Source organism: Marmota flaviventris, chromosome 13 (genome assembly GCF_047511675.1).
Source record: "Marmota flaviventris isolate mMarFla1 chromosome 13, mMarFla1.hap1, whole genome shotgun sequence".
NCBI classification, from domain to species: Eukaryota; Metazoa; Chordata; class Mammalia; order Rodentia; family Sciuridae; genus Marmota; species Marmota flaviventris.
The window spans coordinates 54,040,977-54,113,065 of NC_092510.1; the positions used below are offsets into that span (position 1 = coordinate 54,040,977).

The following is a 72,089-nucleotide window of genomic DNA, read 5'->3' on the forward strand; positions in this document are numbered from 1 at the left end:
ACAACTAGAAATATCCATCTATGCATCCATTGTACTTTTGGTTACAGCATAGCACAAAAATATTGTTTATATATCTGGCTTGAGACTATTTCTCAAAGTCAGTGTACTAGCCAGGGCCTCAGCAGAAAAATAACGGCATACAAGGGGTGTTTCAAGGGAATGAAAGAAGGAACTTTTACAAAGTGAGTGCCAAGCAGAAGAAGCTGTGGCTCTGGATAGAGATTTGGCCTTAGCCAATCTGCAGCCTGTTACACAGGCTTATGGAGAATAAATACTCTGACCTCTTCTCTCATTTCTGGCAGTGCCTTCCATTGGGCAAGTCCAACATGAAACTAGAGGGAAAACAAAGCCCTGTTGACTTGGCCTTTAGAGATCAGTCTCTTAAATCTCAAGGCAGGGTTGAGAGGGGCAAAGATTAATTTTGATGTACAGAAAACAATGAGGGCAGGTGTCATTTCTGCTGCCCACAACATTCAGGGAGTACACTGCACATTACTATACAATATAAATTGTCCCATTTATAGGACATCTATTTTCCACCATTGATAATTTGAAATTACAGTGCTTCCTCAAAATAAAATGACAACCTAGTCCTAGATTATACTTTCATGGATGCACTTCTTAAATATTACACATAAGTTATGTAATATTTTGTTCAGTTGAACATTTAGAAGTAACTTTTGCAGCCAAGTTTATGCCATTTTTACAATGAATTTAAAAATATTTTCAATTGCTTTAATCATTCATCTATTACTTTTCTCAAAATAGGCCTCTAAAAATAAAATTGTCATTTTAAAGTTACTATTAAGTGGTATATTTGTTGCTCAATTTAAGTTTTTATAGGTGTCAGACATCTGCGAGGATGGGAAAAAATGGATCAAAGTCTAACGCTGGAGCCTTAGAGATCAAGGATAGGAACAAAATGGAAATTGCAGACGTTCTCCACTGGGGAGTGGGCGGCCCAGGCTGCGTTGGACGGTCGTTAAGCCTTCCTGAAGCTTGGAAGATCTTCCTGTCCCAGCGACTGTAGCAAGTCGCTAGGGTTTCAGGGAGACCAAGGGCAATTCTTAGGCGGTAGCACTGCAGTCTCACGCAGGACCAAGCCAAATCGCTGCAAACTCCCTTAGAGTTCAAAGGGGTCTGGGTCATCCTGTGTTTCTCATTTTAATTTTTGCCAGGGAGGGCTTTGGTTTTCTTTTGCAAAACACATGGGCGCCTGTGAGTCTGAGCCAGGGTGCGCAAGGGACGGACAACTAAGTCCTTTACCACCAGAGGTGAGCACTGGTGCCGGCAGGTGTCTGCAGGAAGTAGGTCGCTGCCTTTGCTCACCCCTCCTAGGCCCCTCCTTCCACGTGGACCCCGCCCCTAGTGGGCGTGACCGCCGAGCACCCGAGGGCTCCTCCCCAGAGGGCGGAGCCGGGGGAGGGGTCTGTGAGAGGGTCTCGTCCAGCGGGCGGAGCCGGGCGCCTGGAGGCCGGCGGGGGAGGCGCCACATCCGGAGGTGCTGGGTACTGCATAAAGCCGCGGCCGCGGCAGTTTGCCTCCGACAGCAGATCTGGGCTATTCTCGGCTACAGGAGCGGCTGCTCCAATGCCCCAGAGCGGCCATGGGCGCCCCGCACTGGTGGGACCAGCTGCAGGCTGGTAGCTCGGAGGTGGACTGGTGCGAGGACAACTACACCATCGTGCCTGCCATCGCCGAGTTCTACAATACGGTGCGGGTCGCGGGAGAGGGGATGGCAGGAGGGCCGGCGGGAGGGGGCTGTCCCCATGCGCCGCCGCGCCTGGAAGCTGGACGTTCGCTGTGTGTATAGGAGCCATTCTCGTTCCAGGGCCAGAGTTGATCCACGCCCCCTCCTTTGAGCGCTCCTTCCAGTTCTTGGTCTGTACTCCTCTTCTGTCCCTAATCTGGACATCTGGGATCCTCCTCCTCCTCCTCCTTCTGTCATTTCCTTCTGATGGCTCTATTGTCTTGTTTGGTCTCCATACGTCCCGGAGCCTGGAGTCCTTGTTCGTCCATTCTCCCAGTTTGGGTCAGTTGGGGGCGGTGAATCCCCTGGGACAACTCCCTTCCTCCCCTAGGGATCTCTGTGGCGTGACGCACTTGGGTCGCATTGTGCGTTTTTGCCCTGAATACCTGCTTTCGGAGCACTGGGAAAGGGGGAAGTCCCCCGCAGGTCTTAGGGGCTGGACTCTCCCACCACGCTGATTTGTCCCGCCCCCAAGAATATGGCAATCATGGTCGATTTTATTTTTGTCCAGAATCAGGTTAATTACTACAAGTTCTTTTTTCTTCCCTTTAATATTCCTACTCTTGTGCCAGCTCCAAATTCATCTCCCTCAGGCCTGTGCTTTTTCCAGTTCTTAAGTCTAGGTGTCAAAGAGAAGTTTGGAAATGATAGCATGCGGATTTTCTGGACTTGCCTGGGTCCCTAGATATGGGCAAACAGAAACTTCTCCAATGCAGAATCCAGGGATTTCAGTCGTTGTGGGAGTGAAAAGTTGTCTCTGGAAGAGGAAATGCCTCTGTTTTTCTCTGTCCCTGTGGCTCATGATTCTGGTACCAAATGTAGGACTTTGCTCGGTCATTTGTGTGGCTTATCTTTTCACTGCCCGAACACAAAAAACAGGAACTGTGGATTTGAGTCATTGTGAATTTGAGGTTGTTATTTAGGATTTTTCCCCTTGGATTTGCCATAGAAAATGTCCTTGGCAGGAGTCAGGTGCTTATTGCCTGGACAATTCTCTAGTTCGTGTCTTTTTATTCCTAAGACCAGAAAAACAGGCTCTTGAGAGAGCTGTCATCCCCACATTGTGGTATGTCTAGGGTCACAATCCAGAAGTCTTGACTCTCCCTTCAGTACTGAAATTCATGGCAGCCTTCCACACCAGCTCTTCTTCCTCCTTCTCCTCCTCCTCCTCCTCTTCTTCCTCTTCCTCCTCCTCCTCCATCTCCTCCATCTTCTCCATTTCTTCCATCTCCTCCATCTTCTCCTCCTCCTCCTCCATCTCCTTCATCTCCTCCTCCTCCACCACCAACTCTTCCTCCTTCCAGTTCTTTGGATTGAACTGAGCAAAAAGTTCTTTTGAGACAAGGTCTGCCTAAGTTGTCCAGACTGGCCTGAAACTTGCAGTTGTCCTGCCTTAGCCTCCCAAGTAGCTGAGGTTACAGGCATGCATGGTACCCAGCCCCCTTCTATTTATATGACCAGGTGAGTTGCTCAAGAAAACTAGGCCCTCTGTTGTTCAGAGATACCATGAAAAAATGCAGTTAGTGGAAGAAGCCACACTATCCCTATTGTAAAACCGGGTGGAACATGCTATCAGGTATATACAGGTGCTCACAGAGGATGGGCTGGAGTAGGTCTGGACATTTTCAACAAGGAAAAACACCAGTAGTAACTGATGTCTCCAATTTTAAGTGAAAAATACTGGGAAATACTAAGGATTTCACCAGGATTAAGGAAGAAATGACAGATGGATAATAGGTTTTTACACATCCTGCATGGTAATTATCTGTGGAGTCTGAGGTCTTCAGAGAGTGTCAAGCCTGGTTATTTAGGCCAAAAAAAGTTAATGCATAAGTGTGCTGAGCCCACCTTGAACAACCCAGCCCAAGACTACTGGATGAGAGGACATCTTGTCTTTACTTTTAACCTATTCCTGTTAGAGCTGTTACTACGTAGTGAGTGTCAAAAGCTTTTCTTTTTCTTTTTTTAAAATTTTTTTTTTAGTTGTCAATGGACCTTTATTTTATTTATTGAAACATAGTGCTGAGAATCAAACCCAGTGCCTCACACATGCTAGGCAAGCACTCTGCCACTGAGCCACAACCCCAGCCCTTGAAGGCTTTTTTTAAAGAAATGAACCGTTGATGTTCAAATACAGTGTATGTGGCTGATTAGGCCAGCAGATACATACGATAGACCTATTCTTTATTTTTGGTACTGGGGAACTTAACCACTGAGACAAATCTTCAGCCCTTTTTATTTTTTGTTTTGAGACAGGGTCTCACGAAGTTGCTTAGGGTTTTGCTAAGTTGCTGAGGCTGGCTTTGAACTTGCAATCCTCCTGCCTCAGCTTCCTGAGTCATTGAGATTGCAGGCAAGTGCCACTACACCTGGCAACCTTATTTTTTAGAATATTTATAAACCACAAAATTTGCTCTGGCAATGTGGAGAATATTCTATTCTCAGAAAAGAAATTGATCACCTGACTATTGAATGTAGATTTGAAGAATTTAGCAAAAACTCTCTTCCTCTGTGCTCCCAGGGCTCTACTTATCTTCTGATGCTATCACAGGACACACCTGAGCTTATCTTACTCTTATATTGTGATAAACACTTTGTTTGATAAATAACTTGTTGATAAACATCTCCTTCAATTCTAATAATAAGAAAACAGGTCTAATTATTTATTTTATAAGAAACTAATCATTACCAATTTTGAGAAAAAGTTAAAGGAATTGATGTCAAATCAGGAGAAGACTGGGAAAGGGATTTAGAACCTTCTTAATGGGTCTTAAGGGTATCATGACACTTGTACAAGTTCAGTTACTACTGGCTACTGTGAGTTATTTGCCATGTGTTGAAGCTCTGCTATGTACTCTATACTCACTCTAGGCAGTGGGTGCTACTTTTTATATTCACTTGATAGAGGAGGACATTAGGGCATACACAACTTATGTAGGTTGATGAAGCCAAGAAAATGGAAGAGGTGGAGTTAGAACTTGGTCATATGGACTATCTACCTAGAGAGTTCTCTTAAAGTATAAATGCCACTGTAAGTACCTTTTGTCATACTATAGATATTTATTATTCAGTTATTCTTTAACTTAAAACTCCTGTACTGGGACCATCTTGTCCATAGATAAAACTCATGATGTGAAAAAAAAATCGTTTAAAATAGTTTTTGGTATTGTTGTTTATTATAAAAGTAATAACACAATACATGGTAAAAAACAAACAAACAAACAAACTGGAGTACTGAGCTCTAAAGTAAAAAATTCCTTCTCTCCTGTATCTTTCCAGACATTTCTTAGGCATGTAGAACTACAGGTATTTGTGTGTTTATGTAAAGTATGTATGTATAGTGCATTCTCAAACACTCAAAACTTTTTTTTTTCAACCCAATCAAGATTACACTATCCAAAACCTTCTACATCTTGCTTATTGCACTAAATATGTCTTGGGGATGGTTCCATATCAACTCAGATAGAGATGCCTTCCTCTTACAACGTCTGCATATTTTCCCATTTAATGGATTGGCCATAAGTCATTTAACCAGTCAACCCCATATCAATGAACAGTTTGTTTGTTTTATTGTTTTCATTTTGGTTTTTGAAGAGTCATGCAGTGAATATCCTCATATCTGCATCTGGATGCACTTTTTAAAGTCCTAATTTTAGTTGAGTTGTTGTGTGAAGGAGATCGTTCACTTTAAATACTGATTATTGTTGCTAAATGGCCCACTAAAGAGACTCCATTGATGTAACTTCCACAAACAGTGTTTGACTATTGCCTCAGATCTTTTCATTATCCTTTGCTTCAGCCAAGAAAGAATATCTCTTCCAAGAACACATCATTTCCTTTCATAGCATTTTACTTATTCACCTTTGAACTGTTTTTTTTCCACATACAGATATTTTTTAATATTTATTTTTTAGTTGTAGGTGGACACAATATCTTTATTTCATTTTTATGTGCTGAGGATCGAACCCAGTGCCTCACATGTGCTAGGCGAGTGCTCTATCACTGAGCCATAGCCCAGCCCTCCACATACACATTTAATTGAATTGAGTTTCTTTTTATGTTTTGAGCTTTAAGGCCCCACTCACATAGATGAACCACTTTGGAGAAAGGTGGAGTCTGTCTTTTAACCACTGGACTTGCCCTTTGGAGACTCTTTTGGGGAGAAACTCAGGCAACTCAGGAACTTAACTAGTGCTGAAAAAGTCTCACAGCATATAGGCTCATGCATAAAATCAGCCCATGATCTCTTACCTATCCCTTCAGTCCCCCAAAATCTTCAACAAAGTATATGCTTTCTTTACATGCCCAAGTCCATGACCCACCATCTGTAGGGTAGAACCTGTCTGCCTGTCTGTTTATCTAAGCATTTAGATACTATTTAGCATTTAGATGGGCACACTAATATGGGCCTGTCACAGAGACCAGATCTGGAAAATGTCATCTGGGTAGTGAGGGCCATAACATAACAGTGATGTGTGCAGTTTTTTGAGGGTGTTGTTAGCACTCTGCATGGAGTTAGCACTAGTGGGCTGGGGTAGAAGGTTTTTGCAAGAAGCCTTCTGAGTTGGGTGACCAAACTCATCTGAGTTTTGTTTGAAATTTTCCTGATTTTAAAACTGAAAGTCCTATGCCCTGGGAACCCCTTTCAATGTCAGGCAAACTAGGACAGTTGGTCACACCAGAAGCAGGAGTGGGATAGTAGAATGGAGAGTTAGTGATCGACATACAATCACGATGCACAATTTACTCAAGCAGGGAAAAAGTCCTTAGCTGTTTATGAAACTACTGTTTAGAAAGTTTCCACCCTGTGGTTTTGCTAGTATGTACCCTTTTTCCGGGAAAGTGCACATTTTGATGTCTCGGGATGAGATTGCAGTGTGTTCTTGAGATTATTTTGGAGCACATGTTATGTTGGAATTCATAGAATGAGGAATTTTTAAAGGAAATAATTAATACATTTTGAAGTTGTGCTTTTCCTTTAATTAAAAAAAAAAAATCTGGAAGCATTAAACAAACCAGTTCCCCAAAGGATAATCCAGTAATAAGCTTTAAAAATGTGCCCTGACCGAAATATTCTACAGCTTCAGTGACCTGCAGAGTTTTGAAAGAAAGTTCATTTCTCAGTAGAGATGGAGCCACTGAGTCTCTTTTAACTATGACTCATTTACTTTTCTATATTTCATTTAGCGTTCCTTCCTCTTTTTGTTTTGAGGAGAATCTCTCTTGAATTTGGGCTTTTCCTTTACAAACATTGCTGTCTTCAAGAGGGACAGTGGCAGCAGCAGGCCTTGGTAGATGGGCTTTGCAGAAGCAATGGTGTGATTTCAATATATTAGACTAGTGCTCTGAATGGAGCTATAATATGTGCATTTAAAAATGATGTTAAAGCTAGGTAAGGTAGTGCATGCCTGTAATCCCAGCGGCTCCGGCGGCTGAGGCAGGAGAATCAAGAGTTCAAAGCCAGCCTCAGCAAAAATGAGGCACTAAGCAACTCAGTGAGACCCTGTCTCTAAACAAAATACAAAAGAGGGTTAGGGATGTGGCTCAGTGGTCAAGTGCCTCTGAATTCAATCCCCGGTACCTACCTCCCCAAAATGATGTTGAAGTGCTGAGGACGATGGCGCATGCCTTTAATTCCAGTTTACTCAGGAGGCTAAGGCAGGAGGATTGCAAGTTCTAGGCCAGCCTCAGCAACTTTGTGAGATCCTGTCTCAAAATAAAAAATAAAAAGGACCTGAGATGTAACTCAGTGATAGAGTGACACTGGGTTCAATACTTAGTACCGGGGGAAAAAAATTGTTGAAGTGTTATACTTCAACAATTATACTGCAGATTATACTTATTATACTGCAGATATAGTAAATGACTTCATGCCTTCTTGAATACTATATACATATATTTAAAAGTGATTAATGTATGAATTGCTGGTGGTAATATAAATTGGTAGAGTCATTTGGGCGACAAGTTGGCAGTAGATATCTATCCTTACTTGAAACAAAGGAGATTGAAGCAATGAAGATATACTGGGGTTAAAGTCAAAATATATTTTCCAACATTGTAGGTGGGACTGCAAGTTGGTGCTCCTTCCTCTGGAAAATGGCTAAATAAACTGTAGCCATCTGCAGGACTTGGAATAAGTGAGCTAAATCTGCATTTACTAAGATGAAAAGGTTTGCAAGGCATATTGTCGAATGAGAAAATAATGCCGCAGAATGATAATGTTAGAATAAGTATATATATATATATATATATATATATATATATATATTCATGTAAATGCAAAAAAAAATGACTTGAAGACTATGAATCTAGAACATTGGTTACCTCTGGGGAGCAGAGTAGAAACGAGACTTCTGGTCTGTAACATATTTTTTTATTTTTATATTTTTTCTCAAAAGGAGAACTCATTCATGCATAGGAAGGGAGAAATATTGTTACCTATGGTATAATAATTCCAGTTTTCTTTTCCCTTTTTGTCTCTGCTCCCATCTTTTTCTCTTTGCCCCCATCCTTTTCTCTCTGTCCCCATCTTTTTCTCCCCTTGTCTCCTTTTCTTCCTTCTATTTCTATGTTTAGCAAAAGAAAGCCTTGCTTTAAATCATGTAATGGGTCATATGTGCAGATTGTATGATGCAATTTGCAATGTTAAGATATCCGTTGAGGGCTGGGGTTGTGGTTCAGTGGTAGAGCACTTGCCTACCATGCATGAGGCACTGAGTTTGATCCCTAGCACCATATAAAAATAAATAAAAAATAAACAAAATAAAGGTGTTTAAAAAATGACACCATGTTAAAAAAAAAGGTATCAATTGAAAAGAGAAGGCTAGGAGTTCAGAATGTGGATGGGTGGGTTGAAGGTGGAAGTCAGGGTGATGCAATGGGAGGAGCCAGATGGCTGCCCCAGCTTTGGGTGATTGTCTCTCTGACCTTGATCACTCTTGGAGCCTTTCTGGGCCTCAGTTGTATCCCCTTTTAAAGCAAGGGGTGGCTTTGAAGTCCCTTCATTTTACCCACAAATATCTCTGCTCTTTTAAATGGTTCCATTGAAAATTAAAGATTATGATCGCAACAATGAAAGCAAATGTACTGTGTATACAGTATGTCAACCTTTGCCCTGATTCTTCCTTCCTTCCTTATTGGCAAATTAAAAACTGGCTTATTTCCAAGACTGAAAGTCTCCGTGTTGGGAATCAAACCTAGGGCCTTGTCTGTGCCAGGCAACTGCTGGACCACTGAGCGTACCACCCCTCAGTCCTAGATTTTAACTACAGGCAGTAGCCCTGACCCTATCCTGCCCTGACAAAGGATTTTGTATTTCTCTTCGCTTGTTTTATTTCTCTTCTACTCTGTCTTTCTTTCCTTTCTAAATACTGTGTCACTCACAGAAGGTGTTGGCTTCTGAGTTCTGGGGTTTGCTGAAACATTTAACTTAGTTGTGCACCATTGTGATTCCCCACCCCCAGGAACACCCTCTGCCTGCCCTGCCCCTACAGCTCAGGCTAGGAGCCCACCCTCATGGTTCCTTTGAGGTGTCCTCTAATGGCTTTCCTGTATCATCCAACATGGATGACTACTCCTTTCTTCTGAAAGCCTTTGTGCCTGTGCTTCCCAGACTTCATCTGCCCATCTCTGAAACCTTCTTTTTTCTTAAAATATTGTTCCATGAACCCTCCTACTCCATCCCCATCAATAATGCTCATTTTGACTCAGCTGTTGTCTTCACCCCCGTATGCACTTCTGTGGGCAGAGTCCCAGGCAAGGCCCTCCTCATTCTGCAGTTAGATGAGCTTCAATCACTGAAAATTCCTACCTCTGCTCACCTTCCAGGATGGCCTTAGTTTAAAAACAAAAACCAGAGTATAACAAGTGTTAGGCAAGGCTAGGTAGGCCCTTGTGCATTGCTGGTGGGAAGGTAAAAAACAAAGCAAAACACAACAGAACCACGCACACAAAAACAAAACCCACCTGCTGGAGGAAATAGTTTTGCAATTCCGTAATCAATTGAACATAGAATTACTCAGTGCCTGGGTCTGTTCTTGCTGTTATCACAAAATATCTTAAACTGGATAATTTATAGCAACAGAAATTTATTTCTCACAGTCCTGGAGGCTGGGAAGTCCAAGATCAGGATACTAACAGATTTGTTGTCTGGAAAGGGTTCTCTGCTTCATGGATGTGACTTCCTGCAGTCCTCATGTGGTGGAAGGGGTGGGCAACTCCTGGGCACCTCTTTTCTAAGAGTGCTAATCCTATTCCAGAGGCTCTGCTCTCATGACTTTGGCCTTAAAAACATCATGCTAAGTGAAAGAATCCAGACACAAAAGGTCATATAGTGTGTAATTCCATAAATCTGAAATATCTAGAATAAGTAAATCCACAGAACAAAAGCAGATTAGTGGTTGCTAGGGGTGCTGGGAGAGGGGAATGGAGAGTGGCAACCCAGGATTTCTTTCTGGGTAATAAATACATTTTAGAATTAGGTAGAGGTAATGGCTGACAATATGAATGTGCTAAGTTCCACTGAACTGTATACTTTAAAATGGTTATTTTTATGGTATGTGAATTTTGCTTCAATTTTAAAAATTCTTGAAATAAAAGCTGTCTGTGAGTTCCTGGAAAACAACAACAACAACAACAACAACAACAACAACAAAAAAAAAAAAAAAAAAAAAAAAAAAAAAACCACCAAAACACCCAAAACCAAAAAACAAAACAAAACAAAAAAACCAATAAATTTAAAATGAGAGGTGAAGTTCTAGAGTTATGCTTTTCAATATGGCAGACTGTGACCACATGTGGCCATTATCACAGGAAGCGAGGCTAGCCCAAACTGAGGGTTGCTGTATGTGCAAAGTGTACACTAGAGTTTGAATCCTTAGTGAGAACAAAAGAATGTAAAGATTCTCATCAATAATATTTATATTTATTTATAATATTTATATTTATTTATTTTTAATTTAAAAATAATTTTTTTGAGACAGTGTCTCCCTAAATTGCCAATGGTCTCAAACTTGAAATCCTCTCTCCTACCTCAACCACCAGAGTAGCTGGGATTGTTGACATGTGCTGCTAAGCCTGGCTGATGATATTTTAATACTGATTGCATATTCAAACTATAATATTTGGAATATATTGCGTCCAATAAGACACACTATTAAATTAAATTAAAGAACGGAATGCTCAGTTTATCTTTTTTTTTTTTCCCCTTCAGTGCCAGGATTGAACCCAGGGCCTCATGCATACTAGGCAGGTCCTCTGCCACTGAGCTACATCACCAGCCCCTACAATGATCTCATTTGAAAGTTGGGAAGAAAATTACAAATTTGATCTTTACTAAAGATATGTTTAAGAAGAGAAAGCTGAAAAAGGGTGACTAAGGAGAAACTTAGAGATCTGATGTATTTTGAGCCTGGGAAAAAGGGCTGGTCTCCTTGGCAGAAGATTGTTGGGAGCAGCTGGATGTGGTAGCACATGCCTGTCTGTAATCCCAGCTACTTGGAAGGCTAAGGCCGGAGGATTACAAGTTCAAAGCCAGCCTCAGCAATTTAGTGAAGCCTTAAGCAACTTAGTGAGAGCCTGTCTCAAAATAAAAAATGGGCTGGGGATGTGGCTCAGAGGTTAAGTGACCCTAGGTTCAATCTCTGGTACGAAAAAAAAAAAATCATTATTTAGTATAGACCTTATCTTTAAAAAGATAATTACAAGTAAGAATGCTTCGTAATTAATCTGTGCACAAAAACATCTTTTTGTTTTGCAATTTATTTTTCCTCCAGATCAGCAACGTCTTGTTTTTCATTTTACCGCCCATCTGCATGTGCTTGTTTCGTCAGTATGCCACATGCTTCAACAGTGGCATCTATTTAATATGGACTCTCCTAGTAGTAGTTGGTAAGTGGATCATGTGGGAACGTGAACTGAAAGGGAGGAAATGGGATTCTGCACTTTTCCTGTCCCCTTTGAACACAGTGTTTTATAAACCAAAGCCACTGTGACGTCTTAGTAAACTCTTTCACTTGCTTGGCAGCAAAAGTAAGAGTCAGGAGTCTCGAATGCAGGCTTGATAACAAGGCTGGCTGTCCTTATCTCCTGGCTGTGTTTGAGACTTCTTTGTGAATTAGCCATTCATGTTGTGCCAGTGCAATTCTCTGAAGAAAGTTGTGTGAAACAATTGAATTCTGGTGAGACTGTGGTTTCCAATGCACTTAAATTGAAAAACAAAAAACAAAAACAAAAAAACTAGACATTGTGTCCCTCATTGTTTTGTGAAATTCTTGTGCAATTTCCATTTCCTCTCCTAGGCAGGTTGGGAATTCTTAACAGTGAAACAATGTTGACTTTTATTTACTGCCTGTTCCCACAAAGGCTCTGTGGATGAAAACATTGTACTTAACTGTGCAATTATTACTGTTCTGATGTGCTGGTATTTGGGCTGTATTTGAAATCCTCTTGCTAGGCTTGAGTGAAGTCTGCATGTGTTGGTGGTGTGAGTTTCTTAAGAGATCTGGCGATTCTGATAACAGTTAGGGAAGGGCTTTCTTAGGCAGTGAATTGAATTTGTAGTCTGTTCTTCTGTGGTGACCTTTTTTTTTTTTTTTGTTATAATTTGCTATAGGAATTGGATCTGTCTATTTCCATGCAACCCTAAGTTTCCTGGGTCAGATGCTCGATGAGCTTGCAATCCTTTGGGTTCTGATGTGTGCTCTGGCCATGTGGTTCCCCCGAAGGTATCTGCCAAAGATCTTTAGGAATGACAGGTAAGCTTATGTTGAACACTTTTGCTCTTTGCACAGTGTGTATGCACATCAAGAAAAATAGCTGATGATTGAGCTTAACCTAGTGATAAAAATCATATATTTGTTTAATGTCCATTGATTTTTATGATCTGACAGTACAGTTAAACTGACAGATAAAAGAAGACGAGTTCATAACACTTGGGAAAGAATTTATAAAATGGTAGAGACAAAAAGTCAAATATCTAATACTTGTCTGATACAAGCAACAGTGGAAAGACATTCAATGGGAGAGAAATTTTGGGATAGTAGCTCAAACACCTTTGATTTCCTGCTAGAACTTTTCTTTGAATGCAATCCAACTCCAGCAGTGCTATACATATAAAGTAGAATCCACGCTGATGATCTGATTCTTGGAGCTATAGAGCTGGTTTTCAAATTGCATTGTTTTTTTTTTGGCTTCTGATCACACACACACACACAAACACAGGCATGCATGCACACACACACACACACACACACACATATTTCCAAGCAGGAAACCCAAGAATATCAGGAAGAGATGCATTTTAATATCCATTGTATTAAGTCTTTATAATAATAAATAGTAAATATTTATTATTTAATAATAAATAGTAAATATATTTAAACACTTATTTTATACCATGCACTTTTCTAAGTACTGGGAGGTAGCAGTAAACAAAATGACAGGGTTTCTGTTCTAAAGAGCTTGTACTGAAGTTGAGAGTCTATAAATCAACAAACAAATAATGTCATGTTAGAGCGTGAGAAGGTCTATGTTGAAAAAGCGAGGGTGGGAAGGATGTAGCAGTGGCTTGGGGTGCTGACTTCGAGTCTGGTCAGAGAGAGCTCTGCTGAGGAGTTGTGTGAGGTTTGTTACCATTTGCAGGCAGAGGAGAGGCAGGCTAATAAAGATGAGAAATGTCCCCCAAACACATCACCCACATATTACTCTGCAGAACGTGGTGGTTTATTGAAATACATGCAGTCTATGGATGAATAAAATATGGATTAATGAAGCAAGCAGGGAAGAGTTATGCCAGGAGAACAAAATAATTCATTATAGTTTTTCAGGAACTCTGAAAAGGAGCAGGAGCTATGCAGCGGTTGAAGACTGAGGCTGCTCCAGTGGGCTGAGGTGGAGGAGTGTCTATGGAAATACTGGCTGCAAAGAGCACATTCTAGAATTGTGTGTCAGATATCCTAATTTTAGAATGAATGAGTTAAATTCTTCTTGAGTATGTTTTTCTATGTGCACAAACATGTCTGGGAGGATGGGGATACCGTGCTCCTGCCATTGGCTATTCTTGAGCATTGTGGTAGAGAAGAGCTTCAACTTGCACTTTTATCTTTAGTTTGAACTGGCTTGGATTTTCTTTTTTAAACAAGGAGTACATGTTAATTTTAACACTAAAATTTTCTTTTTAAATGAAGTAGGGAGAAAATACACTTTAAGTGGATTAGCTGTAAAGCCTTTATCCTGGGAAGTAGGACTTGAATTACATAGTGTTATCTTTGAGTATCATCTAACAGATAGAAATACCCTCAAGAAGTTTACTTAACAAAAAAAAAAAAAAATGAGAAGGAGAGAAATTCCTGATCTTGAATTAAATGTGGTCTCTATCTTGCTGAGGCTTTCTAGTTAGCAGAGAAAGGATGCTTAAGTTTTTTGGGGTGTGTGTGTGTGTGTGTGTGTGTGTGTATGTGTGTGCTAAGAATAGAACGCATGCACATGCCTTGCACATGCTGAGCATCTATTTAACCACTGAGCTACAGCTCCAGCCCCAGAAAGTTGCTTTAAAATGTTGGTTTCAGCTATCTCCTGTTCCTTGTTCTTTGGTTTCTTTGTTCAGCTTTAGGAGAAACCTAGTAAGGGCAGGGGAGTGGGTGTGAGCAGCAGGCAGGGTCAGAAGGTGTTTTCGTAGGCAGGAACTTTGTGACTGCCTAAAAAGCAAACCATTTGCCTTTTGGCCCTTCTTACTCTCTCCCAAGGTGCCTTGCCAGTCCCAGTGTCCTTTCCTGGAGCCTGGTGCATTCTGCAGTAGATTTAAGAGGTAGGCCAGAAAAAGAATTCATATCAAAAAACTACTTTTCCTTCAGAACTCACCTCAAGTCTGGGGACCCAAGTGAGGAACTGAAGAAATGGAAATAAGGGTTTTATTTATGTTGCATTCTGGAGACTTGGGTTGAGATTCCTAGTGACAGGGGTTGGGGATGTAGCTCAGTGGTAGAGTGCTTTCCTCATGCCCAGTGTGAAGCCTTGGGTTCAATCCTCAGCAACACACAACATACACCCCCACACACCCACCCCCCCACCCCCCACAAAACCCAAGTGACAGCTTTAATTGCGTTAATTATATAAAAAAAGTTTCTTTTTGTTTCTTAGAGGTAGGATTAGTGGCATGTTGTTATGAACAGGAAAAGAAAATGGGGTAATGCATTGGTAATTAAAGCTTCCTAACTTTAATAATGAAAACATACTACGAGGCAGAGATGTCTGTGGCCATGTGGGATTTTTCTATCACTAGTATGATGTGGCATTTCTCTGGGGAAGAGGTAAAGATATGACTGCTCTGTCCTCATATGGGGAGGGTCCTTTTAAGATGCTGAATACCACATATGTATGAGTCCATGGCTCTGGGTACCATTCAGATTTGAATGTCAGCCTTACTGCTTACAAACTATATATCTAGTCTTGACTCTGCTCTTTCATCTGTAATTGTAGGTAATACATAGTACTTACCTCAGGGTTCTTTGAGATGATCCTGAAGAGCACTCTGTACAGTACTAAGTGACATGGCCAGTACTCAAATTAGCTCATAATGCTGCCAGTGGTGAACAGAGAAGAGAGTTCAGTCTAGGATTTTTGAGATATGTGCACAAATGCAGGAAGAGAATTGCCATGGAGAATTTTTATGAACAAAGAAAAAATGGTGTATGTTAAGGGAAAAAATAAGGATTTCAGATCAATTTGTCTGTCTTCACTTTGCCAGTGATGGTCAGACCTTTTTGCATGGGCTTCCCTGCCCATGGCAGGGACAGGTGGATGTTCTGCAGTAGAATTAAGTGTCAGGCCAGAAAAAGAATTCATATCAAAAGCAGGATTTCTGTAGACCAGGATTGCCTGCCTTAACTTACTAGATAGTTAATATTTATTTACCTGCCTCATTTTTTTTCTAGACTTTGCTGGAATATTCCTAACACATGTAAAGAGTAGTTCCAGCTGGATGTAATGGTGTAAGCATGTAAATCCAGCTACATGTGAGGCTGAGGCAGAAGGATCCCAAGTTTGAGGCAAGCCTGGGCAACTTAACAAGATTCTGTCGTAGAAGAAAAAGCATAAAAGGGTTGGGGATGTAGCTTAGTGGTAAAGTGCCCCTAGATTCAATTCCAGTATTGAGAGGGGAAAAAAAAAAGTAGTTCCAGTGTGAGATTTTTAGAGAAGAGGAAGTAGAGTACGGTGGCTAAATGAGTTTGGATCACATAGACAGATATGGCTTTGAATCATAATCCATTTTTCCCTGTAAAACTCTGGTACCTTATTTTGCTCACTGTAAAGTAGAGGTAGTAAAATTAGCTACTTCATGGGATCAGAAATAAATGAGAAAATGAAATGATGCGTATAGTATAGTGGTGCCTCATACGAATAAGAACTCAATAAGTACGAACACTTATTAGCCATTACAAATGGCTGAATAAGTGGGAAATAAGCATGTTTAGATTAAATAGGTAAATTATTAACATTCATTTTGTCAATAAGATTGGTGGATTAAAAGAAAGGCTTTCTTTTATCTTGCTTAGCATCTTTAGTATATACACTCAGCTGTTAATGGTTATTAATAATTTTATATATTTTTGTTTTGAGAAAAAACAAAAATAATTTATCTTGATATGTGCTTTTTATTATTTGCCTCCACAGAATCCAGGAAAAACTCTCACTTTATAACCCACTTCATTTCTGAATCGTATAGCAAGGGAATAGGCTGAGATCTACCTGTCCTTCTAGTTCAGTTGCCAGACATCCTGGGGCCGGAATCTTAAACTCTCTGGGCCTTTCCTCATTGATTTTGAAATGACAGGGTTGCACTTTTTTCTGAGATCTCTTCTAGGGTCAAATGCTGTACTACTGTAAATATCAAGGCTTTCTATTATAAATAGGTTATGCTCTATTCCTAATAGTTAGTGGATCCTAACCAGGAATATTTCCTTCTCTTAAGGGACATTTGGGAAGTTTGTGGACATGTATTTGGTGGTCACAATGATGGCAGGTTTTATCATCCATAAATTCCATATTATTTCAGAAGAGTTAAAGGGACACTACCAAATATTTAATATAAAAAAGGAGTATGACAGGGTTTGATAGGGTTGAAAACCACTGGATTAAGGGTAGCTAATGATTTTAGTCACATATTTGTTATTATAATATTATGATAATGGCACTGGGTAGCCAGATTTTGGTTTGGAGAAAAAAGGAAGAAGAGTACCATGGGTTCCCTGAACTTGTGTTCCAGTATGAGATCCTATGGGCTGGAAAACTGAAAACAGGACGAAATACTGTTTTACAGTTTAGAAAACACCCTGTCAGGCCCCTCTTCTCTGGAAATTTCTAGAGTTGTTGAAATCTGTTGTCCCAGGGACCTCTGATAACTTGGGTCTGCTGGGCTATCTGGCTTTCTGTTGGCCACATGACCTCTGTTTACTTTTGCTGGTTGCAGAATTGTGTGTTCACGGGATGTCCTCATTGGCCAGAACATTCCTCCATACTCTCTGGACCTGATGTGGGGAGATGTCTGTGGATAGTCTCCTTAAAAACATGTTTCATCAAGCCCAAGCCTTTGAACAATTTGGCAATGTTATACAGAGACCCTGGGGATTGCAGCACAGGCTCTGCCAGATTCTTCCTGAGAGTGTGATATTATCAACAAGAATAATATTTTTTAAACAGTATTTGTCCTCAAAATGATGATAAAGAGAATGGTAATAGTTGTTTTCTTAATACATAACATGTACCAGGCACTGTTATGTGCTTTCATGCTTAGAAGAATATCATGGGTACTGGTGCTTTCATGTTTTTACATGGGAAAGATTTGAAGAGTTGTGGGCTGTAGTTGTAGCTCAGTGGTAGAGCACTTGCTTAGCATGTGTGAGGCACTGGGTTTGATCCTCAGCACCACATAAACATGAATAAATAAAAATAAAGATATTATGTCCATCTGCAACGAAAAAAAAAAAAAAAAGACTTGAAAAATTGTTACTTTCTAAAGGCTCCACAGCTACTAAGTGATTAGGGCAGGATTTGAACACCCAAATGTCTAGCTGAAACACCTTGCCTTTAAAAAAAAAAAAAAAAAAAAAAAAAAAAAAATATATATATATATATATATATATATGTTATATATAGATCTTTATTTTATTTATTTATATGTGGTGCTGAGAATCAAACTCAGTGCCTCACACATGTTAGACAATGTGCTCTACCACTAAGCCACGACCCCAGTCTAACACCTATGTTTTTAATCACCCTGTTCCCCAGTCTTACCTGTAACTGAGTCCTAATCATTAGGTACATTGACTTGATACATTTTGAAAATTTCTGATTATGTGTTTATCCAATCAAAAAAATATTAAAAAAAAGTAAAGAAAAAATTTCAGAAAAACCCAAAGAGACGAAAAGGTGGAAAATGTGTAGGAAAATGTAAGGGATTCAGGCAATGTAGTGAGAAGGTAAATAAATACATGTAAGGAGCATCCCAGAAGGAGAGGAGAAAGAATGGAGCAGAACAAAAAAAAAAAAAAAAAAAAACCCACAAGGCCAAATAGGATGACATGTCAGAACCTCAAACCCAGTGAATGAGTCTGTTTTGTGTCCCCAGGGTCAGGCACATGATGGCTGACCCTGGTGCTACAGAAGGCAGCTTTTCATCCAGTTGCAGAAGAACCCAGCTAAGGCCAGGAGAAAAACATAATTCTTCTGAGGATTTGCTGCCTGGATCTTTTCCAATATGTATTTTTTCCTCTGGTAAAAGTTCAGGGCTATAAGGCGTGTTCATTCCAGTCAGAAAGTTGGCAGCTTGATCAATGATTTCCCGTGCCTTGATGATAAATGGTTTTCCTATTTAAGAGATAAATTTGTATTTTGAATGTTCAATGCCCTTTGATTTCTTTATAATAGAATTTCATTCCAATTAATTTCCTAACCGTGACCTCTTCTAAGGCTTTTGGCCAAAGCAAATTCTGCTAATGGGGAATAACAGAAATTTCAGGAAAATCATGTGCTCCTCAATTTAAGTCACAGATGAGGCCTTGGAGATCGTCTGGTCCGGCATTTCCATTTTATAGATCAGGAAATGGGGTCCCCAGGAGGGAGGAAGCAGCATGTGCAGGATCACGTCGCCACTTCTGACTCTTTTCCACTGGAGTGACCTCTACTGAGGGGTGTGAGGAGAGTATTAATGACTTTTCCAAGATTTGTCATGTTAAGAGCCTGTCAAGACAAATTCTAGTGCCTACCAGATGTGCAGGTTGTCAGTAGATACATATATTTTTAGAATTTTCAGTTTTGTGTGCTAGATATGTAGACTTTTTTTTTTCATCTTAAACTAAGAAGCTTTATGGTTTATTAACAGTCTCTGCTTTTTCTCATAAAAGTCCTACATGTTCACTTGGTGGGACAGAGGTTGGTGAGCTATGTCCTGTAGACCAGATGGGTCTTCTTTTTGCAAGTCAAATTTTATTGGCACACAGAAATGGCCATTAATTTACTTATGGTTTGGATATGAAAAAAAACCTCCTGTGTTAATATAGGAGGTGAAAGGATTAGACTATGAGAGCCATAACTTAATCAGTGGATTATTGCATTTCATGGCTTAATGTTTTGAATAGATTACTGGGTGGTAACTGTAGGGAGGTGGGGGTAGCTGGAGGAAGTGGATCACTTGGAGTGTGCCTTTGGGGTTTATATTTTGTTCCTGGTACTTCAACCACCCTGTTTCCTGGCTGTCATGGGCTGAGTAGTTTTCCTCTGCCACAATGTTCTGCCTCACCAGGTCTAGAGCGATGGAGTCAGCCAAACATGGACTGAACCTCTGAAACTGTAAGCCCTAAATAAACTTTTCCTCCTTTAACTTGTACTTGACAGATATTTTGGTCATAGTGGCACAAAACTAACACACTTACCTTCTATTGTAGCAGAGTTGAATAGTTGTGGCTGAGAACTCATGGCATGTAAAATCAAAAATACTTACTATCTGAACCTTTACAGAGAACATTTGTCAAACCCTGATGCAGAACATCTGAAAACTTATAGGAAATTCACACCAGGAGAATGATTATCCATATCTCACCCCCAGAGACTGAGGTTGATTCTAGCTTTATCATTGTCATGGCTAACAATTTTGAGAAGCTCTGATTATTTCCCAAGAATAAATTCCTAGAAATGGGTTTGCTGATCCAGTGAGTGTGAATGGCTTGCACACGTGGGTACTTTGAACACAAGTTCATTTTAGCTCACATGAATAGCAGTGGCTGTACCTGGCCAACATTAATCAAACAAAATGATCAAGAACTCTTTTGCTAACAGATTTGGTTTTGCTTCCATGGATTTAGGGGCAGATTCAAGGCGGTGGTCTGTGTCCTGTCTGTGGTTACAACATGCCTGGCGTTTGTCAAGCCCGCCATCAACAACATCTCTCTGATGACTCTGGGGGTTCCTTGTACTGCGCTGCTCATCGCAGAGCTGAAGAGGTGAGTGCCACTATTCCTGCTCACCCCTTGGGCTGTCCCTGTAATGGGAACATTTAGCTCTGTGTTCCTTTGTTTACTCCAGCTTGGAAGAGAAATATTCTGTATGAAGAATTAGTTCCTGACTGATTGGAACAGGTTTGATGCTTTGGTACAAAATGTGAATGATCTCATTTTCAGAAAGAGGGGAGTGGCTGTTTAGTGGTGTCATACATCCTAATGATCAAAAGCTAGCTTATCAGGGCTGGGATGTAGCTCAGTGGCAAAGCGTCTGCCTTGCATTGGCAAAGCCCTGGCTTTGACCCCCAGTTCCAAAAAAGACAAAAAAAAAAAAAAAATAAGATTAAGTGCCAAGACCAAGCTGTTGACTTAATTCTGTAGAAAGAAGAGTACATTAGTCCATATGACAGGTTTAAGGAGAAAAGAGAAGTAGGGGTCATTGTGTTCACATACACAGGAAGAATAGGAAGGGGGAGGGAAAGTGACTCTGTGTATACAAGGAAACATAAACTTCGTGAATGGGCTGAGATACTTTCTCAGGCTTAGTGTCTCCAAGGCTCAGGCTCATTATTTGCATAAGCATTTTCCTTTGGGAAGTTGTAAAATCCAGGGCGCAGGTGGATATCTAAAAACATTTAGTTTAGCACTTGTGTGTACATGACTTTTCTTCTCGCCTCATCTAAAGTACAAGTAATCACTGCCCTTACTTTAATATTTGTTGGAACATTTCTTTTTCTTTGCAGCCACTTTAAAAAAATACACCTTAATTCACACTTTGCTCATTGTTGTAGACATTGAGTTTGTTAACTGAAGTCTCAATCTATCTCCCTCTGCGCACTAGTTGCTCTGTGCAATGTGTTTAGTCAGCTTTCTGTCCTTGCTTAGAGAGGAGTTATATACATTGCTTTCCAATTTCCTGCCTCCAGGGTTTGCTTTGATGGGCAGCAATAACTCAGGGCCTTAGTTGGCTGATGAGGGATTTGAACTTGCTGCCTGGCAGGTAAAGAATGCTGTCAGATCTCTAGTTGGCTTCTTTGAGTTGCCTTCAAGGACTGGCGATGTAAGAGACTCATTTCAGAAGCAGGCTGCAAGTTGATTCTAGAAGAATAACTATGGTAGTGAGTGCTATGAGTGAAAAAACAGATAATTGAGTAAATTACAAAGGATTTAGTCCCTACATCCTAATAACCTTAATTTTAAAAGTCCCCTTTCTGACTTGGGGGTATAGCTCAGTGGTAAGTGTGTGCTTAGTGTATGCAAGGCCCTGGGTTGATCCCCAGCACCAAAAATAAATTAAATCAATCAATAAATAATCAACTTTCTATTTCATTAGTGTAATATTGCTTATTAGAAATAGAAGGGTTCTTAGCAACCTCAACTCTGCTTATTCCGTATACTCACTCTACAGTTGTTTGAGTCCTAAATAAGTGTCAGCTGTCATGGTTCTTGACAGGAAAGTCGTGGGAACCATTCAGGCAGTACATTTGCCAAATACAGATACTAGCTCCGCTCATGCATTGGTTTTGATTTGGGAGGTCAGGGTGGGGGCTGTTATCTGTAGATTAAAAAGCTCAAAAACCTGGTCAGCTGGGGCTTGGGTGAGGGTAGGAGTGGCCTCTGCATGTAAGGAGGTAGTCGGGGAAGGTCTCAGCTACTATTAGTATGACTGCTAATAAGCAAAGTGTTTCTTTTTAGAATGTTAGACATAAATCATTAAATTAGGTTGTGATGATTGTCAAAAAACTCTGAATAAATGAAAAGTGAACTATATACTTTAAATGGGTGAATTTTATAGTATGGGAAACATGGCTGAGTAAAGCCATGGACAAAAATAAAAAACAAACAAACAAACAAACAGAAGCTCTCCAGAATGTGCCCTGTGATTCTGTGTGGTATCTACTTCAGACTGATCTGAGCTGCACGTTTCAGGAAGAGGGTGTTTAGCCTTCTGGAGACAGCACTTTCCCCACTTCTGGGTGGCACACTGGGATCAGATCATAAAGAAACATAAAGAGGAGGAATTTGTGGTCGTCAGTAAATAACTGGCCATCTTACCAACAAATGTAATGCTGAGTAAGTCTGAAGTAACAGAATACCATCAAGCCGTGTTTCTTCTCATGCAGGAAGTTTTCAGTGAAGCTCTCTCACCCTTTAAGGTATCTAAAACTCGGTCATCACTGAGGCCTTTGTTTGGAAGCCCTTTTGCCACTGTTGTGCGTTTGCCTAGAGCTGAGCATATCTGCCCAGTGGCCTTGATGACTGGCTGAGATCCAGGTTACTTGCTGTAGCTGTGGGACAAAATGATTTTCTTCCCTGTTTTTAAAGAGTGTCGCTGTCTCCATGGCCCCTCCTTCTTAGCTACTCATTTTCAAGTGTCTTGTAATATGTCTTCCTTTTCTATCTTTTTTTTTTTTTTGGGAGGGGGGTAATCAGGGACTGAACTCAGGGGCACTCAACCACTGAGCTATATCCCTAGCCCTATTTTGTATCGTATTTAGAGACAGGGTCTCACTGAGTTGCTTAGCGCCTTGCTGGTGCTGAGGCTGGCTTTGAACTCACAATCCTCCTGCCTCAGCCTCCTGAACTGAGCCGCTGGGATTACAGGTGAGCACCACTACACCTGGCTCTCTCCCTATTTGAGTCTGAAATGTAAAATTAATATGTTGTAGTACTTCCAACAATGCTTGGTGCATAGCACTAAATAAACATGGCTAAACCTGTCATTTGGTGATAATGACTGTTAGCTTTTGTTGTATGCTCTTCCAGCTTTTTTATTCTTTGCCATCTTATCTGTCTTAAAAAAAAAAATGTACCTGGGCACAGTAGCACAGGCTTATATTCACAGCTACTCAAGAGGCTAAAGCAGGAGGATCACAAGTTCCAGGTCAGCCTGGGCAACTTAGATCCTGGATTCAAAATAAAAAGGGATGGGGATGTAAATCCCTCTGTGTTCAGCTGTCATTTCTGCGTGATTCTCTGCAGTCCATCTTCATCTGTTTTTTCTGGAGTCCTTTCTCCTGATTCCAGCTACCTGCTGGGTAGCCTCAGTTAGACTCCTGTTTCCTGCACTGCTTTTCATGATCATTGCTTGGCACTGTGCCCTGTCTGCTCTGCCTATCTCCTCACTATGCTTCTTGTTACCAATATTAGTTAGCTTTTCATCACTGTGACTAAAATACCCAACAAGAACAACTTAGAGGCGTTTATTTTGGACCACGGTTTTAGAGATTTAGTCTGATTTGGTGGGTCAGCTCCATTGCTCGGAGCCTGAGGTGAGGCAGAGCCTCATGGTGGAAGGGTGTGGTGGAGGAGTGCTGCTAGGCTCAAGGTGGCCAGGAAGCCAGGGGTGGGAGGGGCCACAGGGAAGAGATATCCTTCAAGGGCACACCTGAGTGACCCACCCACCTCCTCCAGCCATGCCCCACCTGCCTACTGTTACCACCCAGTCAGACATTCAAACTAGGATGGACTGATTTGGTTACAGGTCTCAGAATACATAATTTCAACTCTGAATATTCCTGCATCAACACAGGAGCTTTGGAGGAGCACCTCATTCAAGCCATAACATTTACCCTTCCCAAATCCCATTTAAAAGTTCCCCGAATTATTTTAATGCTCACTATTTTCCAGTCCTGTAGACTTGAAAATTGGGTTCCTTAGTCTCCTGCCACCTCAAACCACTAAACTTGATGGAATCTTCTTCAGTGTCTCATCTGTCAGTCCCCTCCCTGCCATTCCTATTGTCCCACCCTCCCACCTCTCCAGTGGCCACTGCATTTGTGTTGTAATAGCTCTTTTCTTCCTCCAGTTCTCTATCTTAAGAGGGGTCTTTTTCATGGTACTCTCTCTCCTTGGTACAAAAGTCTTCAATGGCTTTGTATTGTCCAAGTTTCCCTTAGGGCCTATTCTGCCTCTGGCTCCTTATATATGCCCCATGGCCAACCAGTCTGAATAGGTTCCTTGCTTTCTTGCCTTTAGATTCCCCCTCATATTTTCTTCTCCCTCTGTTTTTTTTTTTTTAATATATTTTTTATTTTTTAGGTGTAGATGGACACAACACAATGTCTTTACTTGTATGTGGTGGATCGAACCCGGTCCTGCCTATGCTAGGCGAGCCCCCTACCGCTGAGCCACAATCCCAGCCCTATTCTCCCTCTGGAATGCCCTTCCCCCCTACTACTATGCAGAGCCTCCTACCCTGCAGCCAGCTCCTTCCTGAGGCCTCTCTGGACTTCTCTCCTCAGCCAGATGTGATTGTTCTCTTCCTAAACTCTTGGTGATTTTATATAGTATTTAGAATATTCTACCTTGAATGTAGATTTGTGTCTCCAACTTTCCTTCTCTTCTTCCTCTCTGATATTGTGTTGTCCCAAGGCAGAAATCATGCTTTGTAACTCTGTGAATTTTCTAGAGTGCCCATTACTCTGAAAATTTTAAAGATTGCATTTTAGCTTGCTAGGAAGCATTAACTTCTCATTACAGAATGCATCCCTTCAGTGGAAAGTACAGAAGGAACATGAGTTTGGGGACTAGAGAGCTTAGTTTGAGTCTCGGTTCTGGAAATTCTGGGCATTTACTTCACGTACTTTGGTCATACTGGCACTGTTGATATGGAGGATAATAATGCTTAGGTCTCAGTGAGACCTAAATAAGCCTATTTAGTCTAATATCTGTAACATGGTAGTTACTTAACAAACACTAGTTGCCTTTTCTTTTGCTTGGCTGTATGTTTCAGCAAGGGGAACTCAATTAACTTAAAGAGAAATGTCCTTCTCTTCTTATTTATTAGGATCTTTTAGCAATCCTACTTTTATTATTAAGGAATTCTCCCTACTGTCCCTGGGGTAGAGATGTTAGTGAAGTGAGTTTTCTGTATAATGATGGTGGACTATGAGTAAACTGGCTCCTGAGGTACCTTCCTCTAGCCAGCCTTGGATATGAACAGATCTTGAAAACATGTGATTAAATTGCTAGTGAAGGGCTGGGGATGTGGCTCAAGCGTTAGCACGCTCGCCTGCCATGCGTTCGGCCCGGGTTTGATCCTCAGCACCACATACAAACAAAGATGTTGTGTCTGCCAATAACTAAAAAAAAAAAAAAAATATTAAAATTCTCTCTCTCTCTCTTCTCTCTCTCTCTCTCTTTCTTAAAAAAAAAAAAAAAAATTGTTAGTGAAGACGTTTGAATTTGTACTGTTTGGCCCAGTAGTGCTGGCTTATATGGGACCCAAAGTGAATAGAATGTTTTGGATTTAGCTGTGTGTCTTGAGAATTCATCTCAACATAGTTTCATTTTAACTTTTGAGTCTTCACAGTATGTTTTAGCCTATAGTTTTACTAAAAATAGCTTAAAACAAGGGAAAATATTTTAAGTTCATAGTATCTAATTGAGCCAATGGGGAGACAGGTGATTAGGGCAGACTGTTATAAATTTTGTTTCACAGTTGTAATCTTTGAGCAGGGAGAGACACTTGCCTTTCATACCCTAATCTTTGTAAGTAGTCACAAAGGAAACAGTTTCTGTTGCATGCTTAACATCTTCCATGGAAACGCTAGCCATTGCCGTAGCCAACTGGACATCATCGTCCCATTAACAGTCACAGCACTGTGGGAAGTGCCCTCCTTTCCATCCGGGAGCAGTCTTTGTGTCTCCACTTTGTTCCCTCCACTCTTCTATACCCATTTTGCTGCTATACATTGTCTGCTGTGTCATCCCTCCCTCTGTACAGGTCCTTCCTGTCAGCCATGGACACGTTAGCATCTCCCCCAGTCAACCAACTTGCACTCAGTTCATATCTGCTCCATCACTGCTCTCTACCCGACCCCCATGCTCCAGAGCCAAACTTCTCTAACAGTCTTTCGTTTACTCTTCAATGCAATCCAAATTGGCTTCTTCCCCCACTGCAAAACTCAACCCCCTCTTGGTATGTTGCCTATCCCGTGATCATTTCTCTGCCCTCCTGTAACCTATGTGTTGTTCTCTTGGGTGTATGCACGGTAGCCCTCCTTGAAATGTTCTTTCCCATGGCTCCTGTGGTACCATGTCCTCCTGGTTTTGTTACTGACTCTGCGTAACTGCTTTCCTGTCTCTCACATAGACTCCATTTTCTTTTTTATCTTTTTTTTTTTAATGTTTATTTAGTTGTAGTTGGACACAATACCCTTATTTTTATTTTATTTATTTTTATGTGGTGCTGAGGATTGAACCCAGGGCCTCGCCCATGCTAGGTGAGCGCTCTATCCCTGAGCCACAACCCCAGCCCCATAGACTCCTTTTCTGTACAGCTTTGCATTAAGGAATTTCTTCAGGTACATCCTGGGCTCTCTGTTTGCTATGGTCTGAGTACTTGTGAAACCTCAAATTCATGTGTTGGAAACTAATCACCAAGGAGATGGTATTAAGAAATGGGGACTTGAAGGAAGAGATTATGTCCTGAAGGCAGAGCCCTCATCAATGGGATTAGTGTCCTTACAAAAGAAGCCCCAGAGAACTTCCTTACTCCTTCTACCAGGTTAGGACAGAGTGGGAGGGCACCATCTATGAGGAATGGACACTCACCAGACACTGAATCTGCTGGTGCCTTGATCTTAGACTTCCTAGCTTTTTGAATGGAAAGAAATAAGTGCTTGTTTATAAGCAACCCAGGCTATGGTGTTTTGTTATAGCAGCACTAATGGACTAAGGCATTCTTTTCTCCTTCTATACCTCTCCTTGAAAGATCTCATCTACCTCTGTGGCTTTAATTACTGTATATATGTGGATAACTCCTGAAACTTACATTTCCAATCTCGTCCATTTTTAACTCTGCCATTATGTATCTGGCTGCCTACCTCACCTCTCTAATTCCATATAAACAGGCATCTAGAAGTCAACTTATCCAAAGATAGGTTCCTGATCTGCCTCTCCCACTTCTAGTTCTCTTCACAATTATTTCCGGCCATAGTAGATGGGAGCACCATTTATCTAGTTGCTCAAGTCAGAAACTTGGCTCCATCTTCCTTCCCTGAACATCCCACATGGTCACAGTCGTTTTCCTATTAGTTGACATTGTAAGATAAAGTTAAGAATCTTCAAAAGTCCCTGCCTGCCTTGAAGGCTGACCTCCCCAAGATGAGACTCCCCTTTACATCTGTCCTCACCATTCTGACTCCTGTGTCTTCCTGTGGGCTCAGGTCCTTCCAGCCCCAGGCTCTCATTCTTGCCTCTCTCCTGACATTCTTCCATGACTAACTCATCCTTCAGTTTGGGGCTCAACTGTCTATGTGTTCTGTTACCACCCTGAACTTCTTTGTGGTACTCATTCCCACCATAATTAGACAATTATTTGTGTTAATTTTTTATTCAGTGTCTGTCCCTCTGCTTGACATGGGTTCCATTGGGCAGGGATGAGGTCTCTTTGTTTCCTGCTGTGTCCCAGTTACCACCCCTAGTCCCAGCAAGGAAAAGAAAAGATAATTGTTTCCCTGCTTTGATAAAATTCTGGGACACGAGGGCACTCTGCATTTCTTTCTAGCATCTTCCCTGTTTGTCCTCAGCGTGATCCATAATGTCTAAGTCAAATGTTTCTTATTGTACTTCCTTTACTCAGAAGATAGAGAGGAAGGACTTTTTAGCTTTCTTTTTCTCTTTAGCCTTCACTCTGAAAGCTTGTGACTGGTCTTTTCATATTTTGTTGTCCTTTCTGAACCTTCTTCATACTGTGAGAATACAGAAGTTTATTTCTGATTTGGGGTCATGACCTCACCCTTATTGAAATTTGTGGTGTTAAGGCACATTGCCAAGAGACTTGGCTGCATTTAGGACATTTTAAAATATACTATTTTCTGATGATAAGAGTGATATTATTCTTAAGAAAAACCTCTGGAATACAATAAAGTTCAATAAGAAAAGAAATAGTAGACATTTCCCTAAGACTTTTTTAGTCCCTAAATAGGGTCCTGTTATATGTATGATTTTTGCCTTGCTTTTTTTTTTTTTTTTTTTTTTTTGACTTAACCTCACATTGATATTTTGATAAAAGCCTTAAAAATGAGACAAAATCCTAAGGGGGCCCAGGTTTGGATCAAATGCAAGTCAGCCTAGTCAGTAGCTTCTAGCAGGACCTGCTTTCTCTTTAGAGGAAGAACAGTAATGGACTGCCCTGGCCCCCTTATTCTGTACTGCCTTCGCCCTGCCTGTGGGCATCTGCCCTGCCCTTATCTGGCGTGGGCCTCGTGATGACTAATAGCCTGACCTTCTGCTCTTTGTTGATGCCCCCCACGTACTTTATCTCCAGGACATTGCTCTCTATTCTCTTGACCTCAGCAATATCCATAATGTCTAAGTCAAATATTTCTTATTGCACTCCCTTTGCTCAGAAGACATAGAGGAAGGACTTAAGTGTGCTCCTTAAGCTAAAGTTTCTACATTTAACTGCATTGGATGTTCATGGAACCTCTTGTAACAGACCAATTGTACATGCATTTGTTGATATGTGTTGGTGTCAGTTTTTCTTTTACCTTTTAAATTGTAAGGCAAGAGACCTTTTTATTTTGTCTTCTACAGTGCCTAGCATGGACTCTGAGAATTTGGGACCTGATCAATAGGGTTACTCTTTTTTAAATTTTTATTTTTTGCTTCTAGGGATTGAACCCAGGGTGCTTAATCACTGAGTCACATCTCCGTCCCTTTTTATTTTTTTATTTTGAGGCAGGGTCTCACTTAGTTGCTTAGGCCCTCATTAAGTTGCTGAGGCTTGCCTTGAACTCTTGTGATCCTCCCGCCTCAGCCTCCAGGGTTGCTGGGATTAGAGGTGTGTGCCACTGCTCTGAGCTTAATAGGGTTATTTAAAATAACAAACAAACAAAAAACCTCAAAAAAAATGTTCTGCCTAAAATGTTCTAGAATCCAAGTAAAATGGCCTTATACTTCATAATTTTGGCACTCGTTCATCAAACATTTATTTGACACCTCTTCTGGACCAGCAACTGTTCCTAGGCACTGGGTGTACATTTGTGAAGATAAAATATATATAGTTCCTACTGTGGTCTTCTAGACACTAAGCAAATAGTTACATAAATACAAACATGATTTTAATTTGTGATATGTTAATGAAGGAAAATGGCAGGGGTTCCTGAGAGAATGCAGTGGGGGGAGACTGCCATTGGAGCGTGCTGGGTGTCAGAGAAGCTGATTCAGGAAGCATGGAAACAGACCTGAAGAAGAGCAGTCAGCCCCAGGGGAGACAGCTCTTTGGGAGAGAGGTCTGAAGATGAGTTATTTGAAGTAGGGTATGGAAAAAGGGAGCAGGGGAAAATGGATATTTCCATTTTCTCATTTTAGTCAGAGTAGAATTGGGGGTCTCTTCATGTCGTGAGCCTTTATTAATTCTTTCAAACCAATTTTCAAAGGATGCGTTTAGCCCTCCTGCAAAGGAGTCTTTTGGTTTGCTTTCTGAGCAGTTCTTTCTGACTAGCCCCTTTTAATTGATGCTTTTGCTCATGTTCCTATGAGACCACTGGGAGAGGTAGAGCAAGACAGGCTTCTGACACCCACCTGTTTGATGAAAAGGATGAACTAGGCTTCTTGGTTGCAGATGTGGTACTGGAATCTGGGTGCCCTAAGAGAACTTGACTGACCTCGGACTGCTCCACTGAGGGGAAAGAGACCCCGAGGGAAGGGTTTAGAAGGACCCTTGGCCACTAACTCCCTCTGGGCTACCAACTCTCCTCCCCAGGAATGGAAATCTCCCATTTGATAAGCAGTTCCATGATGAGGAAAGAAAACAAGCCACTGAAATTTCCTGTGAGCCATTAAGAATTGTTTTAGGAGAACATTTTTGTCCCAGTGTGTGTGTAAGAATGCATTCCTTCACTCAACAAACATTGAGAGCCTTCCCTGTGCCTGGCACTGTCCAGATGCTGGGGACACAGCAGTGTATGTGAGGAGGACACAGACTGAACAAATCAAAAGTGACACAGAGGATATCAGAGGGATTATAACTGCTACAGGGAAAATTAAAGGAGGAAAAGTGGTGGGAGGGGAGGTTCATTTGGGAGGTGGAGACAGTGGTCAGGAAAGGGCTTACCGAGTGATGTTTGAGCAAAGACTTGACAATGGAGCCATGTGGATATTTGGGGGAACAGCATGTGCTAAGGCCCTGCAGGACCTATTCAGGCTAAGGCCTGGGATGTTTGAGGAATAGCACGAGTTCCGGAGGGTGTAGGTAGAGGACAGAGGTAAAGAGGAAGGTGGAAGTCCACATGTGAGGCTTTATGGCCACAGTGGGTACTTTGATTTTCCCTCTGATTAAAGGGGAAGACATTGGAGACTCTGAGCAGAGTACTTAGAGTTGACTGTAGGGGAAGGGTGGGAGTAGACCATAGAGGAGATGCTGGTGACAGGGACTCAGGTGGAGGTGGGAAGAGATGGGGATGAATTTTGAAGGTAGAACTGAGGCCCTGGATGTAGGGTAAGTGAGAAAGAGAAGAACTAGAGAATAGGATTGGGATAGGGGAAAGATTAGGCGTTTGGGAGGGAAGAGGGCCTTTGTGAGCCTTGTGTATATACATGGTGTTTACATCCAGGAGATGATTGAGTGACGTCTATGTTGGGTAGGACTCCAGTGCCAACGGCTTGGGTGAAATGAGAGAAGCCAGTGAAGGAGACAGAGGAGAGGGGGCTGCCAGGTAGGAAGAAACCAGGACTGACGGTGGGTTGCTCTGTGTCTCTCCCCTGTAGGTGTGACAATGTACGTGTGTTTAAGCTGGGCCTCTTCTCGGGCCTGTGGTGGACCCTCGCCCTCTTCTGCTGGATCAGTGACCGGGCCTTCTGTGAGCTGTTATCATCCTTCCACTTCCCCTACCTGCACTGCGTGTGGTAAGCCCCTCCTGATGGGGAGTTGGCTGAGACAGGTGTCTGTACTTGCTGTTGGGCTCGGTGCGAGGAGCACCAGGTGGGCGCAGAGCCCAGCTGCCTCTCTCCTCATATAACATTGCCAGACATTTCAGAAGCATCAGAAACTATTGCAAAAAGTGAAATTGGCTCCAGGGAGCAAGGCTTAGGCAGAACAAAAAGACCGAATTGTTAGGCTGCAGGGCTGCATTCTGTCACCTTTAGCTCCATTAATAGCACACAAAGGAGCCTGAAAACTGAATCTGCAACCTGAGCTCTGGCTAGATGGGGGCGGGGTGAGAGAGCTTGGGAGAGAGGGGATGTGAATGAAGCCTGGGTTGGTCCTCAGTAGGGACCACACCTTCAGGCCCTGAGTGACCAGGGGAGAGCATGGACATCATAGGGCACCTAGGGACAATCTCACCTGTTCCTGAACAGGTAGAGTTTGAAGACCAGATAACCAAGTGAATTGTTCAACATCACCCACCGGTTTATATAAAAACAACCTCAGAGTTGAATAATAGCAAATTGGAACATCTGTATTTTGGGATGCTTATCTACTACTACATTAAAGAAGTAAAAAATACAGGTCACAGAACAACTTGCAGAATCCTACACTCCAAGCTAAGGGGAAAGCGGAGTGACTTTCTTCCAAGGAAGTGTTTCTGTCTAAACCCAGGGTAATCTTTCCTTCTCTGCCCTCCAAGATTTCTAACTGTACAAGGAGCAGGAGAAATCCGCTGTCTCCAGTCTCTTGTATATTGAGAGCATTGAGAGATGAAACCTAGTGCTAAAGATTTGGAGGCTTTGAAGTCAGATCCAGAAGCTTCATCTCTCTTTAGAAGTGGCATAAAGATACTCAGTTTGAAAGACTTGGCTAAAATTCCCTTGCTCAGATGAATTTGAACTTGTATGTATTTATCATGAGACCCATCCTGTGCTAAGTCTTGGGGGGACTTCCAGATCTGTTTGCAAAAAAAAAAAAAGAACATAGGGGCTTGGGTGTGGCTCAGCGGTAGGGCACTCGCCTCGCACATGTGAGACCCTGGGTTCGATCCTCAGCACCATGTAAAAATAAATAAGTGAAATAAAGGTATTGTGTCCAACTACAACTAAAAAAAAAAAAAAAAAGATCATAAACAGCACAAGTTGGGGTTTTTGGTTTTAGGATTAGTTGCCTGAAATTTCTGAGGTTTAACTTCAACTCATACTAGTGAATTTGTACAGCTAAAAATATAATATATTTGTTGAGTTAGAATTCACAGATAATAAAATGCACAGATTTTAAGTGCATACATTGATTAAATATGCACAGCTTTATAAATTTATGACCTCATTCAAGATTTGTACTTTTTTTTTTTTAAATATTTATTTATTTATTTAATTTTCGGCGGACACAACATCTTTGTTTTGTATGTGGTGCTGAGGATCGAACCCGGGCCTCACGCATGCCAGGCGAGCGTGCTACCGCTTGAGCCACATCCCCAGCCCAGAAAGTACAAATTTAGATTATTTGATAACTGTGGCAAAACTTAGTTTGCGTCTGAATTTCTGAATTTGTTATACTTTCTGCTTTGCTTTTCAATTTTTAGCCATCTTTTCTTCCCAGTTAGAAAGTGTTATGTATTTTGTGACAAATTTAAACAACATGGAAGTATAGAAAGTGGCTCTCATAATTCTACCTCCTCAAAGAGATAATTGTTAAAGTCTGAAGTGTATCATTTCAGATTTTCTAGTGTATATGTATATATGTATATACATTATATTTCTCTCCTACTTTTTTATTTTTAAAATCATTTTATTTTAATTGATACATAATAATTTTACACATTTATGAAGTACATGTGACATTTCAGTACATGTATACAAATGTGTAATGATTAGAGCAGAGTAACTGCCATCACCGCAGATATTTATTATTTCTTTGTGTTGGTAACATTCAGAATCCTCTCTACTAGCTATTTTGAAATATTAGTTGTTGTCAACCATAGTTATCCTACAGTACCAAAGAACATTACAGATGTTTCATCCTATGCAACTGTACCCTTGTGCCTATTAATCATTCTGCATTTTTTTTTTTTTTGTACTGAGGATTGAACCCAGAGGTGCTTAACCACTGAGCAATCCCCAGCCCTTTTTATATTTTATTTAGAGATAAGTTCTTACTGAGTTGTTTAGGGCCTTGCTAAGTTGCAGGCTTTGAATTTATGATCCTCCTTCCTCAGCCTCCTGGTGTGTTCCACTAAGCTTGGCTCATTCTGCTTTTTAAAAACAAGGATAGAATCATTCTGTAAACAGATAGAAACTTGTCATTTTCTAAAAAGACATTTTCTTTTTCATTGTTTTTGATTACTTTATTTATTTATTATATGGTACTGAGGATTGAACCCAGTGCCTCACACATACCAGACAGACGCTCTACCACTGAGCCATAACCCCAGCCCAAACTTGTCATTTTTTAAAAGTCAAATGGCCTGCTGCACCATGCCTGGCCCAAGCTGTCTCTTAATGGATATTTTGTTTGTAATTTTTCACTTTTGCAATCAATCTATAATAAACATCTATAGTGATTCTAATTCCTGAATATTTCCATAGGTTAAGTTATAGTCTGTATTGACAAATCTAGAAAGATGGTACCAATTAATACTTTTTTACTAAAGTCTATAAAGAATGCCTTTTACTCATCCTTTTGCATATAGAAATTACTGACAAATTTTATTAACAAATTATTAACAATTATTTTATTATTAACAAATTATTAACAAAATATCTATAAAAAGATCTAAAAGATTGAATAAAAATTTTATTTTTTATTTTCACATCTTTAAAACAACTTGGTATTGTTGGACATCTTTTCAAATGTAAAATTGCTATGTGTATGGGGCTGAGTGGTCTCTCAGTGGTAGGACACTTGCCTACCATGTGTGAGGCACTGGGTTCGATTCTCAGCTCTGCATAAAATAAATAAAATAAAGGTCCATTGACAACTAAAAAAAATTTTTTAAAAAATGCTATGTGTATTTCCTCTTTTGAGGTGTGCCTTTTCATTTTCTTTGTCTTCGTTGTTTTTATTTTTAAAAATTTATATCCAGCACCCATTGCCTTTTATGTTACTGTCTACACAACTATGTGCCATTTATTATGTAAATTCCCAATATTTTTCAAAAGCCCAAAGAATAGCACATTGAGCCCCATGTAGCCAAACATCTAGATTCCCATAATAAGCAACATGAGGCCAGATCTTGCTCCTAACACCCTCACCCATTCCTCATCCCCACCCCGGATTATTTTCAAGCACATTCCAGACATCTTGTGAAATAACTAACTTTTTTCTAAAAAATGCTTCTATTAGGGCATTGTAGTTATATGGGATAGTTGGTTTCATTTTGACATAATCACACATGCATGGAATTTAATTCCTCCATTGCAGTCCCTGTGGCCTCCCCTTTCTCTCTCCTCTTCCTCTCCCCATATTTCCCTTCCTCTACTCTCCTGGTCTTCCGTTTACTTATTTACTTATTTTAATTGGTGCTTTACAGATATACATAAAGATGGAATTCCCTGTGGTGTTTTATACATGTCCACAGCATAATTTTAACATATTCATTCTCCTTTTCTTCCCCTTTCCTGTTCCTCCTCTCCTTCAGTCTCCTGCTCCACTCGTCTTCCATCTTTATATCGACAGCCTCTACACACTTTTTTTTTAATCCCTTAGTTTGCTCTAATTTCCACATATGAGAGAAAACATTCAACCCTTGACTTTCTGAGTTGGATTATTTCATTTAGCATGGTGTTTTAGTTAGCTGTTTCACTGCTGTGACCAAAAGACCTGACAAGAACAATTTTAGAGGAAGAAAATTTATTTGGGGTTTATAGACTCAGAGGTTTCAGTCCATAGATAGCCAGCTCCATTGCTCTGGGCCTGAGGTGAGGCCATTATGATGGAAGAGTGTGGCAGAGGAAAGACACTCAGAGGAGAGAGAGAGAGAGAGAGAGAGAGAGAGAGAGAGAGAGGAGAGAAAGAATGCACTCTACTGTTCAAAGACAAAATATATATCCCAAAGGCACACACCTACAATGGCCCACCTCCTCCAGCCACACCCTACCTGCTTACAGTTACTCCCGAGTTAATTCCTATCAGGGAATCAATGCACTGATTACAAGGCTCTCATAATCAATCATCTTGCCTCTAAACTTTCTTTCACACTTGAGTTTTTGGTAGATACCTCATATCTAAACCATAATACATGATGTTCTCCAGTTCCATCCATTTACTGGCAAATGCCATAATTTTGAAACAACAAACTTTTTTAGTGTTCTTTGTAATACAGGGATTTTTAAAACTTTTATCATAAGGTGCAGTTATTTCCCTTCCAGCTTTCTGTTTGTCTTTCAGTATGTTAATGGTATATTTGTGTCACACTGCCTTAAATTTTTGTGTTGTCACATCTGTCAGTCTTTTCTTTAGGATTTCTGGAATTTGTGTCATTCAGAAAGGCTTCTCACACCAAAATTTATGAAAACACATATTTAAAAATATATTTTACATATATATTTTAAGTATTTAATTAATCTGGAATTAAGCTTCAGTAAAGGATATAAGGAAGGATTGCAAGTCTTCAAATGATCTATTGCTTGCTCAAGATTAATATTGAAACTTTTGTAGGCACACAAATTTAGATTAAAAACAAAAAGGATTCATCCACAAAACTGCAAACACACTTTCATCAACATAAGCTAATTCCTGATGAGGAGCATAGATGATCCATGACCAGTCATTACACTGAGAAGATGGGGTCTAGACTGATTTGTCTCCATCTTGGCAATCTAGTTTAAGTCTTTGGGCCTCAGTCTTGGTAGAGCTCCAAAAACATTTGCAAGTTTGTTCCAATTATCAGGTGGGAATATTTTAGAACATTCTAAGATGGGGCTTAAATTGCTCAAGACTATCATCCTTGCCATTATGGGATTGTTGGACACCCTCATCCCTTCCTGACTTAATCATGACTATAATTCCCACAGGAAAGATGAGTTCCCTGGGGGAAGGGCAGTCGAGCTGCCTGCAGTGGAGCTTGGCCTGTCAGGTTCTCACCCCTGTCTCCTTTTGCAGGCATATCCTCATCTGCCTTGCTGCCTATCTGGGTTGTGTGTGCTTCGCCTACTTCGATGCCGCCTCAGAGATCCCTGAGCAAGGGCCGGTCATCAAGTTCTGGCCCAGTGAGAAATGGGCCTTCATCGGCGTCCCCTATGTGTCCCTCCTGTGTGCCAGCAAGAAGTCACCAGTCAAGATCACATGATGTCAAGGCAGTGGCTGGCTTCTCTGCTTGTTTTCCTTCACACACTGGGCTTCGTTTGCTAGCAAGGGCAGCCAAGAGGGTTCTAAGAATTGGTGTAGGGTGTATCTTTTAAAAATTATGTTCCCTTGGGCTCTAACTAGTGTGTGTCTGGACTGCTAGGGTCCCACTGTGCCCCGGGAGAAGACGGAAAGCAGAGGGCATAGGGACACTAGGTGAACTTTCTCAGCGTCACTTCCAGATGCACTGGTGTGTTGGGCTTCATTCTTCATGGTGGTGGCAGAGCAGTCCCTTGGGGGATCCAGGGCTACCCAGTGCTTCTTTCTGGAGAAAGCTGGCCTGCTCCAGACGCCACCCTCCCAGGCACTCTTGGAGTGGACTCTTGACAGACCGACTCTCCAACTCTCTAATGGAAGGTGCCAGAGATGTTCATTTGGGGAAACTGTCTTTCAACCAAACCAAACAAAACACACACAGGGCTGTGGCTCCAAAGGCTAGTTTTTCACTTACACCTCTCAACTAACCCTGGTTGCACATGTACTGTGAGTCCTTTTACTACTACCTCTGCTGAGAGATGGAGACTTCACTTCAGAGAGGGTGAAGCTAATGACTAACTCTCTATGCCAAAAACTGCACTCCACTTTAAGCTGTTCTTGAAGATGAGCACAACTTATAAATGTTGACATCGTTTCTGCCCGCCTCCTCCAGCCCAGTGGCTTCAAATACACAGAGAAGAATAGCTATGGTGTTAAGATTCCATACACAGCCCACCCTCCCTACCGTTTGATTACCAAAAGGGCTCCATGAAGTTTTTTCAAACTTTCTCATTTAAAGTCTCCAGTATACTATACTGTTTTGGAAATTACCTTTAAAGGTCTCACCTCTGACTTTCTCGGATAAATCCTGTGGGAATTATGCTCCACACTCTCACAGTACATGGTGCTTCCTGTGGTTTTATCAGAGCATTGGCTCACTTTTCTCAGATATTGGCAATAATCACACACTGATTGGCTGGTGCAGGGGGGCAAATCTTGCCTTCTGGGTTTTTCTCACCTGGCTGCAATGAGTCACTGTGCTCCAATGACACCAGGACTGTCTTCAGGGCAGCAGATGGGCATTACCAACCTCAGGGACTCTCATTTTAACTCAGGCATCCTCTGCTTTGTAACATTCCTGGTTGGGAGAAGGCAGGACAGATAGGCCATTCTGTCCTTTTCCTATGGGTAGGAGTCATGTCACTGTGTTGAAGGTCTAAGTTTTGGGAGCAGCAGTGTTTGGCATGTCTAGGAACTCTTCCTCTAGTTAAGAGTTTGCATAGGATTCGAAGTGAAAGGCCAATATGTAACTGAGTTCAGAGTTTAAAAAGAATAATTGTATTCCACTTGGGTGGTTTTCAAATTTTACATGTAACTCACTGGATTATTTCCTGTTTCTTCCTGTAATAAGAAATATTTATGAAACGCAATGCATGAAATAAATTCTATTTTATGAACTTAAATATTAAGTTTAAATTGATAGCATTTACTTAATAACATATCCAGGCAGTGAAAATACAAATTAACAAATGGGTGCTTTCCAAGGCAGAAAAATTTTGTATTGAATGCATGTACATTTTACTTTATTATAATTTTAAAATATATTTTAAATCATTTTAAATTGAATATCTGCAGAACCCCTAATGTGATTCTCTAAATCCTGCTGATTGGTAGACTAGAACTGCTGTGAAGTCCTTTGGGTTTCAAGTCTAGAATTTTAAAAAGAGAAATATCAGACCATTCTCATTTCAGGTTGACCTTACCAGGCATGAATTATTGTCTCATCTATTTTACAGGATAAAAATTCTGTTAACTAGAGGGTTTGGCATATTTAAAGCCCAGGTGTCTTAGTATGGAATCCGGGAGCAGGAGAGGCAGATTGTAAGAAATGGTTCTTTTAGTATAAGTTTAATTTGTCCTGAAGGTTCCCTAGTAACAGGAGGATTATCCTAACATTCAAGGAGAGACTATTTATCTTTACCAAGGAAAGGACATATTCCCTAGGGGCTCTGCCTACACTCCCACCTCCAGACCCTGGAAATAGGGATAACATATTACATGGATGGGTATATTTGAATGGGCCTGTGAAAAAGAAAATACATACCCTGACTCACTGAGCTATTTCTATCCCTCTTCTACAAGAAAAATGACTAAGTGAAGATGTCAGGAGTGGTTTTGTTATGAAAAGCAGTATGCCCATCTAGAGATTGGTTCCAAAGAGATGAGAACTAAGGGCGGGGTGGAGGGGAGTAGAATGGAGTATATTTGAGAGGACAGAACATAACTCTACTTTTGAACAGAAATCACTACAGCTTGCCAGCATGGGATGATAAAGCAAGAGAGTAGAAATATCCTCATTTATATTTCAGTTGAGTTTAGGACATCATTTGTATTTATAACAAAGCACTACATACTTTTTAAGGAAAATTGGGCAACTACAGAAAAATTGTAGAAGAAGAAAATAACCCATATCTTTATTGCCCAACCAAAACCATTGTTAATATTTTGATATTTGAATAGATTTCCTTATTTTCTTTCTGTCTGCTTTTCCCTGGTGTAGTTGTAAATAGATATCGTTTAGCATTGACGGTTTATCCTGTAGCTTGAATGGAACGTGAGTGCCCATTGTGTATTTTTCATGAAGAGCAGGTGTGGAATACACCAGTTAGCTAAGCACTGGAACGCCTGTCACTGGGTTCTAAGACTTTCCACTGGATCTTCTGTTTTAATCAAACCTGACATGAATGGGCCTAAGAGATGATGAACTGAATTATGTTTTTTGATGTACTTCCCCCACCTGAATCCATCGATGTGTCATAGAAAACAGCTGTTAACTATGGAACTTCATAGATTTTGATGTGTTCAGATTTTTTAAAAAATGAATAGCTTATTTCATTAATTGTTGTACAATCAAGAGTCTCCATCCCTCCCTCAGTCCAATAGACCTCACAGTTAGGAGTTAGGTCATGGTGATAGTTACTCAGAATGGCGATCAGGTTTTGTTCTGGTTAGAATTTATCCTAGATCTATATCCGGGAACTGGATTTAGGATAGAAAAACCCATTAATGTTATCAATTGATCATTTTGCCTTGTGATTCTTATTTTATAGTTGTTTGATTGGTCATTGATTATTAGAAAAAGAAATCTTTGCACCCCTCTATGGTTATGTTGTAAAGCAAGCACTTGAATGAACCTATTGAAGTTATGTGGGGATGAGATGTCAGCACGGGCTACATTTTGGGGGAACTCTGTGCCTGTCCAGTGAAGAGTGCCTGAAACATTAATTATGGATCAGAGATTCTCTTTGGCAACAAAGATTCATGGTCATCCCAGCCAGGTTTTGTAGAAATACTGCCACCTCTTCCGTTGATTGGATTTCTCAGGTGTGTGAAAACCTCTCTCTCCAGTTCCTCAGGCTTCCGTGAGCCAGGACCATGTTGGGGGCTCTGGGACTGGGATTTGGAACTTCCTTGGTTCTCTGTCTTTTGGGGCCATGGAACCATCTCTGGGGGACAGGTGAGGGCGAAACTTGTCCGGCCAGGGCCCCTTCCTCAGCTTCTTCTCCTCAGTTGAACTTGAGACCTTTGCTATCCAGGCTAATCCTGGTGCTGTAGTTTCAGCTGGTCAAAGAATCTTCCTGGGCCAGGTTGGAATTCTTAGTGGATTTTATAGACATTATTCTCCTATAGACTTAAAAATACGGTCCCCCCTTGAAAGGCTTCAGTGTTGTATCTTTTCCTACATGTTAAACCAGATTTAGAGACTATTTTATAACTGCAATATGTAATCAGAGAAAATACAGTATTTTCAGATACATCCCTTGTTTTCTACTTCATAGAGGGTGTGCTGGGAGCGTGGCTTGCCTCCTGGTGGGGGAGCGTTTAATCTCCATTGCTTTGGGAGCGATTTAAGGCTTTTTGAAATGGAGCTTTTGCACTTTAGGCTCTTTTTGTGAACTGTCTCTGATAATGATGTTTAATATTAAAGCTGTAAATGGCATTTTCTGTGAATAAATATGTATATGTTTTTATCTATTTCTAGAGTGGTTTCTGAAGTATCTGAGGTGAAAAGGCATTTCATGGATTATAGAGCAAAGCCCATTTGCCCAAGTTCATTTGTTAATGGATTTGGGTATTCTTGTTACTAAACATACTTAAAATACATGTAGTTCATTGTTGGTATCTTCTCAGTGCTGTGAAATCAATACATCTAAATAACCCTAGCATAAAGTACCTATACCTTACATTTATTGGAAGTTCTATAATTATGTCATATGAATATAAAATCTCAAGCATAGGTAATAATTCATTTGTGATTTTTTTTGACATTTCAAAACCAACCATTAATGATTTCAGCAGGAGAATCTGAATCCACCTATATATTTTGCTTAATTTCTTGTGACAGTTCTATTTTTTTTAAATAAATGATTCATTGATCATCAGATTTAAAACAATAATGTGACCATCAAAGAAGAATGGGACAAGCATTACCTGTCATTACAGTGGTGTGCTTTAGACTTTTTTCTGGCTAGGGTGAAAGGACATAAGAGTGGCCCGGGAGCCCTATGACAGCTGATGAAATCGGGGTCTTCTCTCTAGGACAACACTCATGGATGATTCCTGGGGGTTCAGATGTATCCTAGCAGCCCACCCAGCTGAAATCTCCCCATGACAGGATTAAGAAAGGAATCAAATCCTTACTGGTGCTGAAATTGGTTTCTCAGTCTTGAGGATTGACTCTCTTTTTGGGGCTGTGGTCAGGGACAGGGGCTGAGGAACCTGAGGGCTCTGTTTGCAGGAACAGTGGGAAAGATCACTCCAGGACACACCTACTCCCTTCCCCTACAGTCTGATCCTGTCTTCTCCTTCCTGTGGGTGTCATCTTGTCCTGGGTCTGGTCGAAGGGAATACATTTTATTCAGCTCCCCTTTCCCAAATTCCCTGAAAGACCAGAGCTGGGACCCTAGTCTCCCTGACTCTTCTCTTTTGAGGATTTTACATTAAAAGACTCTACATGGTTATATACCCAAAGGAAATGGAATCAGTATATCAAAGAAATACCTGCTGCTGTCATATATAACAAATTAGAATTTAAAAAATAAAAAAGAGATACCTGTACTCCGTATCTCCATATTTCTTACAGAACATTCACAATAGCCCAGATATGGAATCAACCAGGGTGTCTGTTGACAGATGAATGGATAAAGAAAACATGGTACATATATACCACGAAATATTATTCAGCCATAAAAGGATCCAAATCCTGTCATTTGATGGAACTAGAGGACATTATGTCAAGTGGAATAGGCCAGGCATAGAAAGACAAACATTGTGTGTTTTCAAATATGAAAGTTAAAAAAGCTGATCTTGTGGAAATAGAGTGGAACAGGGGTTACTAGAGGCTTAGAAGTATGGGGAGGGAGGAAGCTGGATAATGGGTACCAAAATACAGTTGTATAAGAGAAATAAATTCTAGTGTCCCATGGCACAGTAGGGTGACCACAGTTTTCAACAATGTATTATATATTTTATAAGGAAATAGAAGAGAGGAGTTCTCAGGCCCCCAACACAAAGAATTATTAAGTGTTTAAGGAATGGAAATGCTGGCTATCCTGATTTTTATCATTACATGGCATATATATTTATTGAATTATTACATTGTACCCCCAAAATATGTGCAATTATTATGTGACAATTTTTAAAAAGGCTATACATAACAGTCAAAGACTTTACATTAAAGGACTGTTCTTTAAAGGACCGGAGAGAGGCAGGCCCATGGTGCTGGTAACTTACATCTTAGGAGGCCTCAACAAATCTTCCTCCAAGCCTCTTTGCAGTTTATAGTCACAGAAAATCCTTCAAATGCTATCTTAAGGATTTTGGTTTCTCCTACTATTCTATCTACTTCTGTATTATTGCATTTTTTTTCCCAAAATAAAAAGTTCAAAAACACAGTTTGGGTTTTTATTCTCTACAATCTTTGGGCAGGGCTCTGACTCCAGGCCTGTCTTATTTTTATTTATTTATTTTTTTGAAGAGGCTGGGTCTGCCATGTTGCCTCAAATTCAGGCTCAAGTGATGCTCCTGCCTCAGCCTTGGGAATAGGAGAGGCAACAGGCACCTGTGACTGCACCTAGCCTGTGCCTCACTCATGCAGGCCAGCAGCCCTTCTCCCTAGATATTTGTCTTAAGTGGCACTTCTGTCTCTGACAGTTTCCAGGCTGATGACACCCGGTTTACCTAGGAAGTCTTCTCTCTGGTATCAACTCACAAAAAAGGAAAAAAAATTAGCCTCACATGGGTTTTTGTTTTTACAATTGATCAACTGAGAGCAGAGACAACAACACTATTTTAAAATACAACAAGTAGCAGTAGAGTCAGTAGAATTTATTTTTATATTAGGGCTAGTGATGAGGAAGTGGTTGAAGGTAAGGGTAGGAGCACAAAGTGACAGAAAATGCACAGTGGTATTGATGATATTTATTAGGGATTCCTATGAGCAAAGCAAACAAAGCTGCTGAGGTGGGAGGGACCTGGAGACACTCCCAGAGTGATATTGCCATCTCGTGGTCATTTTGGGTATTGCTATTGGTGGCCAATTCCTAGTCTTCCCAGAACTCACTATAATTGTCTGAAAAACTCCCACAGGTAATGTGAATTCTTTCTGGGTCCAGATATGTTTCCCTGGACTTTTTCAAGTCTGCTGCCACATTCCTCTTTTCTCTTCCCTCAGTAACTTGTTCTCCATCTCCTCGGTATTTGATTATTTTAGAGTTTTAAAAATCTGCTGAATGTGAATGTAAGTACATTCATGCATGTCACATAGATATGATCTAGAGGAAGTTTTTAACCCACTGGAGCTAAATTTAACTTTTGAGATTAGTAGCTCCAGTCAAGTGCTGTTACGACCCAAATCTTATGAAACTGCATTTAGTTTACTTACTTATTTTGCAGTGCTGGGAATTTGAACCCAGGGCTCCAACTCTGAGTTACACCTTCATGCCAAGACTGAATACAGTTTAAATCAACACTTAGCATGTGCTTGCTTCACACCAGCAACAGAGGGCTGCATAGAGGGGAGGAGTCACTCATCTGAATTCTTGCAGGAGGGGATTCAGGAAGGAGAGTGGGGTAGTTAGACTCAGAGGAGTTGCATTTGAAAATTCTAGGTTTTAACTGATAGTCCATGAGCCACATTAATAATACATAGCCTCAACCCAATGAAAGAATTTATAGACTTCCTAGGAGTATTATTTTCTTTTACAAGCAAATCTTACTTGAGAACCCATTACATAAATTATATTTCATCTAGGTTGCCCTATTTATTCCTCAGAGCTACTTTGTAAGGTCATCATTGTTATCGTTCCATATTTGCATATGATACAATCAAGGCTTAGAAATGTATTTTGACCACAGCTATTAAGTGGCAGAGCCAGGATCTGAATCCAAAGCTTTGGACTCTTAGATGTAGTTCTCTCTCTCTCTCTCTCTCTCTCTCTTTTTTAAAAATTAAGTAATTTTTTTGGTGGTGCTGGGGATTGAACCCAGCTACCAACTGAGCTATATCCCCATCCCCTAATTTATTTATTTTAATTAGGTATAGACGGCAGCAGGATGCATTTTGATTCATTGTACACAATTGCGGGACAACTTTACATTTCTGTGGTTGTATACGATATAGCATCACACCATATGTGCAATCACACATGTACCTAGGGTAATGATGTCCATCTCATTCCACCATCTTTCCTGACCCTTTGCTCCCTCCCACTCCTCCCTCCCCTTTGCCCAAATTCCTCCATTTTTCCCATGCTCCCCCCTCCACGTTATGGATCAGCATCCACTTATCAGAACATTTGGCCTTTGCTTTTTGGGGATTGGTTTACTTCGCTTAGCATGGTATTCTCCAACTCCATCCATTTACCTGCAAATGCCGTAATTTTTTTCTCTTTTAATGCAGGTGTAGTTCTCTTTCCACAAAGGATTTAATTTTATTTTCAAAATGGCAAAGGAGATAAAGTTTTTTGTATAGATGGGCACCACACTGGGGTTATCAGGTTCAAAGCTGCCCTATTAATACAAATAATTAAGATCTACAGAAGCAGCTGGCATCCAGCAGATACTCAGTAAACAGCAGCTAATAATCCAGATAACCTCTTATCTGGATGATATGCCCTGGATGGCAGTACTGTTTGTGGCCTTAGTGAGAAGCCACACCCCATATCCTGCACCTTCCTGGGGTGGGGGTTTATGTACATTCAGACTCCTTCTTGATCTGTTCCCATAGTCCAAGTGATCTCAAGGACTTCCTGGCCATCTCCACTGGGACGCTCAATAGACACCACACATTTACTTATACAACCCTGTGCCTTGGCTGCCTTCTCAGTGAGTGGTACACTTTGTATTCAGTTGCTAGGGGAGGTCCCCAACTCCCTCAGGAGTCTATATTCCACTTGCCCAATTCCTCAAACCCATCCTCTATGGCACCAGAGTGGTCTTTCTAAAGAGGAATCTGACCACATCCCTGTCTCCTCAGTACCACTAGGACTTCCCATTGTTCCCAGCACCAGGGACACCTAATTTGACAGCTTTAATCTGATGGGCATGGTCTGTCCTCCTCTTCCTCCAGTCTTGTTTTCAGTTTTTCCCCTGTCCTCTTACCTGAGTCTTTCAGAATTTTGTTTAGTTCCATGTGATCTTTCACATGGCCTTAGGATAGGCGTTAGATGTTCATTGCTGTGTAACAAATAACCCCAAAATTTCGTGGCTCAAAACAATAGAGGTTTATTCTCTCATAGTCCAGGAGGCCAGAAACCTGAAATGAAGTTGTTTGTGGGGTTCAGCCCTCCTGGAGGCTCTTTGTGAGATGACTCTGTGCCCCTCTCCTAGCTGCTGGTGGTTTGATGACACTCCTTGTTTCTGGCTTTGTAGATATATTGCTCCAGTCTCTGCCTTCTTCATCACATGGCTTATTCCCTGTGTCCCTGTGCCTAAATCTCATTCTCCTTTGTCTTATAAAGATGCCAGCCATTTTGGGTTAGGGACCATCCAAATCCAGTTTGACATCTTAACTAGTTACATCTGCAAAGACCTTATTTCCAAATAAAGTCACATTCTGAGATTCAAGGTGAATGTGAATGGGGGTGGGGTGGGGGAGACCACTCCTTGACCCATTACATTGTCCTGAATGTTGTTTCCTGCATCTTCCCAGAATGTGGTATTCCTTCTTCACAGTTATTAAAGGAACAAGAATTGATTTAGTCCCAGTTCAGTTGGCCTCTTCATTATACATGCGCGCGCACACACACACACACACACACCTACAGTCATGCTGACACATAATGGCACACTCAGGGTTTCTTCTTTCTCTTCCCTGGTCCCTATTGAAATGTTTTTGCAATCACTTTTCATGCTCCTGGAGTTTTAAAGATACAACTGTATTTTATTTTGAGACAGGGTCTTGCAAGTTGCTGAGGCTGGCCTTGAACTCATGATCCTCCTGCCTCAACCTCCCAAGTAGCTAAGATTGCAGGTGCTCAACCCTGTGCCTGGCTCATGCTTCTGAATCTGAGTTGGGGAGTGTGTGCTCCTATCCACAACCAGCTATGGAAGGATACCTTGAGAAACAAAGTGAGGGGTGGCATAATTAAGAAGAGGTTTATAGCCTGAGTTAGGAAAGAGTGGGTTTTAGGAAGCTTGCCTGGGGGTTCAGTTGCCAAAAAAACCCCTTCTGTTCTGGGACATTGGGGTATCTGCCAGGGTAAAGCCACCGTCATATACCTCCTCAAGTGTGTATTCCTAGAGATAAGCCCAGGACCTGATTTGTCAATCAATGCTTTCGAGGTTGCATCTAAACATTATTTCATCAATCAGTCAATTCATAGAACCATAGACCTTCAGGGTATGGTGGGAACACCTTGCAGGAGCAAAGAAGTCTTCCTGGATAGGAAAGTGATCTTCAAACAGATGTACAGGGTGGGGAGGACAGCCCCAGGTGAAGACCTCAGCAGAGCTGGGGGAAAATGCTCGGATGATGGCCTCTGGCAACCTCATCTTGTTGGATCTATCAGGAGTACAGGTGATTACGTGTGACTGTGTGTGTTTCTGTTGTGCAAGGGAAGTGTGAGAGATGTCAACAGGAGCCATGTTCAGGAGTTTAAAATATCAGAGGGGTTATGATTTGCAAGACATAATTATTATAAATGGGCCGGGTTGCCACATCGGAGAGAAGCCTCCAGCCGTCTGGGACCGGGTGTATTTCTGTCCGTCCCTAATGCTGACAATGGGGAGGTAGATGGTGTGGGGTACTGAACAGGGTGAGTACGGTATCAGGAGTCATCTGCGAGTGGAGCGGGCGGCGGTGCCCCGGGTGCCCACCAGGGGGCGATGCAGCCAACGCAGAGCCCAGCGGTGGCGCGCCCAGGACCGCGCTGGTTGGAGCGGACGCTGTGCCGAGAGTTTCCAGTGGAGCTGTCACCGCTGAGTCCAGGTGCGGACCAAGGCGAAAGCACGGCGCTCCGCGGGTTTCCTAATAGCTGGGCTTCCAGAGAATGGGTTTACCCTGAAGCTGATGACACCAAACCTCACTTGCAGGGGCCACGCCAAAGCCTCGATTCTGTTTTTTTTTTTTTAGAAATGTCCCGAAAATAATGGGTGTTTCAGCTCCCCTGAAGCCCGGCTGGGCCTCTGAGCAGTCCCGCTCCAAGTTTCAGTTTGGTATCTGGCTTGAGGGTCTCAAAATTGACTTCCAAGAACCAGGCACACACCGGCAGACCCAGAGGCGAGTGTGTGTGTGTGTGTGTGTGTGTGTGTGTGTGTGTGTGGTGGGGCGGCTAGAGAGTGCTCAGCGCAGTCTGACCTTGATCTATTTATAAATCTCTCCTTCAGGAATCGTTCCCTTTGCCCTATGACATTTTTGGGAAAAAAACATTATTTTGTGAGCCTCTGTTCTTTGCCCTAAAGGAATACCTTCCTTTCAATCAGTTTTCTTAGCCTCAGCCCTGTTGAGTTTCTGGGCTGGATAATTCCTTATTGTGGAGGATCTTCCTGTGCACTGTAGGATCTAACCACATAGGTGGCAGGAGCACTGTCCACTCCAGTTGCGACATCCCCAGGTATCTTCGCACATCGTCATTTTGTCACATGTATCCTGGAGACAGGGGTGGGGAGGACGGGGCGTGGGGGATGGGCAGCAGAGTTGCTCCTGACCGTGGAGAATCACATATTGAGACATATTTCTAAAATGTGGAGGCCAGGGCTTTTGAGTATGCAACCTTGATCAAAGATCTTTAAGACTCAGTTTTCTCATCTGAAATTACTTCACAATGTTGGAGGATTAATGAAATAATCCTAGCACAGCAGAGAAGTTCTCCCTTCTTTTTGAACTAGAAGCTGAAATATTTAGTTGGGACGATGGCTGCCTACATGTTCTCTTTTCATCTTTTTGGAGCCAGTTGTTTGAAGACATAGAGTAGAGATGGTATGTAGCAGTTTTCAGGAAATTTCCTTTTAAACAACAATATCTCCATTTGCTCTGTTTATTTGTTGCCCTCCTCTAGTCTGCTTCCTGGAATACGGATGTGGTGGCTGGAGTTCTGGTTGCCATCTTGCATCCCAAAGGTGTCAAAGGAGTCTTTGAGATGGCTGAGTGAGGGATTGGAAAGAGCTTGGGATCTTAAAAGTTTTAAGATGTTAGTATGGAACTGCCATACCACCCTGCTGCCTATATAATAGAGAAATAAACCTTTATCTTGTTTAAGTGACTGTCCTTTTGGGTTTTTTGATCCATACAGCTGAACTGGACATCCTGCCTGGCCATACCTTGTCCTGGTGGTCAGCACACTAGTAAACATTTTGGTTATTCAAGGCTGGGAACAGACCATCCAACTAAAACTTACAACCTGGATGTGGAGAGAGTAACGGGAATTGCTTGGGCAGAACAAAGATCCCTGGGACCAGGAGACCTGGATCTCAGTTTCAGCTCTTCTCTTTCAGCTTGGTTTTCTTTCCTATCATGGAGAAAGGCTGGATTAGCTTGAGGTTTTCAAGCAGTTTATAGCAATGGAAACTGTTCTTCAAATGGAAGCCAATATATAAAACAGATGCCAATGGAACTGTAGATCCATCCAGTCCTGGTTCCCCTTCAAACTGCCCTGGGTGACTCCCAAGGCTTCTAAGGCATGTTCAGGTTCTTCAGAATGAGCTGTCCTTGGGGCTAAGGCAGATGGCAAGCCCTCCATAGCCTGGGTCTCCTGAGTCCTCCCGCTCTGGTGTGCTGGCAGGCCTATGCGTCATTGCACAGAGCAGGGGAACACAGTGACATATAGGTGGCCTTGGAAGCCATTCCCCTTTGGTTGGTAGATATCATCAGAAGCAATGGAGGGCATGGAAGTTCATTTTACTGGCACTGAGGGATCTATGCCAGCTCCCTCCAGTCTGCTGAGCCAATGACTTAGCTAAAGGAATTGTGCCACAGATCAAGAAACAGGACCGAAACATTAACTGGCCATTGCAAATTGTTCATTACAGACTTTGCTGCAAAATGTGAACAAGTCGGTTCCATTGTCATAGTCACTGTTCATCACAGATCTTTAGGTTATGTGAAGACAGGATGAGGTCATACATGAACATGACTGTTTCTTCCTTAATGGTCAGCTGTGAGGTTCTGTTTTTTTTTTTTTTTTTTTTTTTGGTGCTGGGGATTGAGTCCAGGGCCTCAGGCAGGCGTTCGCCACTGAGTACACCCTTGTCCTGCTTTTTTTTTTTTTTTTTTTAATTTTCTTAACAATTTTTCTTTCATTCTTCTTTTTAGTTATACATGACAGCAGAATGTATTGTGACATATCATACATACATGGAGTATAACTTCCCATTTTTGTGGTTGTGTATAATATGGAGTTATTCTCATCAGATATTAATTTGTGAACATAGGAAAGTGATGTCTGATTCATTCTACTGTCTTGTCCTGTTTTTATCATCCCCTACATTAGGAGAACTTTTGATAAGGAAGTTAGCCTTTTGAATATAGTATTTATTGCAATTTTCCTCTTAATTCTTCGTTTTAAAGTTCTGGTTATTATTATTGTTACTTGACAAGTAGCCAGGCCTCTGGGCTTTTTTTTTTTTTTTTTTGGTACTGGGATTGAACCCAGGGGTACTATACCACTCAGCTGCATCCTGAAGGGCTCCTCACCCCCATTGTCAACACCATTACTTCTACTCAATATGCAGGACTTCAAACACATATCACTTCCTCCAGGAAGCTGTCCCTGATACCACCACAGTCACATCATGTGCTCTTCCTATGTTTCTATAGAAAATTCTATTTTCCCACCATGGGGCACACTGAACTGCACTTGTCTTTACGACGGGGAGGAGTCTATGTCTTGTTCATTTCTCTATCTGCAGAGCTATAGGTCCTCACTAAAATCCTAGAACCACTGGACATTTGACAGCATGTGCTTTCCCCCGTCATATGGACTATGATGCTAGGGTTGGAAGGCTGGCTCATCCTCTACCGGTGGCATGATTTTGTGCCACTTGCTTTACTTCTCTGAGAATGTTTGCACATATGGAAGAGAGAATGACAACATCTGAGATCTAATATGGTTGCCGTGATGGTCACTGGGATATACTGACAGCAGAGAACTTAGGGGTGGGTGGGATTACAGAATTGGAAAAGAGATTGGCCGATGAATTATCGTTATATGGCTGCCTTGGATCTAGGATACTGAAGGGACATTATTATTTGCCCTGTGGGTCAGGTCCTTCCATGTAGGCACTGAGGGAAGGTCCTTGGCTCATAGCTTCTCCCTCTAGCTTAGAATAGTCCTGGCACATGAGGGGCATTTGAAGACCCCATGGGATAATTAGATCTTGGTGGCCTGTCCAATGACTCCCTGGCTCAGGACTTCATAATTTAAAATTAGGCTAGTTTGTGTCTCAAACTTGCATTCTCACAGCCCAAATCAGAGTTCTAGGAGTTTATGCCAAGTATCTCTTTGTTGTTTAAGGAAAGTTATTTCTTGTGAAGAGAAAGCAAGAAGGGAAAGAATGACTTGCCTGAACTTCCAGTGCCTTTGGGGCCCCAACACACACATGCCCATGGGGCTTGTGTTCCTGGGAGAGAGGCCCCATGAGGTGGCATGTGGAAAACCCCAGTTCAAGCCAAACTTATGTCAGTCTGTTTCCTTGCTAATGAAGTTTAACAAGATGACAGGTCCATTTGGTTTTCTGCTTTTTCTTCTATCCAAATAAAACCTTGATTTTTTTTTTAAAAAGAGTTTTTAATATCCAGATGAAAAAATTTCTAGTTCATAACTCAGCACTGTCCACTGTGACTTTCTGTAATGAGGAATAGTTCTGTGACCTGCCACAAACTGCTGGTCACAAGTGGCTCCTAAGCTCTGGTGCAACTGAAAAACTGAGTTTTTAGTGTGATTTTAATTTAAGTAGTTACACCTGACTGGTGGTGATAGCATGCAGCAGACAGCAGATAGTGTGACAGACATGGCCAAGGGAGGTGGATGTCAAGGGGCCCCAGACAAGGTCCAACCCCGTGGCCCTTTTCCTGGCTGGAATCATGAAAAGGCTGCAGGTCTGTCTATGCTTTTCATCATAGATGCCCTTCGACAGTTTAGAGTGACAAATGAGGCACTGTTTTTGGATATTCAAACCATAAGACTTGAGGGTTCCTGGTGCCCTTATCCGCCTCTCTCTTCAATGGCCCACAGGGCCCCTCCTGGGAAATCTCAAAGGCTCTCTGTGTGCTCCCTGGGTTCAAGGTCAGTGTGCTTTACTCTGCTTCCAGGAGAGGAAACCAGAAATCCTGGCTTTCACCTGCTGCAGCTGCCTTGACTACTAGGTGTCACCAGTGATCCCATAGTCCCTGGAGGTGAGAGGCAGCCATTAGGTCCAGGTCAAGGGACAAAGCTGGGGGATGGGGGTGGAAGGGGTGGTCTGCCTCCTGAGAGGTGGCACTCAGACTCAAAACTGTATTAGAGGCACTGGGTTAAGTGCTCTGTGTGGGGAATGTGCAGGAGAAAGCAGGATGGGGCTCTGAGACCTTCGCCCTGTGACTTTTCTATGTTCCCTGTTGGCTTGTCCAGCAGAATACTTCTACTTACCTCCTGCTGAAAGAAGTAGCGCTCTTGCCTCAGTGGACCTTGGTGGCAATCCTCCTAAGAAAGGAGATCATTTGAGGTCAGTACACAGCCCAGAGTCTGAGCACTTAATCTTCTCTGTGGTCACTTCGGGTCATCTGAGAAGGGAAAGCAAACTCAAAGCAGAAGCAGAGGGTCTGGGTCCTCGTCCTGGCACTGCTACCTACTTCTTGTGGGACTCAACCTTCACCCAAAAACCTTACCGGACAGAAAAAGAGGCCTCCTATACATTTTTGCAATTTTTTGCTTTTGAGACCAAGATGTTTAGTTCCCTGACAGCTCAGTGAATAGCAGGGGCTCAAATACTTGCTAGTTGATCCAACACCTATTTTGGGTTATTAATGTGGGTAGGCGAGAACTGGATTTCTTTCCAGTGAGATTCAATGATACTGGCCCCACCCCCAACTTTCTGGAGTCAGAAAGACTCTGGTTTGATTGTAGCCTGACCTCCAATCAGAGGCTGAATTGGATATGAGGATTTCTTCTGCTCTCTATCTCCTCATATGTAAAATTAAGACAATATCTACTTTCCAGGTGGGTGATAGTTAATTTTATGTTATCTTGGCTGGACCAGAGATGCCCAGATATTTGATCAAACATTATTCTGGGTGTTTCTGTGAGGTAAAGGGATGTTTGAATGAGATCAATGTTTAAATCTGTGGACTCTGAGGAAAGCAGATTCCCCTCCATGATGTTGGCTGACTTTGTCCAATAAGTTGAAGATCTAAACAGAACAAAATCCTGGCCTTTCCTGACAAGAGACATTCTCCAGTAGACTGCCTTTAGGCTTCATTTGTAATACCAGCAGAAGGCCTTTGTACTTGCATTGAAATGCCAGTTTTCCTGGGCACCCAGTCTATAGGCCATGACCATACATTGGCCCTTCTGGGTCCCCAGCCTGTTGGACCACACTGCAGATTTCGGACTTGCCAGCTTGCATAACCATGTGAGCCAATTCTTCATAATCTTTCTCTCCATATGAACCCTATTGATTCTGTTTCTCTGGACAATCCTGACTGATACAGATGGCCATAGGATCAACTGAAAGTTCAGTATAAAAGTCTCTAGTAAGTGTTCAATAAATGCTGCTTTGTTCTCCAGCTTTCCAAGTCTCTTGGTCATGCTTTGAATAGACACCTAAGGAGAATTGGAACTGGAGATCCATTGGTCAGTCTGCCAATATTTCCCACTTTGAACTGCCTGACTTCTGTCAGATTATTCCTGTGATGCAAACACTTGCCACCTCTCTTCCTCACCTGGCTCTAGTCTCCTGAGCCTTGGAGCAAGAGGCACGTGGCTTTCTTTGTTCCCTGTCACTAATTGTTTCTGGGTGGGTAAGAGTGGGAAGAAGGAGACAGTTCCTTCCTCCTGTTCTCATCAGCAGTCTCTATTAAGCCACTCATGTATTTGGAGCCTGAAAGATGTGGGGGTGGATTCATTATATTTCTTCAGATACTTGAGTCCTCTTTTCAACTGAGTACTTCTTACCAACTGATAGCAATTAGTAGAATTATTTTTAGCATATTTGAAAACTTTCTTGTTCCTACAGCACTTTGGAAAGCTAGAGTGCTTAGCTACTGTTGACTTTTCCTCCTATTTATAATTAACATTATAATAAAAAGCTCACAATATTGCATTTAGGTCATTTTAAAATACCTTTATTATTATTCTCACAGCTTGGAGCTTGGCTTATGTATTAGCTTTCGATTGCAGCATAGCAAAATACCATGAGCTAGCCATTTAAAATGACACCTATAATAAATAGTATAAATAAATATTTGGTACCAGGGATTAAACCCAGAGGCACTTAACATCTGAGCCACATCCCCAGCCATTTTTGATATTTTTTATTTTGAGACAGGTTCTCGTTAAGTTGCTTAGGGCCTCACCAAGTTGCTGAGGATGGTTTTGAACTCACGATCCTCCCGTGTCAGCCTCCTGAGCTGTTGGGATTGAAGGCATGTGCTACCACGTCTGGCTATAAAGCAACACCTATTTATTATCTTCTACTTCTGTAGTCAGAAGTCTGGGCAGGGTGCAGCTGGATCCTCTACTTAGGCCTTAGGACACCAACAAGGTGTGGACAGGCTGCTTCCTCACCCAGAGCTCTGTGCTCCTTTCCAGGAACATTAGCATTATTGGAAGGACTCAGTTTCTCATGGTTGTGGGACTGAGGCTCCTGTTTTCTCACAGGCTGTCACTGAGGGACCGTTCTCACTTGGAGGTCACTTTCTGACCTTTGCCACATGGCCTTCACCACAGTCTCTTGTTCTCTCATGCTTTATCTCTTAGAGAAGGGTCAATCTTTTTCAAGGGCTCATCTGAGGCAGTCAGGTCAATCCAGGACAATCATCCCTTTTTATCCAAGAGTGATTTGTCCACTGATTAGGGACCTTAATTGCATCTGTAAAATCCTTTCTGCCATATAGCATCACAGCTGAGGAGTGACATCCATCACATTCACAAGTTCTGACCGAGGGGCTCATACAAAATGTGGATGTCCAGGGATAGAAATCTTGGGTGCCGTTTGTTTCCTAGGGTTGTTGTAATAAGTACCACAGCTGGGTGGTTTCAATAGCAGAAATGGATTGTCTTACAGTTCTGGGGGTCAGAAGTCTTAAGATTGGGGTTTTAGCAAGGCTGATTCCCTCTGATGTCTGTAAAGAAGACTCTTTTCTGTGCCTTTCCCTGTGTTGGATGGTTGCTGGAAATCTATGTCATCCCTTGGGACATAGAAGCATCACCTGATCTCTAATTTCATTTTCATATCTGTGCCCAAATTTCTCCCTCTCATTAGGACACTAATCATATTGGATTAGGGGTCAACCCTACTCTGGTATGACCTTATTGTAACTAATTACATCTTCAATGATCTTTGGAAGAACTAGGAGTTAGGGCCTCAACATATGAATTTCAGAGGTCACATGCAACCAATAAAAGGTGATGTCTTTTCAAGTTGTTGGTTATGGGATCCTTCTGATGTGATCCTAATTATTTTCAATAGTCTTCTTGCAATTTGGTAGGACATGTGTTCCAGACTCACCATTTCTTGCCCAGATTTAGACTCAGCCATGTCTCCATATTGGCCTTTTGTATGTTTATTTTTTATTTTAGTGAGAAATTGTATAAGTCTGGGCGTAGGGACACTCACTGCTACTGGACTGACTCATCTTGGTATCTAGCCCTTTTCAGTGGACAGGTTTGAAAGTCGTGAGAGGGGCCAGGAGTTTCTTTCTGTGAATGGCCCAGAACACCAAAGCCTATTAGCTCTTGCTGTTCTTTCAAGTCTCCCAAATTTTCTCCTTGGGACATCAGCTCTGCCATCTGAGCCCAACCCTGGTTTGTAGTTTCTACCAACCTAAATTCTTCATTGCAGCTATAGTTAAAAATAGCTCAACTTCCTCACTCCCTGTTCTCAGTTGCCCACATGGTTGCCTCACGGGGTCTCACGTCGAGGCTGCCTGACCTCTCCAGGGTGAAATCATCTGAGTGTCCCCAGAGTCCCTTTACCACCTTGGGTCATACCCTACCAAGTGTTAGCACTGGCCACTGTACCTGCTGTCCTCTCCTGTCCTGCCCTGAAGTTCCTAACCTGAAGTTCCTGCATTCTCTAAGACCTACATCACCTCTGTAGACTCTCCTTGGACTTAAACCTCCATGTGTTTCAGTGTTCACATCTGTGAAATGGAGAGATTTGCACTCACCCCATCAAGCCAAGAAATTTAAGTGGGTGACTGTGTAGAATAAGGGTGAGAACAGTCAGCCCTCAGTTAACCTGCATTTTTATTTTACCCCAGTCCAAAAATTCTCCGTCCTAGAACATCTTAGACATTTCGGAGGAGGTTTGAAAAGAAAGTAATGATGCTTTGTTTCAACCCTCAGAGATTTTGACTTAAATTGGCAGGGCAATTGGAATCTTTCCTTAGGTGACTCTGGAGCAGGAATTGGCCAGCTATATTGGAAAACTACCACCTATTTTTGTCTTAAATGGACTTTGTTTTTTAGAGATGATTCAGTTTCACAGCAAGATTGAGCTGAGGGTACAGACATCCCAGATGCATCCATATATACGCAGAGGCTCCCCATTGTTGGGGTTCCCCCACTAGGAGTGGTGTGTTTGTTACAGTGGATGAACCAGCAGTGGGACATCACTATCCACCACAGGCCGCCATTTGCTTTAGTGTTTACTCTAGCTGTTGTACATTCTCTGGGTTTCGATAAATGTATGACAATATGCGACACCATTTTAACATAGTAGTTTCACAGTCCTAAAGATCCTCTGCTTATTCATTCCTCCCTCCTCTCTAACTCCTGCAATCACTAATCTTTTTATTGTCTTCAGAGTTTTCCAGAGGAGCCTAGGAATGGGTGAGAGTACAGAGGACAGGCACCCATTCCTCAAGATGAGAGTACAGTCAGATGTCATCTTTGTGGGTGATGGAAGGCGAGTTCAGAGACTCCCCTTCATCTGCATCTTCCTGATCACCAGTGAGACTGAACCTCTTTTCAGAAGTTGCTGGTCCTTTCTGCTTCCTCTGTTGTGGAGAGCTTGCCTGTATTTTTTTTTTTTTACATGGTTTTCTATTAGGCCATTTGTCTTTTTCTTTTAGACTTATAGGCCCCCTGTTTTTTTGTTTTTTTTTTGGTCAAGGTAAATGAGGTTCAATTGATCATTGGAATCAAGTTAAAGGAATGGAAATCCAAAGGACTATATATATCTAAAGGATGGAAATATCAAAAGACAGCAGATAGAATGTCTTGTTATCTAGTTGCTTTAGCCTTGCTACCTAAAAACTGCTAACATTTCATGCTTCAGAAATGGAAAACAACTAGCATTGTCTGCTGCTTCAGAGGCTGTCAGCATCATCAGAGGCTCCAGCAGCATCAACATTATCTGAAAACTCATTAGGATTCAAATTATTGCTCCCCATCCTCATCCCATAGCCCACATTTGCTGAAGATGAACTGGAGTTTCCAGAAATATGACGCTGCAATCCAATCTGAGTTTTAACTCAGAGTCCCCAGTAGGGGATTCTGATGCATCCAGTTTCAGAACCACCATTCTGCTCTGTCTCATTGCCCAACCTAAATGGGAGGAGAACTGACCCTGACCTATCATTCCACAGGTAATCACCTCTATTTCCCCTACAAATATACAGCAGCAATTGTGTTTTAAGAAGAGAACAGATATTTGGGTCTCTAAGAATGCCTCCTTCAGGCAGACAGAATGTTCTGGTTACGTCCATGTTTTCAGGTTAGAATTCAGGGACCCCTGGAGTCTCCCAATATGTTCCCTTTCAGAGGTACTCCATCAGCTGCAGTGCATTCTAACTTCAAAATTATTGAAAGGAGTTATCAGAACGAAAAAGGCAAAAAGAGGAGATTTCCCTTTTGTTTTCCGGACGGTGTCCACGCTGTTTCCTTGGGGTCTGCAGGTTGAGACAGTTTCTCTGCTTTCTATCCAGGAGAGCAGTCCTAGTCTCCTCCCATGGTGATAGGGCTGGAGGAAAACTTCTTCAGGTGCCCTTGAGCTAGTGCTGGTAATGAGCAATGACCAGAATTCTGCCATCTTCTTCAGGGCACGCTTCATCAATACCTAGGTTGCCCTTCTCCGGACTCCTTCTCTTTGAAACCTCTTAGGAAGGCTGTGGTTGCGTCTCAGGTGATTCTCATGGCTCACTGTGGTGGAGAGTCAGTCACCATCTATTTTAAAAGTCTCAACTATGCCTGGTTATATCAGTTCCAATACAGTCACATGAGTCTGCTCTGGCTGCCAAGTTGGGAAACTCATTGCTTGTCTAGAACCTTCAGGAAAGTGACTTCAGGAGTGTTACCTGATGGGGACCTTTCTCATCTGTGCACATGGAATGGGGATGGGGATGAAGGAAAGGAGCAGTATAGAGGGAGACATGAAGGCCAGGTGATATCTTGAAAACTTGTTCTGAGCACTTTTTGGAGTGTCTCTTGAAGCTTAAAATGATTCCTCTCTCAACTGTTCCCTTCACACACAGCAACTCTCAGGCTCAGCAGCCATTTCACCATAGTCCATCTTCATGTCCCTGGCTGACTGGATCAGGAATTATCCTGACCCATGTTGGGCCTATCAGCATTCTGTCCTGGGAATCTGGAACTGGCCAGTTCCTGGAGTTGCCTGCTGTGTAGTGGCCATGTTCTCAGCCTGTGGCTTGCAGCAGGGGAGGGAGGGCATGGGGAGATCTGTAAAGGTGGAGGAAACAGGATCTAAGGTCTGAAGTAGAAGCTGCCAAGCTGGGAGAGTCTTGACAACTTTCTGATTCTTTCCTGAAACCCAGTTCCATGATGACCTTTTGTGTCCTGTGAAGTACATACACCTATACCATTTAAATAAATGCTTGGAGACTCTAGATCAAGCCGGATTCTGTTACTTAAAACCAAAAGAGGCCTAATGAATACTGGATTAACCTGTAAGAAGAATTACTGGGTAGAGTTAGGTCTTAGGCAATGCTGAACTGGAAAAGGAGCTTCCCCACCTCCACCCAGCTGTCCCCTTGGAGCCTGCATTCAGGGTGGTGATGACACGGGCTCACCTGTAGAGACCCAGCCACGGCTTCATTTAGTAATGCATTTCCTTTCCTAACCACATTTCCCCACATCATTTGAGAGAAGAAAAATCATGAAAATTTGTCTTCCCAGCTCTGGGCCCCCAACTTTGAAACCACTTCTGCAGCTGCTAACAGAAGTGTCTTTACAAACAGTGTGCTCTGTTCTTTTGGAGAAATCCAAGAATTAGTAAAAGAGCAGCCAGCTGCTTGTACTGTCAGGAGAAGGAAGGGAGCTTGTTAGCATTCCCTCTCCTACCTTCCTCAGCTGAATCACTCCCATCTTCCTCTTCATATTTATTTTGCACTCAGCTTCCCTGGTCCAGGAACATGCACCTCTAGCTCTGGGAAGTCAGAACAGCCCAGTCAGTCCCTTTTCCTCTGTGCAGACCGGATGAACTATAATGGTTTAAGCAAACTCATGAACATTTTCTTGATCTCTTCCTTTCACAGATACATAGATGGCTTAATGTTCCGAGACTCCTCCAAACAAAAGTCTTCTGTTGTAAGCATTGAGAGCTTCTGGAAAAGAGATGAAAGATGAGCATCAAGGTCACTGGTTGTTATTCTGCATCTGGCAAATCATTGCCAGCTTTGTATTCTAAATTTGCTATTTACTAAGTGGAGTGGTCTTGGGTACCTTATTTCATCCTTTTAAGGCTCTTCATTCTCATTTGCACAACTGAGATCATGATGGTGTCATTTCTTGGGGATGTTGTTAAGATTAAATGAAATTGGTCTGTGGGTCTCAAACTTGGCTGTACAATTGAATCTCTGGAGGAGTTTCAAAAGTCCGGTGCCAGGAAGTACCCATAACAATTAAATTGAAATTTCTAGGCGTAGCAGCCAGCATCAATATTTTAAAATCTCCCTAGGTATTTCCAATAGTCATCCAGCATGAGAGACAGAGAGATAGTACTTATAACAAGCACTCAATGAATAATAGCTGCATTTATTAATATAATTAAAAATTGATGAGAATCTCCCAGATTTAATAGTCTGCTGAAATTGAAGACTTAGTAGGACCCAAAATTCATTTCCTCTTGAATTTATCCATCCAGCAATGACTGAGAATTTACTATGCACTAGGCTCTATGCCAAAGTCCTCTTCTCTGATTGAAAGTGAAAGCATATTGCTTTCAAGATGAAGTTCAAATATTTTAGAACAGTCTGACCTTCCCATCTTTTTCATGCCCTATTGCCGATTCCTGTTGCCATTGCCCTCACTCTGGTAAGCCCAGTCTCTCAATGCTACTTGGAATCATTGCAGGCCCTCTGTGTCTCTGTGCCCTTCTGCATACTCTTTCACTGGCCTAGTAAGTCCTTCCCACAGTTCTCCCCCTGGGTTTTCACCTGATGTACCTCCTAGAATGGAGTTCCTGAGACAGAACCTGAAGAACAGATGGGTGCCCAGCACTGACTGGCAGTCTCTACTCCTCTCTCTAATGCAGAAATTAAAGCTAGCCAATGTCCTCTCAGTTTCAGGATTCCTTGAGCGCCCTGTGGTGAGTGAATGATTAGTTCTCAAGGTCTCTTGTTGCAGGAGGGCTGACATCTCTGCCTCTCTCAGCTCTCTCTCATACCTCACTCTGGTGGAAGACTGCACAGGCTGAGTCAGGCTTCCTTCCCTTTCTCTTGCTTATCTGGCTATATTGTTCCAGGACCCCATGGTGCTGTACCCCAGGACCCCTCAAAGGGAGGGAATTCTTTTTGAATTGTCCATGAGAACAGGATGGCTCAGATTTATTACATGGAGTAAACTGAGAAGCTGGAGGCTGGATCTCCTGTGGCAACTGCATGAGGTTGTCAGCTCTGGGGGAGCAACAAGAGACAAGAGACCCTTTGGTGTCTGTACCTAATGATACCACCGATTATCGGTGATGAGTGAGTCCTGCTTCCCCACGTGTTGAAGTATAACATTAGAGAAGCACGCCGAAGCAAGCATATAAAGCAGGGTTTTTAAAAAAGGGATAACATAGACTTCTCTTGGGAGGGAGGAGGGGGCCATAGCTGGTATCTTGGTATCCCAAGAAATGAGGCATTCTGCCTTTTTAATATTTCCTAGGCTTCGTTTGTTCTCCTGCTCTCTTCCCCTTATCTTTCTCCTTCCAGCATTCTTGACTAGACCCAGAAAATGCTCGGTGGGATAGCCAAAAGGTGGGAAACAGGTGGGCTGAAGGGGGAAGGGCAGGATGGAGCAGCCCAGGACATATTAATTAACAACTTTATAACTCTGTAGGGAGGGGCAATTCCTGGGTCAGGTTACCTTAGCAAGAGCAGGGGAAAATGCCACATATTTTTTATCCATTCATCTATTGAGGGGCATCTAGGTTGGTTCCACAGTCTAGCTATTGTGAATTGTGCTGCTATGAACATCGATGTAGCAGTATCTCTATAGTATGCTCTTTTAAGGTCTTTAGGGAATAGTCCGAGAAGGGGAATAGCTGGGTGAAATGGTGGTTCCATTCCCATCTTTCCAAGGAATCTCCATACTGCTTTCCAAATTGGCCGCACCAATTTTCAGTCCCACCAGCAATGTACAAGTGTACCCTTTCCCCCACATCCTCGCCAGCACTTGTTGTTTGACTTCATAATGGCTGCCAATCTTACTGGAGTGAGATGTTATCTTAGGGTGGTTTTGATTTGCATTTCTCTGACAGCTAGAGATGGTGAGCATTTTTTCATGTGCTTGTTGATTGATTGTATGTCCTCCTCTGAGAAGTGTCTGTTCAGGTCCTTGGCCCATTTGTTGATTGGGTTGTTTGTTATCTTATTGTTTAATTTTTTGAGTTCTTTGTATACTCTGGATATTAGGGCTCTATCTGAAGTGTGAGGAGTAAAGATTTGTTCCCAGGATGTAGGCTCCCTATTTACTTCTCTTATTGTTTCTCTTGCTGAGAAAAAAACTTTTTAGTTTGAGTAAGTCCCATTTGTTGATTCTTGTTATTAACTCTTGTGCTATGGGTGTCCTATTAAGGAATTTGGAGCCGAGAGTTGGGAAGGAAAGGGAGAGAGAAGGGAAATTGCATGGAAATGGAAGGAGACCCTCATCGTTATACAGAATTACATATAAGAGGAGCTGAAGGGAAAGGGGGAAAAAAAACAAGGGAGATAAATGAATTACAGTAGATGAGGTAGAGAGAGAAGATGGGAGGGGAGGGGAGGGGGGATAGTAGGGGATAGGAAAGGTAGCAGAATACAACAGTCACTAATATGGCATTATGTAAAAATGTGGATGTGTAACTGATGTGATTCTGCAATCTGTATATGGGGGAAAAATGGGAGTTCATAACCCACTTGAATCAAATGTATGAAATATGATATGTCAAGAGCTATGTAATGTTTTGAACAACTAATAAAAAAAATAAAATAAAAAAAAGAGCAGGGGCAAGTTCTTGATAAGGGTGGAGGAAGGGCTCTGAAGGAATTAACATTTCAATCCCTCAGGGGGAAGTCCTGGACTTCCCAGACCAATTTAAATTGGCCTCCTTGATTTGACCTTAACTCGATTTATCTATACTGACTGCCTGTCTAATTCTGGCTTCACTAACAGGTGAGGGGCTGTGGTGGTTGCTGTATCTGTGGCAAATTCTGCTGAGGCAAGCATTTCTGTTAGGTCCTTGCTGTGAGCTGCCTTTCCCTCCCACCTCTCATCCCTGTTTAATGTTAATCTTCTTCTCATGCTCTTCGTCCCTACTCTGTTCTTAGTTACTCTCCTTATATCAAAGAAGACATTTGGCATTTGTTTTTTAGGGATTGGCTAGCTTCACTTAGCATAATCTGCTCTAATGCCATCCATTTCCCTGCAAATTCTATGATTTTGTCATTTTTTAATGCAGAGTAATACTCCATTGTGTATAAATGCCATATTTTTTTTTTTTATCCATTCGTCTATTGAAGGGCATCTAGGTTGGTTCCACAGTCTTGCTATTGTGAATTGAGCTGCTATGAACATCGATGTAGCAGTGTCCCTGTAGCATGCTCTTTTTAGGTCTTTAGGGAATAGACCGAGAAGGGGAATAGCTGGGTCAAATGGTGGCTCCATTCCCAGCTTTCCAAGAAATCTCCATACTGCTTTCCAAATTGGCTGCACCAATTTGCAGTCCCACCAGCAATGTACAAGTGTACCCTTTTCCCCACATCCTCGCCAGCACTTGTTGTTGTTTGACTTCATAATGGCTGCCAATCTTACTGGAGTGAGATGGTATCTTAGGGTGGTTTTGATTTGCATTTCTCTGACTGCTAGAGATGGTGAGCATTTTTTCATGTACTTGTTGATTGACTGTATGTCCTCCTCTGAGAAGTGTCTGTTCAGGTCCTTGGCCCATTTGTTGATTGGGTTGTTTGTTATCTTATTGTTTAATTTTTTGAGTTCTTTGTATACTCTGGATATTAGGGCTCTATCTGAAGTGTGAGGAGTAAAGATTTGTTCCCAGGATGTAGGCTCCCTATTTACCTCTCTTATTGTTTCTTTTGCTGAGAAAAAACTTTTTAGTTTGAGTAAGTCCCATTTGTTGATTCTAGTTATTAACTTTTGTGCTATGGGTGTCCTATTGAGGAATTTGGAGCCCGACCCCACTGTATGTAGATCGAAGCCAACTTTTTCTTCTATCAGACGGCGTGTCTCTGATTTGATATCAAGCTCCTTGATCCATTTTGAATTAACTTTTGTGCATGGCGAGAGAAAGGGATTCAGTTTCATTTTGTTGCATGTGGATTTCCAGTTTTCCCAGCACCATTTGTTGAAGATGCTATCCTTCCTCCATTGCATGCTTTTAGCCCCTTTATCAAATATAAGATAGTTGTAGTTTTGTGGATTGGTTTCTGTGTCCTCTATTCTGTACCATTGGTCCACCCGCCTGTTTTGGTACCAGTACCATGCTGTTTTTGTTACTATTGCTCTGTAGTATAGTTTGAAGTCTGGTATCGCTATACCGCCTGATTCACACTTCCTGCTTAGCATTGTTTTTGCTATTCTGGGTCTTTTATTTTTCCATATGAATTTCATGATTGCTTTCTCTATTTCTACAAGAAATGCCGTTGGGATTTTGATTGGCATTGCATTAAACCTATAGAGAACTTTTGGTAATATCGCCATTTTGATGATGTTAGTTCTGCCTATCCATGAACAGGGTATATTTTTCCATCTTCTAAGATCTTCTATTTCTCTCTTTAGGGTTCTGTAGTTTTCATTGTATAAGTCTTTCACCTCTTTTGTTAGGTTGATTCCCAAGTATTTTATTTTTTTTGAAGATATTGTGAATGGAGTGGTTGTCCTCATTTCCATTTCAGAGGATTTGTCGCTGATATACAGGAATGCCTTTGATTTATGCGTGTTGATTTTATATCCTGCGACTTTGCTGAATTCATTTATTAGCTCTAATAGTTTCTTTGTAGACCCTTTTGGGTCTGCTAGGTATAGAATCATGTCAACTGCAAATAGTGATAATTTAAGTTCTTCTTTTCCTATTTTTATGCCTTTAATTTCTTTCGTCTGTCTAATTGCTCTGGCCAGTGTTTCGAGAACTATGTTGAACAGAAGTGGTGAGAGAGGGCATCCCTGTCTTGTTCCAGATTTTAGAGGGAATGCCTTCAATTTTTCTCCATTCAGAATGATGCTAGCCTGAGGCTTAGCATAGATTGCTTTTACAATATTGAGGTATGTTCCTGTTATCCCTAGTTTTTCTAGAGTTTTGAACATAAAGGGATGCTGTACTTTGTCGAATGCTTTTCCGCATCTATCGAGATGATCATATGGTTCTTATTTTTAAGTCTATTGATGTGGTGAATAACATTTATTGATTTCCGCATATTGAACCATCCTTGCATCCTAGGGATGAATCCTACTTGATCATGATGCACAATTTTTTTGATATGTTTTTGTATCCGATTCGCCAGAATTTTATTGAGGATTTTTGCATCTAGGTTCATTAGAGATATTGGTCTGTAGTTTTCTTTCTTTGAAGTGTCTTTGTCTGGTTTAGGTATCAGGGTGATGTTGGCCTCGTAGAATGAATTTGGAAGTTCTCCCTCTTTTTCTATTTCCTGAAGTAGCTTAAAAAGTATTGGTATTAGTTCCTCTTTAAAGGTTTTGTAAAACTCTGCTGTATACCCATCTGGTCCTGGGCTTTTCTTAGTTGGTAGTCTTTTGATGGTTTCTTCTATTTCCTCAATTGATATTGGTCTGTTTAGGTTGTCTATATCCTCCTGACTCAATCTGGGCAGATCATATGACTTAAGAAATTTATCTATGCCTTCACTATCTTCTAATTTATTGGAGTATAAGGATTCAAAATAATTTTTGATTATCTTCTGTATTTCTGAAGTGTCTGTTGTGATATTGCCTTTTTCATCCTGTATGTTAGTAATTTGAGTTCTCTCTCTTCTTCTCTTCGCTAGCATGGCTAAGGGTCTGTCGATTTTGTTTATTTTTTCAAAGAACCAACTTTTAGTTTTGTCAATTTTTTCAATTGTTTCTTTTGTTTTGATTTCATTAATTTCAGCTCTGATTTTCATTATTTCTTGCCTTCTACTTCTTTTGCTGTTGTTTTGCTCTTCTTTTTCTAGGATTTTGAGATGAAGTATGAGATCATTTATTTGTTGGTTTTTTCTTTTTTTAAGGAATGAACTCCAAGCAATGAATTTTCCTCTTAGAACTGCTTTCAATGTGTCCCATAGATTCCGATATGTTGTGTCTGTGTTTTCATTTATCTCTAAGAATTTTTTAATTTCCTCCTTGATGTCTTCTATAACCCATTGATCATTCAATAACCTATTGTTCATTCTCCAAGTGATGTATGCTTTTTCCTTCCTTCTTTTATCGTTGATTTTCAGTTTCATTCCATTATGATCAGATAAGATGCATGGTATTATCTCTACTCCTTTATATTGTCTAAGAGTTGCCCTGTGACATAATACATGATCTATTTTTGAGAAGGATCCATGTGCTGCTGAGAAAAAAGTGTAACTGCTTGATGTTGGGTGGTATATTCTATATATGTAAATTAAGTCTAGGTTATTAATTGTGTTATTGAGTTCTATAGTTTCCTTATTCAACTTTTGTTTGGAAGATCTGTCCAGTGGTGAGAGAGGTGTGTTGAAGTCTCCCATGATTATTGTATGGTGGTCTATTAGACTCTTGAACTTGAGAAGAGTTTGTTTGATGAACATAGCTGCATCATTGTTTGGGGCATATATATTTATGATTGTTATGTCTTGTTGGTGTATGGTTCCCTTAAGCAGTATGTAGTGTCCCTCTTTATCCCTTTTGATTAACTTTGGCTTGAAATCTATTTTATTTGATATGAGTATGGACACTCCTGCTTGTTTCCGAAGTCCATATGAGTGATATGATTTTTCCCAACCTTTCACCTTCAGCCTATGTATGTCTTTTCCTATCAAATGCGTCTCCTGTAGGCAGCATATTGTTGGGTCTTGTTTTGTGATCCATTCTACTAGCCTGTGTCTCTTAATTGGTGAGTTTAAGCCATTAACATTTAGGGTTATTATTGAGATATGGGTTGTTCTTCCAGCCATATTTGTTTATTTCTGTTACTAAACATGGTTTGTTTTCCTCTTTGATTATTTCCCCCCGTCTTTACTGTCCTACCTCCCACTGTTGGTTTTCATTGTTATTTTCCATTTCCTCTTCCTGTAATGTTTTGCCGAGGATGTTTTGAAGAGATGTTTTCTAGCTGCAAATTCTTTTAACTTTTGTTTATCGTGGAAGGTTTTAATTTCATCTTCCATCCTGAAGCTTAATTTCGCTGGATACACAATTCTTGGTTGGAACCCATTTTCTTTCAGTGTTTGAAATATGTTATTCCAGGATCTTCTAGCTTTCAGAGTCTGTGTTGAAAGATCAGCTGTTATCCTGATTGGCTTACCCATAAATGTAATCTGCTTCCTTTCTCTTGTAGCTTTTAAAATTCTCTCCTTATTCTGTATGTTGGGCATCTTCATTATAATGTGTCTAGGTGTGGATCTCTTATGATTTTGCACATTCGGCGTCCTGTAGGCTTCTAGGATTTGGGATTCTGTCTCATTCTTCAAGTCTGGGAAGTTTTCTCGTATTATTTCATTGAATAGATTGCTCATTCCTTTGGTTTGGAGCTCTATACCTTCCTGTATCCCAATGACTCTTAAGTTTGGTCTCTTAATGTTATCACATATTTCTTGGATGTTTTGCTCATGGTTTCTTAACAGTCTTGCTGAGCTGTCTATGTTCTTTTCAAGTTGAAATACTTTGTCTTCATTGTCTGATGTTCTATCTTCTAAGTGTTCTACTCTGCTGGTCGTATTCTCAATTGAGTTTTTAAGTTGGTTTACTGCTTCCTGCATTTCTAGGATTTCTGTTTGTTTGTTTTTTATAACCTCTATCTCCCTGTATAGTTGATCTTTTGCTTCCTGGATTTGTTTGTGTAATTCATTGTCGAAGTGATCTTTCATTGTCTGATTTTGCTGTCTAATGTCTTCCTTGATACTCCAGATCATCTGAAGCATGTATATCCTGAATTCTTTATCTGACATTCCATCTGCTGCAGCTGTTACCTCTTCTAAAGTTGAGTTGACCTGCATTGCTTGTGGTCCTTTCTTTCCTTGTCTTTTCATACTGCTTGTGTTTCTTTCTGCTTGGTGAAACTGTTGTGTTTTTGAAAATTTTTTCCCCCTATATATTTATATTGCTCTTGTATAGTTGAAAAGTCTCCCTTGCAGGGTCGGGCGGCGGTCTGCCTACCTTGCAGGCACGGGCGGCGGCTCTGCTCTGCCCCTCCTCCAATTGGTGTGAGGTGTCTACCACGCCCGCGGACCCCTGGGCCTGTTCTGCCGGTCGGTCACAGGTCTGACTACCTTGCAGGCGCGGGCGGCGGCTCTGCTCTGCCCTTACTCCAATTGGGGTGACGTGTCTACCACACCAGCGGATTGCTGGGCTTATTCCAGGCGCGGGAGGCGGCTCTGCTCTGCCCTTACTCCAATTGGGGTGACGTGTCTACCACACCAGCGGATTGCTGGGCTTATTCCAGGCGCGGGAGGCGGCTCTGCTCTGCCCTTACTCCAATTGGGGTGTCGTGACTACCACGCCAGCAGGCCACCGGGTCTGATCCGCCGGTCGGTTGCAGGTCTGCCTACCCTGCAGGCGCGGGCGGCGGCTCTGCTCTGCCCCCCCTCCAATTGGTGTGTCTTGTCTACCACACCCGCAGACCGCTGGGCCTGTTCCAGGCGCGGGCGAAGGCTCTGCTCTGCTCCTACTCCAATTGGGGTGACATGCCTACCACCCCAGCCGGCCGCTGGGCCTGTTCCACCGGTCGGTCGCAGGTCTGCCCACCTTTCGGGCATGGGTGGCGGCTCTGCTCTGCCCCTATTCCAATTGGGGTGTCGTGACTACCATGCCGGCAGGTCGCTGGGCCTGTTCCAGGCGCGGGCGAAGGCTCTGCTCTGCTCCTACTCCAATTGGGGTGACGTGCCTACCACCCCAGCCGGCCGCTGGGCCTGTTCCACCGGTCGGTCGCAGGTCTGCCCACCTTTCGGGCATGGGTGGCGGCTCTGCTCTGCCCCTACTCCAGTTGGGGTGACGTGTGTACCACGCTGGCAGGCCGCTGGGCCTGATCCGCCAGTCTGTCGCAGGTCTGCTTACCTTGCAGGCGCGGGCGGCGGCTCTGCCCTGCCCCTCCTACCACGCCCGCGTACCACTGGGCCTGTTCTGCCGGTCGGTCGCAGGTCTGCCCACCTTGCGTGCGCGGGTGGCGTCTCCGCTCCGCCCCCTCTCCAATTGGGGTTACATGACCACCACGCCGGCGAGCCACTGGGCCTGCTCCGGGCGCGGGCAGCGGCCTGGCTCCTCCCCTCTGGCTCGACGGCAAAGCGAGAGAGACTCGGGTGTCTGTGACTCACCCTCCCTACCAGGAGACCAACTGTTTCTGTTGCCGCTGGTATTGATGAAGTTCTCTCCTCCGCTGCTTTCTGATGACATCAGATCTCTGCCATGTTGGTATCCTATGGGAATGGCAGCATTTCGTTCCCTTTGCCGGGTGACCAAAGCAACAGGTGAGTCCTGACCGGCCCTCACAGGCCCCGTCTCAGTCCTGTTGCCACTGCCCACGAAGGCTCGGTTGGTATTTACCTCCACAGTACTCAGCTGGACCTGGACTGAGAAGCAGTTTCCGCGGGCTCCTTAGCCCTGGGCCAGAGCAGTTCCGGGAGCCGGAACTCGGCCGATCCGTGCTGGGTGTATGCTCTGATAAGAGCAGGCTCCAAGAAGCAGTTTCCGCGGGTTATTTAGCACTGAGCCTGAGTAATTTGTCTGCAAGCCGCAGGCGAATGGCAGCCTGAAATTACCTGTTCTATGGCTGAATGAGCTGCGGTCAGTCGAAAACAGGGATGGTGACGTCAGCTCTCCAAGATGGTGGCCACTGGCCTCCTCTGTGGTCTGACCGGTGTGGAGAACCGAACTGGACCGCTTCCTTCCCCTGTCTCGAACCCAGAATTCAGCACTGAGTACGGTGCTTGCACGGCTGGCAGAAACTGCAGCGCTGTATCCCTGCGTCGCTATCTCCTCATTTCCCAGCGCGCACCACAGACTCTAGCCGCGGGGCGATTTGCTGAATAAGCAGTGTGACCCTCCGTGCGACAAATCTCTCGCGTTTGAGTCCCCGTAGCCGATCCTCGTGCGATGGAAATCCTTCCTCCAGGTTCCGGAGCACCCCACTATTGCTGGAAATTCCTAACAAGATAGCCTTTAGCCGTCCTGACTCGTCATTCTCCCACACAGTGATGCGGCACACGGGGGCAATGCATTCCCCTCCCCACCATCTTCCAGGATCCTCGTGTACTCTTGTGTACAAACTTGACGTAATATTTTTTGGTGCATATATACAAATGGGAGTCCTATTGTACACATTGCTACACTTGGTTCTTCTACTTTAAAATATAGCCCAAAGATCTTTCTATTGTAGCACAACAAGAAATAGTCCATTGCTTCTAATATCGACAATAGTAATTAATTAAATTAATGTACCATGATTGTTCAAACACATTCCTTGTTGGACATGTAGGTTGTTTCATGTTTTGTTGTTAAAAAAAAGTGCTGCAATGAACACTTGAACACTTTTGAATAGCCTTTGGATACTTGTTGATTGGATTCATAGTGGAACTTCTAGGTCCAATGTCACATTTGAGACTCAATCTATTTCCAAAGCACATGCTCTTTCCAAAATGGGTCTATTTACCAAGTGTTCCCCCAGCCTTCTCTACCACTAGTAGACCACAGTGCTCATATGTGCACATGTGTCACATGCTCTTGACTGTCCATACTCTTTCCTTCCTTGGCAGCCTTGAGAGGTCATGAGCTATGTTTTAGGAAGTCCTTCCAAGAAGATTCAGATGAGCTGTTTTTTTTTCTGTCTTTTCCTTTATCAATATCTTTTGGAGACTTGTACTATTTTGCTACAGGTCAGTGAGAAAAGAATCCTTACAACACATGCTAACATACAGATCACAGCTTCCACCTCAGTGAAGGCCTAATGTATAAATGAATGATGAGTTCACTAGTAGTACAAATAGAGATGAGTGGTAGAAGAATAAAGTGAATCATCACACAGAAAACAACAGTATAGGCCTGATGTCACACTGAAAATGTATATTAAATGAATTCTATCATGTGCACAGTGACTCTCATGTTCATGAAAACTTAGTAGCAAATATGAAGTGAAGCAATTTCTTAAGATCATGGTCTTTCATTTGTTAAAATTGATTTCAGATTTCTTCATGGATCTGAGGCCCACATTCCCCTACCTAGGTGCTGACTTTTTACCTGGTATGCATAGACCTGACTTGACTATGACTAGCAGTTGGCAGCCATCAGAATCTGGAGGTGGCAGGCAAACACACACAGATATTTCACTGTTTTTCATAATCCCCAGTTTTGTCCCTGAAAAGATGTAACCAATAATTCTGCAGAAGGGAACAACAACAGGGGGCTCGTTTCTATGATGTGGACACTCTTCATCTCAGGGCTATTCTGAAGATAAGTTTAAAGCAGTGCACTTCCAGAGAATGTGGTTTCAAAAAGAACTATAAGCATGCACCTTGAACTTCAGAGCAGGACATACCCAACCTCCCATCTGCTACTTAATAACGTAGACATTGTTGTCAAAAAGACAGAGTTTTGAAATATTCCCACATTCATAGTTCATGAGGAGCGATGTTGTATTCCATGATACATTGAACAGTGATTATTTTAAAGGCTAAGCATTGACCTGTTATATTAACTTGTTCATTTCTTAATTTACTTATTGAAGATTTAATTATTGAGTTTTGTAACATTGTACTAGACACCATTGCTAGGTGTTGGGGAGCTAAAGATAAATAAAACACAACCACTGTTGGTATTAGTAAACTCTTGCTATATAATAATTACCTCAAAACTTGGTGACTTAAAACAAAAACTTTATTTAGTTTACAATGTTCTGAGTCAACAATTTGGTCTGGGGTCAACTGGCCAGTATTATCATCTGACTGAACTTTTTGGTCTGCTGAAATGCTGTCATTGTACATTTTTACTTTTTGTTTTTTTAATTTTTGTGTTGCTGAGGATCCAATCCAGGGCCTTTTGTGGCTAGACAAGCACTCTATCACTGAGTTATATTCCCAGCCCCAGTTTTAACTTTTAATCTATAAGACAGTTGGAATAATCTGTGAAATATCACAACCATCAAAGTGTTGGTCATATCTCACAATCATTTTTTCCCTCTCCTCCTCCTCCTCCTCCTCCCTCTCCTCCTCCTTCTCCTCCTCCCTCCTCTCCTCCTCCCTCTTCTTCTTCTTTGTGGTGCTAGTGATTGAATCCAGTCACGCATGCTAGGCAAGTGCTCTTCCAACTGAGCTACATCCCTATCCCATTTCACAGTCTCTTCTATGATACCATGTCTAGGTTTGGTTGGCATATGCCTACCCACATACATCTCTTTCTTCAACTGGAGACAGAAACCATCTTGTTATGATGCCTGTTGTGAAACCAATGAAAATAGGAGCAAATATCTGTCATAAAATAGGATCTCTAAACTGAGGGGTTCATTTTTTACTCTATCAGAAAATCTATGCCAATCCTGCCAGATGCATATAATTAAATCAATTTCAAATGCTTGCTTTTTTTTAATACTAGGGCTTGAACCCAGGGGCACTTTACCACTGAGTTACATCCCCAGCCATTGTTTATTATTTTATTTTATTTTTATTGTGAGACCCTATCTCATTAAATTGCTTTGGGTCTTGCTAAGTTGCTGAGGCTGGCCTTCAACTTGTGATCCTCTAACCTCAGCCTCTTGAAAATCTGGAATTATAAGCATGTGCTTCCATGCCTAGCTAGGGAAAGGTGAGGGGTAAATGGGATGTGGAAGGTTATTATTGTTAGATAATAGAAAAGAAGACCTGTGAAGTGTTGAGTTACTAGGATGCTCTGAATTCTTCACTGTTAAAGGTATTTATAATTAAATGTTTCCTTGTTAACGTGTAATATGGGTAGACTACACTTCACAAATTAAAAGAATACCTATTATAGTTCAGCACTTGCTCTAAATTTTTATTGCAATGCTATCATCTTACATCAGGAACAACGTAGTAAACTGGGAAATAGTGAATGATTGATTCAACTATTCAGCTAAAACCCACAGATAGAATGTAGATTTTAGAATGTGTTATTGGCCCTTTCATATGCAGTTATCATTTACACGTACCAAAACAGTCTTCTCCATAAATGTCATTGCTAGTTTTTCACAGAGGGAGCTGATGAAGGCTGCACTATTCTTAAAACCCAAATTCAGTGATTGGTGATTCCTTCTCTGTACACTGTGGGGGCCATTTTTCTTTACTGTGGCTTTTGGGAAGTTTCCATGTGGTGATGATGCTGTTGTT

General features: G+C 41.9%; 1 protein-coding gene across 1 annotated transcript; it reads left to right on the plus strand.

The window, feature by feature from the left end:
• Positions 1–1,517: 1,517 nt before the first annotated feature.
• Positions 1,518–40,477, plus strand: Acer2 (alkaline ceramidase 2). Its single transcript, XM_027950594.2, has 6 exons — positions 1,518–1,714; positions 11,524–11,638; positions 12,363–12,504; positions 20,107–20,244; positions 30,961–31,098; positions 36,224–40,477. Exons 1-6 carry the CDS (start codon positions 1,607–1,609, stop codon positions 36,408–36,410), a joined length of 828 nt encoding a protein of 275 aa, XP_027806395.1. The 5' UTR covers positions 1,518–1,606; the 3' UTR covers positions 36,411–40,477.
• The last annotated feature ends 31,612 nt before the right edge of the window (positions 40,478–72,089 follow it).

Excerpts from the sequence above, each read along its gene's own strand:
- Acer2 (XM_027950594.2), top strand. The coding sequence starts at position 1,607 with ATGGGCGCCCCGCACTGGTGGGACCAGCTGCAGGCTGGTAGCTCGGAG. Across the intron at positions 1,715-11,523 it reads TCGCCGAGTTCTACAATACG|ATCAGCAACGTCTTGTTTTT; the intron begins GTGCGGGTCGCG and ends TTTTTCCTCCAG. Across the intron at positions 31,099-36,223 it reads CCCTACCTGCACTGCGTGTG|GCATATCCTCATCTGCCTTG; the intron begins GTAAGCCCCTCC and ends CTCCTTTTGCAG.